Source organism: Buteo buteo, chromosome 5, assembly GCF_964188355.1.
Source record: "Buteo buteo chromosome 5, bButBut1.hap1.1, whole genome shotgun sequence".
NCBI lineage: Eukaryota > Metazoa > Chordata > Aves > Accipitriformes > Accipitridae > Buteo > Buteo buteo.
In genome coordinates, this window is record NC_134175.1 from 3,199,766 (window position 1) to 3,251,198 (window position 51,433).

General features: G+C 44.9%; 2 protein-coding genes across 3 annotated transcripts in view; one reads left to right on the forward strand and one right to left on the reverse strand.

Moving 5' to 3' along the window:
- The window catches only part of TMEM240 (transmembrane protein 240), a 16,673-nt gene extending 10,984 nt beyond the window's left edge, over nucleotides 1-5,689 (forward strand). For both annotated transcript variants that reach the window (XM_075027216.1, XM_075027215.1), the window contains 2 exons: nucleotides 1,615-1,823; nucleotides 5,080-5,689. In XM_075027216.1, coding sequence (XP_074883317.1) covers nucleotides 1,615-1,823; nucleotides 5,080-5,228 — 358 coding nt within the window. In that variant the 3' untranslated portion in view covers nucleotides 5,229-5,689. The remainder of the gene's footprint in view (nucleotides 1-1,614; nucleotides 1,824-5,079) is intronic.
- Nucleotides 5,690-19,466: 13,777 nt separating this feature from the next.
- Nucleotides 19,467-49,709, reverse strand: ATAD3A (ATPase family AAA domain containing 3A). The gene is made up of 16 exons (XM_075027214.1): nucleotides 49,436-49,709; nucleotides 48,819-48,895; nucleotides 48,092-48,193; nucleotides 46,516-46,575; nucleotides 46,078-46,147; nucleotides 44,376-44,541; nucleotides 43,581-43,650; nucleotides 39,469-39,624; nucleotides 39,183-39,239; nucleotides 38,148-38,273; nucleotides 35,630-35,754; nucleotides 33,218-33,269; nucleotides 32,229-32,299; nucleotides 27,968-28,135; nucleotides 27,265-27,373; nucleotides 19,467-19,880 (listed from the first exon to the last, which is right to left on the reverse strand). The coding sequence occupies exons 1-16, from the start codon at nucleotides 49,659-49,661 to the stop codon at nucleotides 19,701-19,703; spliced, it is 1,815 nt and encodes a 604-aa protein (XP_074883315.1). The 5' UTR covers nucleotides 49,662-49,709; the 3' UTR covers nucleotides 19,467-19,700.
- Nucleotides 49,710-51,433: the final 1,724 nt, after the last annotated feature.

Here is a 51,433-nt window from a genome sequence, read left to right on the forward strand (position 1 = left end):
TGCACCTCATGCATATTCAGAGGCCTCCAGCGATATTGCCTCCTCTCCGGCACGTGGCAGCAGGGCTGGGTCCGTGGATGCGGGAGGGATGCGAGGGTAGGTGATGCCGGTGGGCAATGCCGGGAAGACCCCGTGCCACCGTGCCCTGGCCTTGAGCTGGGAGCGCTGGTGACGCATCCGTGCTGCAGTACCAGGGCTGTTGCGGTGGTTTGACGCGTGCCACCCTAGCAGCGCTGGCTGGCAGGCACGTGGGGCTGCTGAACGCACCTCTCCGTGGCTGGCCGGCCATTCCTGGGCTCCCTGGCGGCAGTGACAGCACCTAAATCGGGCAGTGGGAGGTAGCAGGATGGCTAAGCACAGAGCCCGGGCAGCCTCGTGGCTCCTGGCTGCTCTCAGGGAAGGTTAAGGGCCATTTAAAGCAGATGCGGAGGCTCCAGAGCAGCTTGCTCCCAATTTTGCTTTGCATCCTGGATCCTGGATCACCTGGGATCCTCCTATCCCACACGCTCGGCTTACCTGTCACAGCTGGTCCCCTCCCATTCAGCCCCCACAGACCTGTTTTTTTCTACTCCACAACTCCCTCACTCCAGCCCTGCCATTCTTCCTGCTTTTCCCAAGTTAACCAGGGTCCTTCAAGCGGTTCAGCATCAGCCCAAGCTTGGTCTCCGTCGTCTCATTGCACAAATGAACGCAGTTGCCCTTCTGGCGTAAGGCGCGGGGCCAGCCTCTCCAGAACCCCCGAGAGAGACGTACGGCTCTGAAAGCTCCAGAGTCCACGCGTTCCCTCTGCCGCTACGGGCGGTTATCGCTGCCTCTTCCCTGAGGAGGATGAGGGAGACCCTGCATCCCAAACCAGCCCAGTCATGCAGTAAGAGAACCTGAGACGGTCTTAGAGCTCGCGTGACTTTTCCAGGAGCGATACGCTGCAGGGTCTCTGCCATCTGCTGTCTGAGGATGAATTCAAGGCACGCTTTCAAGTCCTTCCTCCATGGCTGTAAACATGCTCTGCTCCAATATGTGAAAGATATGATTCTCATTTTACTCCGAGAGACGGGACATTAAGCAAAGCAGCACACGTCTGGAGACGCGCCACGAGGCTGCTAGCACTGGCAGTCCTGCTTAGCAGAGGATTTTTCTAACAACTCCCGCGGAGCGGTATGTTACGATTGCGCTTGCAGGGCTACACAGCCGCGCTCTCAGCCTGCGTGTACTCACAGGAGCAAAGCGTTATTGACCTCTGCCTGTGAACACGAACGCAGTAATGCCCTTTACGTCTCGGGGGGGCCACCACTCCAACCTCCCGCTGCCCTTAATATTATCTTCCGTTTCACAGATGACGAACTTTTAGGCACAGAGAGCCTGTGTCAGGAATGCGACGTGAGTTCCAGGCGTGGGTTCAGGTTTCTGTACTTTTCTGCCTCGCGCTCTGCCAATTTCTATGCTGACATAAGCACAAAAAAGCCGAGACAGCACTTCTACTCCCGGGGACCTTGGTAGAAACTTGAAGGAATGGTGTTAAACCAGCCCCTGGCCGCAACAGCAGGCGCTGGACGGAAAAAATGTACTCTGCTCTTCTCCACTGATGCTTTTCCCTGTTTCTGTTCCCTGCAACAGGCATCATGTCCATTATGTTATTCCATATGATGGGGATCAGTCAGTGGTGGACTCCTCGGAGAATTACTTTGTGACTGACAATGTAACCAAGCAAGAGATTGATCTGATGCTGGGACTTTTGCTGGGCTTTTGTATAAGCTGGTTTCTGGTGTGGATGGATGGGGTTCTCCATTATGCAGTGCGAGCCTGGAGAACTAGCCGACGGTATGGTAAGTGCAGCCTCACGGGCTCCCTTCTCTTTCCTCAATCCCTTGCCCTGTCCTCTGAGGCTGGTGGAGAGGGACGAGGTCGACAGCCTCGCAGCGTTTATTCCATGCGGATTTGGCACAGGCCTGACCGGCCTCTTTATACAAGCAGGAATGTTTGCGTGGAAATAGCCAGCCGAGGATCCTAGCCTTGAGGGCTCTGCTTTGGAAAGCGTAAAGTCTGTGTTGGTGCAAAGGGGTGGTTGATGGAAAGCAACGTGTTTACCCGTAGGCAGGCTGGCAGATGGTGGTTGTATGGCTGCACATGTGGGCAGAACATTTTCAGGCCAGACAAAACTTCCCTGGAATCTGGATTTTTCTGCGCATATAATTTGCAGCCAGGCACATGCTTACGGAGTGCAGCCTCTTGTGGTTTGTATAAACGTGTGACGATGTGCTGACAATGGCAGACATTTCTGTGCTGTGTCACGGATGCAGCAGCTGAGGTTTCCCCATCCTCACTGCTGTTCCAGATGTGTTCATTTTTTTTTCTGTAGTGACATCAGCCCCACGGGGAAAAGCGTTAGCCATACTAGCTAGTCTTTGGACCACTTAGCTTAGCATCCTGAACTAACATCCTGAGAATGACCAACAGATGCTCCTTCAGAGGCCCTCTCTGCCCCTCTTTGCTCTCTCAGCATGGACATCCCGTGGACTTTAATTTTTGGAGGGGAAAAAAGACAGAAAAACTATTAAAAGAGTGAATGACTTGAAATTCCGTAACAGTATACCTACAGATCTCAGTCTAACTCTGACTGATGGTGCCTGTTAAATTACAACTCAGAGGAAAAGGAGAGTGAGCAAGAGAAAGATTCATCTGTAAACCTGTAAGAAATTTTAATTAGGGAAATGGACTGTCTCTTTCTAAAAACTCAGATCAAAATGATATTAATTTCTCATTAGTCTTCCCAAATCCCCAGCAGCCTGCTTGAGCAGTTTCTGAATCAGGACTCTCTTGAGGCTATGTTGCTGTCATTTCCCAAGCAGAAGGCTAATTGTCAGCGTTTCCAGCGAGATCTAAGGTACCGAGCCAATCTTGAGGCCGTGACACCTGTTTTTGATCAGACCACCTGTGGCTGTGATCTCATCAGTGCTCATAAAGTCAGCAGGGCTGGCAAGAGCTATCCTTGGGTGAGATGCTGTAGCGAGTACAGCAATATCCTTCTTCAGAGCTGTTGCCTTTCGTTTACAGAGCGGTGAGCTACAGGCATGGTATTGCCATCTAAACTACCTTCTTGTGAATTGATGCTGTGTAGATTTTTATTTTTAGTAATTCAGGGCAATGCTAGGAATTGATTTAGTAGTTAATTCGAACAATCTTTTTTCTTTCTTTTATTTTTTCTCTCTCTGTGTATGCATATTCTAAGTTTTTCAGAAGGGGCTGGCCAATGGCGCAATATACTGCGCAGATACATCTTTTCAGAAAATGAATGCAGTATTACTTCGCGCCCGGCTTTTTCTTCCCTTAGCAACCCCGCCGGCAGTGCTCCTTTCATGGTGCAGGAGGCTGACAGCCGCTCTGGCCTGAGACGTTGTCTCTTAGTGCCGTCTTTGTGGTGTCGCACCAGCCACACGGGACCAGTCTGCTCTTAAACCAGGTTGGTTGTTCCACAGCTGTGTGCCTGCGCTGTTCCCACCTCTGTTAACAACCAACCCTGTGTCCTTATAATCAGATGTGCGGTAGAAGAGACCCTGGAAACCCTCCTCATCTAATCTGTAGGTCAGGTTTCTAGCGTATACTGTGCAACGGGACGTGACGTCTCTTTCCAGTAAAGGTTTTTACATGCCTTGAGCTGTTCTGTCCAAAACAGTGCGCTTGTGTGCTATGCTGAGTGCATTTCGCTAAAGACAGGCTGGAAAATCACTGAGGAATTTGGAGCAAAATAATGAGTGTTGAGCTTTTAGGTATTTCCTATTCATTCAAATCAACTATGCAAATCTAGTCATTTTAAAAGCAATAAGCAGAAAGTATACCCATGTCTTCGTTGAATGAGAACCTAAGCTAAAACTTCCTTCTAAAGAAAGAAATGTTGCCTGTGACTATGAGAGATAGGGGTAATATAAAATACTGTACTGGTACAGAATGTAGAGCCTTCCCTGAAATACATGAGTACCACTTAGCAATGACTCAATGTCACACTGTGGCCTGATCAGCTTAAATTTTGGTCTATTAGAATAACCTATAGCTCCTTCCTGATGGAAGAGATTTCTTAAAATAGAAAACATTCTATAGAAATTCAGACATCCCATTGCGCTTCATAGTAGCTGCAGTGCTGGTCAGAGCAGTCACATACCACCTCATGGTAGTTGCAATAGTTCGACTTTATACAATCTATTGTTCTCTGGAACTTTCAAATTCTCCTTTGTGGGGTTGGGCTATGTGTATTTCTGGGTGGAATGACCCAAAGCTCTCATGAAACTGAATGGCAGCTGAAACACTGGTACGGGAAATGTTCGTGGGCTGAGAGCTGAAACACTGGATTAAAAAAAATGATGCTGTCCAGCCTGCACCGGCTGTGGGGCAGAAAGTGGCCTGTGCTGATGTTGCATGAAATCAGCCAATGCTTCAGAAGACAGAAGAAAAGAACAGGGATGATCCGTATGCGGCAGCAGCGTGCTGCTGTTTCCCTGGCAGCTTGGTCCCCGGAGCTGCTCCCTGCTAGCTACGGCGATTAGCAGAGATCAGTATGAGGTTACTACCTTTGTTGAATCTTGCCCCTACTGTTAGCCCGACACCAGAGTGTGAGTAAGGCACAAAGAGGGCTGGAGGATGGGGCTCATCACGAGGAGTTGGTTCCTACCAAGAGGAGAAAGCTGGAGTTTGCCTCTTCTCCCTAACTCCCACCCTCGCTGTCACGATAGGGCAGTGCAGCCCGTTTGTGCCGCTCTTGAAACGAGCCGTTCCTATAGCAGGCACGACCCAGGTGTGTTTTGCTCGGGGTCGTGTCTGAGGGGTGGGTATCTGTTGATTGCGTCCAGGGCGCAGGCTGTTGCAAGCCCGGGAGAGGAGCGGGCAGTGCTGTGGATACAGCCAAGGCACAAAGTCTGGCTGGGAATTAAGCGTGGTCTGAAGGGAAGCCTCGAGGGTGGCCTTGCCGAGGCCGTAACTAGTGCCCGATTTCTGTGGGGCACTCCAGGAACGGGGCTAGGCAAGGCAGGAGAACGTGGGTCTCACCAATTCCTGTAATATCTCACCTTCCTTCTCCTTTCTGCCTTCCAGACAATTCCTGGTCTTGGATTCCAAAATTTTGTAACTTAAAGGAGTTCAGAAAACGTCATCACAGGCAGTACGAGGAGGCGACTGGGAACATGGTGCACATCAAACAGAAGCTGTACCATAATGGGCACCCTAGCCCACGGCACCTCTGAGGAATGCCTTCCCCTCCAGAGACTGCAGTGAGGTTTTAAAAAGGACTTTGCTCTTCTTCCAGGGGAACAGCTACTAGTTTGCTCCTCTATGGAAGCCAACCGAGGACACAATTTTACTTATCCATCCTGTGTGTTCCTGTGGCACACCACGATGCACAACTAAGCCAGTCCTGGATGCTACGCAGCCAAGACATTGCACTGTGTTCCACATTTTATTGTCAGACTTGTGTATATATGTAAAAAGCAGACAAACAAAAACAAACAAAAAAGAGAAAAGAGATTTGCATTATACTTTCAACCCCCCTTTCCCTGGCATTCACGGCTGTCCTGCACATCCAGCTACCCTATGGGGAATGTTGGCCAAGGGTACAGAGGTGGGACAACATGAAGAAGATGCAGAGTTTCTCATCCAAGAGCTCAAGTCCCCCGTTTCTTTGGTCCTTTGGCTTGGTTTTGCTGTGCTCTGTTCCTTCCGTTGCTAGAATGGCTTGGCTGGTCACAGGTTTGGATGGGGACTGCTGCCAGCTGGTCGTGAAGGCACAGTGTCTCTTTTGCTTTGGTTCATGTTTTGGGGAGTTGCTGGGAGGGAAGGAAGGAAGGCCTGGGAATATATAACTGATTTGTCGTTTGCATTGCTATACCCTGAAACCTGCCTTAAGCCATCCAAGAAATCTTAGTACCAGGGGAGCAGTACTATAAGGTATTAGTCCATTTAACAGGGCTGGTGCCGGCTGGTTTACGCCACTTTTATAGTGGTGGTACCTTGCTGATGTCAGCGCTGTTATTCTTCACTAATGCTGGAGAGGAGTCCCTCCTGGTATGTGGGGAGAAGCGTATCGAGCTGAATGGTGTTAGATCTGACTTGCACCCTGATCATACCCCTCTGCTGCATAAGCACGAGCCCCCCCTTGCCTGGGAGGAAAGGAGCTACTCTCCCCCTCTTCTTAGAGGGCGAGAGCCTGGGAACCTGGTTAATACCACCCTAAGAAATACTGACAGTGCAGTGAGAGGGTCCTGTTAACAGTCCCACTCTTCCTGCATGTGAACAGCCACCTATCTCCTTCTGCTACTGCTCCAAGCTGAAATAGCACTTCAGCAGCAGGTTGGGCTTGGCTTGAGGAACACAGAGAGGCGTGGGCCTGAAGCCAAACTCATCTACAGCATCAAACGTCCTAATAATGGGTTGAATCAAAGTACAAGGAAGCTCTAACACGGTTTTGCCTTTGCTTCCCCTGGTCGCAGCTTAGGTGTGGGTTTCGAGGTAGCTAGCAAGTGTCTGAAACCAACCTCCACATCCGAAGACCTCCTTCGCTTCCAGAGTTGCCCGAAGGAGTTGATAAAGCCTGTGGGTACCTAGACGGCACAGTGGTATCTGATTCCTGTAGCAGTCATGTTCTGCTGGGGGAGAAAAGCAAATTCACCCAGACTGCATTGCTTTTGTGCATGCTGGGCAGCAGTCAGCAGTAGCCCTGCTGGCTGCAGTGGGAAGAGAGAGATTTTTATTGAGAGGAATAAGGGAGGGAGGCACTAGCCCCACGAATTTAAGGTGGTAGCCCTGAATCCCAATCATTTCTCCTTCATCCATCATTTTGTATTGAGAGGGCTTGTGCTTAAATGGGGAAAACATCCGGAACAAAAGGATGATGAATATTATCAGAAACTGCTGGTTTCTTCCATGGATTCCTTGACTCTGCCAGTGGCCTCCTGTTGTTTGATCGCAATGTCTGTGAAGAGAAAAGGACACCATGACTCCCAGCTCTTTTCCTCCCTGCTTCAGCTTCTGTGTCTTGGGTTTGGTTTGTTTTTTTTTTCATTGTTTCCTATGCCCAGGATCAGTTCAGTTATTTACACGCCCCAAAGCTGGCCAAGAGCCAAACTTACCTGTTTCTCTGCCATTCTTACCTTTGCTATTCCCTAGTGCCTCTTGTCTTGGAGCCCCAGTTTCTGTCTGGGCCTAATAATTGCCTGGTCTATACTTATGTCTGTCTGCTTGACTGTCTGTCATTCAGGACTTCCTATGGTTGTAATGTCTGCAGCCACCTGTTAGTATCTAAAGAATGACTTTTTCCTTAAGCAGCTCCTTTCCAAGATACATGGCTTTGCAACCTCCCTCACTGTAGGAGCTTTGCGCATTTGACCATATGGGCTCATCCTCAAGTGGCATAAGATGCTCACTTCAATGGAGTGTTTCTCATACAATGCCAGATGAGATCTGGCCAAACAGCTGTTCTGTTTGCCCTTGTGTGATGGCACACACTTAACTGACAGCAAAGAATAGGTACTGTATTACAAAACAGGTAGATGTCACGGACATGTCTTCAGATGGGACAACGTTTTGTGGGGGAGAAAATTCCATCGTGATAAGGACAAATACTGAGTCTCTGGAACTAGTCGTGGGGGAAAAAAGCACTTTAAATAGTCTTCCCGCTTGGAGCCTCTCACTAGAGAGACTTAAGGCAGTAACCTAAACTGAGACTGAACTGAAAGTCTGGTTCTGCCCTGCTCTAGCAACTGACCTTAGTTGAAATGTCATTAAATATTAAACTTACAACTGGAAAGAGTGAAGTGATGGCTCACACTGATTAAGTCTGATCCACACCAGAATTTCAGAAGGATATGAGGCTCTGGAAGAGGGGGAAAAAAAAATCCTACATGGTACATATACCCATTGTTTAAGAACAGATTTTTTTTAATCTGCTGTGTCTGCAGCTATTACCTTGTGAGCCTCTCTCTTGTTTACACTTAGTCGAAAAATAAAACAAAAAATACTCTCAGTGCAATTAAATTTACTGGGAGTAATTCACTGGTCTTAAATCCAAGGAAACCAGAAATACCCTCTTAGAGCAAGGTTTGTCCCAGCACACACTAAACCAATGGGATTAAGCCTGGGGAACTGACTAGGCCTTTGATTCTCATCCTTAATAAATAAGGGGCAAAGTTCCTTCCCATGCAGGAAGGCCAGGTCCTATTCCTGACCCATCTTCTGTGCAGGGGTGATTTCAAACAGCCAGCTTAATAGAGACACAAGGTCAGATTCCCGGTGCGAGGTGCCTTTTTCCTCTGAGTTTAGGAAGCTACTGTAGATTTGACCCTATGTAACGGAGATCAGAATATGCCTGTTGCTGGGACTGGATAACTCTACACACCAAGTAAGGCTGCAGCGGTGAGAACTCCCAGCACGGGAGCAGCCCAGGTCCCACATGCCATTTAACCCGTGGCGGTATGCAAAAGATGCCTGTTGTTCCCAACAGCCAAGTGTCTACCGTGTTGCCTCTTTGGGGAACGAGATGACAAGCCCGCCCGGAGAAGCAAAAGGTAGAAGAGGCAGCTGTGTTTTGAGTATTGCAGAACCCCAATACCAGTTGTATTGCCCCAAGCAGCACCTGCTCTCTCTCTGCTTGATATCAGCACTCTTGTCCCTATCTCATCCCCTCAGCTGATTCTGCTCGAGGTGTGAGCCTTACCAACAACGTCTGACTTTGTGGTCTCTTGTTCCTCTGTCCAAGTGAGGTTGCTACTGTCGCTCGCAGCTCAGTTGTCTGTAAAGTCTGCCGTCGCACTGTCTTCTTCTCCTGTGCATGTGTTCGTTTTGCTTTTGTCTGGTCCTGGGGGTGCTTTCTCCTTGTTTAATTGTCTGAGGTGTACTAGTGTTGACTTGTCTGTTGTTCTCTTGCCTCTGATCCAGTCTTCACGCACAAAACAAACAAACAAACAAAAAGAACACAGATTGAAACAACAACAACAAAACCCAAACCCAGCAGCAACCTCAAACAAAAAGGGTTCAGTTGGGAGAAAGCGACTTTGGCATCGGGGAGTTGACGCAACAAGGTCAGGGCTAGGCAAGATATCGGTCAGAACCTGTGGAAGAGAAAATACGGGGACACAAAGCCTACAGCTGGCAGCTGTGTCTGTAATGGCAGCTCTGTAGGGACAAAGGAGTGGGAAGTGCGCACCATGTCTTAGCACTCATCCGCCAGATGCTTTGAGGGAGGCTTCTGCAGAATTAGATAGTGGGGGGGAATTTTGTGCCGCCTCAGGATGGGCTATTTTTAGAGCAGAGACAGAGTTTAAAACTGTATGTGCCAATTCTCCAGAGCTGGGATCGGCACTGGAAACATTCTCCTGCATTTTTGGTGCGAGGAGCCCAGGTTCGGCTGCCTGCACGCCGAATGGGTGCGTGCTGGTGGTGGGGATCTGTTGCAAAGGAGAGGTGTGGGGACACAGGTGGAGAAGAGCAGAGGCTTGCGAAATCCATTATACCAGTGAGTAGCTCCTTTTTGAATTCAAGCAGCCACTTACCAGCACTGCTGAATAAACCCCTTGCCCCTCAGTGAGATCCCTGAAGGCAGCGTAAAGCTAAACCCATTCTATGGCAACCTTCTTTCCATTCTTACCACCTTCTTTCTTCTCGAGAGAGCCACACATTAAAGAGCAGGCCTGTCAAGCTGGTCGTCTCCTCCACTTTGCTTCCTATCTGGCGTCTGTCATTCCGCCACGTTCAGTGGCTCAAACGGACGTGGGGAAGGACGGGATGCCAAATTCACCGTAGGTGTAAGAAGTGCCGTGCCGGGGAGGGGCTAGCAAAGCTGCATATTGCTTCAGGAATGAGAGGAAAGGAAGGGCCAAAAGCCACCACACATGGGATTTCAAGCGTAGCCCAGAGTAGACCCAGGTACTACGCGTGCCTTCTTCAGCCTGCTGCTCTGACACAATGAGAAGGACCCTTCCCCTTTGAGGAACAGTTTGGGAAGGTGTCTCCTGTGATACCAGCCATCCATCCATCTACCATGCCCTGTTATTTCTCAGCTAGCCCTTGAGCCAGCCAGGGACACATCAGCCAGCCCATCCTGGCTGAAGTATCTGGCAGCACCTATCAATAAACAGTAAAAGACCAGAAGAGAGCCCAGAATGCAGGTCCCAGCCATTCACAGCACAGTGGAGTGGTTTTAGTTACTCCCACTGCTACTCTCTACCTCATTTTCCAGTTGCACTCAGCTGGGAAAAGAGAATCCCTGATAAAAAGGGGTACTAAAAAGAGCCACTAAGATGATTAAGGGACTGGAGCATCTCTCCTGTGAGGAAAGGCTGAGAGAGCTGGGACTATTCAGCCTAGAGAAGAGAAAGCTCAGGGGGGTCAATGTATATAAATACCTGAAGGAAGGGTGCAAAGAAGATGGAGCCAGGCTCTTTGCAGTGGTGGCCAGTGACGGGACCGGAGGCAATGGGCACAAACTGAAACACAGTACGTTCTGCTTGAACATCAGCGAACACTTTTTTACTGTGAGGGTGACCAAGCGCTGGGACAGGTTGCCAGAGAAGTTGTGGAGCCTCCATCCTTGGAGATAGTCAAAAGCCAGCTGGACGTGGTCTTGGGCAGCCTGCTCTAGGTAGCCACGCTTGAGCAAGGAGGTTGGACCAGAGGAACTCCAGAGGCCCCTTCCAACCTCAACCGTTCTGTGAAAAATAAAAAATGCCATGCAAATGGTGTCAGGTGAGCTGAAGCCCACTGGCTTTGCAAGAGACCAAGAGTTGGTACTTCAAGACCGCAGCAGGCAGTGCAAACACAAACATCAATAGCTTTTGCTTACCTTAGATAAGGTCTAGGCAAGCCGAGGCAGGAGGAAGCTCTGGGGAGCCAACGAGGGAAATCCTGATCCAAGGTTATTCCCCAGCTCGGGAGAAAGCACATAGTGAAGAAAACATTTCACGTGTACTGGCTCCCCTGGAAAAGGGAGGTCAGTGTTCACGCTTCACCTTCCTTTGTATGAAGGCTAGAGGCTTGCAGGTGATAAAGGACACAGGGACCCTCAGTCTCATTTCAAATTTCTCTTCGAGATAGCTTCACAGCAGCAGTTTAACATTCAGTATGGCATTGATGAAGAGCACGTGTGGGTGAACATGGAGGTGATGAAGGCCTCTTCTGCATTCAGGGGGCTTTGAAGTTAGAAATAGCCAACAGAAGCTCCCAGAGCACCTCTGGATGTCAAAGAATAAAAATACTTCTATTCCCAGAGCATACGGTACAAATAGAAAGACATTCAGATCAACTGCTTTGAACCTGGCTACGCTGGTGAAACAGATGTATGTTTCAGTGACAGGCAATGGGATGTAAAGTAGGGGACAGACAGGGCATTATCTGTTAGGGACACAGGACTGCTGGTTCTACCTTCAGGTGGAGTGAAGATGACATGGTCCTCACAGACCAGCCCGGCTCACTGTGGTGCCCAGGAGGGCATGAAGCAGCAAGTGAATTTACTGAAGGGAAAAAAAAAAAAAAAACAAACCCAAACCAAAACAAGGCAGGCCTACAACCTCCAAGCATGTGGGCTGTGGGGGTAAAAGAGAAGGAAGCAGAGGAATAGGAAAATGTGGGCAGGTATAAGGAGAAGCTCTACAGTGAGGCTGAGCTGCCAGTTTGCTGCATCCTGGCTAGGCTCTCAGGATACTGTTCCAGTTTTGTGTGTGTGTGTCGGTGTGCGTCTGTGTGTTTATATCTGTGTGTGTCATCATGTGTTCACTGCATGAAGTCTATTCCTCTTCTTTAGTACCTCCCATTCATTTGCACTCTTTCTTTTCCAACGGGGTTGCTAGTTTTAGTGCCCTCTTCAAGCTGAGCCCTGGGATTTCCACCAGAAGGGTGGCTCAATCCTGCAAGGCACTAAGCACCCTCAGCTCACAACGACTAAGGCAGTGGAAACCCTTGCAGGACAGAGCACACAGTTTAGGAAGATTTTTTTTCAACAGTACTCTGCAGTGAGAATACGAGAACAAAACTTGGAGTGCTCTTTTCCCTGATTGTTAATCCTTCTTTTCTTTTTTCTGCACTCAAACCAATTTTGCATGCATCAGACAGGAAGAGGTACAACACACGTTGATACTAACAGAGAGAGTGAGATTATACTCCGCTCTGAGTCTAATCATAGAATAATCTCTACTGTGGTTGAAAAGCAATAATGGCTAATTTTTTTATTAAATACACTTGCACAGGCAAATGTCACTTACAGTCTGTGTTCTCCAGCGGCCATGCTGGGAGTGGTGACGATGTTGTGCTGAAGCTAAGGGGAGCAGCTGAAGGCCGCAGAGAGCTTGAGGGTGGGGGAGGCAATAGAAAAAGCACACTGTGATTTTATTTGGGTCAATGAGTGAGTGTATTTCAGCCATTCCTTCCCTTTCAATAATATGTTTGTACAATAGATAACCAGTTCAGCTCCTGAAACTAAGCCCGTCCTTTGCTGTTTGTCAGTAAAATAGTTTTTTGCATGTTTTGCATCCGAGTGTTTTTTCCAACCCTTTGAACCGAATGATACTCCTGGCATCAGAGGCTGGAGGTCTGCTAGGGGCACCGCAGACTAGCGGGTCACCAGCTTAGGGTCAGGGGTTTAAGAGAGGAGGAGGTACAAACACGGCTTGAATGGTGGGGGAAAAAGCCGTGCCCAGCCTTGATCTATGAAGAAGGGTTGTGCAATTTCCCCCGGGTTATGTGACATCAGAGGACACTGTCCCAGATTTTAGCCTGCTTGTCTCCCACTCACTGAGAACACAGGGAAGCGCTAAGGTCCCAAACTGATTTTAAAAGAAGATAAATATTTTACTGTTAAAACCAAATCCAGAGAGGAGTGTGGGCCTCTTGCCTACTGCCTGCAAGGGCAAGCAAGAAAGGCAGGGTGCAGGCAACCGAGGGCTTTGGCGCAGGCAAGGAGAGGTGTGCTCATTTCCCATTCTAGCAGTACCAAAATCTGACACCGTGAACCAGTCCTTTAACATTCTTCATTCTGCTCTTTTCTCTCCTAGAACAGGACCACACATACACAAACAGAGCAAGTCTGACACTGAGTGGGACTTTCAGTCCTTATGTGCAAAGATGCTGATGCATGAGTTGTTCTACAAGTCAGGGCAAATCTGGGCACATCTTACTCAGGCTTGGTGGAGACACTACGTGAAAGCAGAGCAGCAATAAAAAAAAAAACCCAATAACCAAGCAAAGAAACCCCCACAACAAGAATAAAACCCACAGCCTATAGCAGCAGGAAAGAGAGGAAAAAAACACCGAGGCAGCAAGGCAGGGAGTTGTTGTCATGGAACTGACTGATAGTTGCAGCACTGGCATCTCAAATTGTGTCTGGGGGTAAAAAATGGCCAGCAACAGAGACAGGTGATCTGACTTCTCTTGAGGTGAGAACAGTTAGAGATAGGGCAAGAGCTGGAGGACTGCCTGAGGACTTCTCTGAGCTAGCCATGCGCTGCTCCCCTTTGCACATCTTATAAAAATAATAACGTCATGTAGCCTGGTAATGCTGCTAGAGCTTCATTCCAGGAGATGCTATGTATCAGAAGATATGACCAAGATCTGGTAAGGCTGTGCTACCCTCAAGGAATCAGGGGAAAGAGAAGGAAAACCAGCCAGCAAGGATACACTGTCCCAGGTCATTCAAAGCAGGATCTGACCCATACCTGTCCTTCACCAGGCACTCAATCTCTGCTGTTGGTGCTTGGTAGGAAAAGAAGATGAGTAAAGCAGCCTGGTGGCACTTACTGAATATCCAGTTGATCCAAGTTCTTTGGTTCCTCTTCTACCGCAGCTCAGGTGGGCAAACTTTGCCTTATCCCAATGCCTGAGTGGTTGATGTCTGTGGGAGAGATGCTGACTGAATCACAAGGTCCAGCAGAGCACCAGGAATCTGTGAAAGCATTGACTGAGGGATGCACATCATGAATGGCCTGGAGATTGCAAGAGAAGCATGGTGGAGAGGCAACCATTAGAGAAAGGTTTTTCTATTGTCATTTTTGGCTTGTGAAATTCTTGTAGGACAGCGGACTTACAATGAGCCCTCAAATTAGATCCTAGCTCCTTGCTCCCCAAGTGATGCAGTTACAGTTGTGCTGCCTCTCAAGATACCCCAGGACCATATCTGCATTATCTGCCAAAAGCTGACACAGCAGCTGGACCGCCCACGCATGCCCATTTGCTGCTACAACATCCCCCCTTGTGCAGGGGTGACTAGTCATCCCTACTCTTGTTGCAGCCACATTACCCTCCAGCTCTTCACTTGCAGATGGGTTTGCTACGTACAATCTCCTGTGTTTGTTTTAGTTTCTTTTGTGGTGCTTTTGTGTGTCTAGGCCTTTGAGCTGCACTGACACCAAAGGGCTGTGCACGACTATAAGCCAGGACTAAGAGAGGAGAACCCCCTCGCAGGGAAAACGCAGACCTGGCAGGTTGCACACCAGGTGAACGTAGGGACAAACCACCCCCAGGAAGCTGCGAACTCTGGCATGTTTTTGTCAGGATCCCTCCAACAGATCCCCATTACTTATATCCATGTGCCAACAGCACTCAGTCAGCGGCGGCAGACGATGGGCTGCCTTCCATAAGCAAAGAACCTCCTGGAGCAGCAAGGCTTCCCAGGGCAGGCCAGTGACTTGCATTACAGGCTGGGCAAATGAATCAGATTTTTTTTTTTTAAAAAAAAACATATAGGGAGAATAATAATGTTGCGATAAAACGGAGACAGCCACAGACAATGGATTATAAAAGAATCTGAGTGCTGCTTCTCCATTCAAAACACAAGTTGGCAGGGAAATACTTCCTGGGGAGACTCCTGTCTCCCATAAGTCCTACAGCGTGGGACATGCGCTGGTGAGAAAGTGCGCAGCACTCGTATCCTTGTACTTGCACAATGGAACTTTCCTCCCAGCGTATCACGTTCAAAAAGAAATACTTTTATGGATGGCAGCTGAGAATAGATAGATGACCACATTATAAATCTGTCTCCCAGCTGCAACGCTGAAGCACAGAGAAGGCGTTTCAGCTGGCAGTGGCAAAGCTGGGGAGTGATGGATTGCTTGCTAATCCATCTGCTCTTAGATTTGCTCTCCAATAAAAAAATACTATTTTAATAAAGTGCTATTAGCTCATAACTCACTCAGTGTCATAGAGGGGAGATAACCTCAGCCTGGGGTTGCCATCCTGTATCCCTGCATGGAGTGTTAACAAATAGCTAGCTGGGTGCCACCTCCACAGGGACATCATTCATCCTGTGAGCTGACAGCAAACTAAACTTACTGATGAGGCTGGCAGAGGTGACAGAGGCCCTGCATTTAAATCTTTGATGAGGCAGGAGTTGCACAATGACAGGTGGCCTTTTTTCTCCTCTCCTGTTGCATTCCACAGGAGCAGCAGCAGTGACAGCAACTGGCACAGCTATTCAGCGGGCGGTAGGGCATGAAATCACCTAGCTGGTGGCTAGGAGCGACGTGCATTGCAAGAGGGACAAGGAATCTCTTTTCAAAGGCAGGATTTAGAGAGCTGGTAGCAATAGTGCCTGGGATGCACTGAGAGAGCCGGCTTCATCAGTCCAACAGCCCACGGCACATGATGCGAAGGAAGGAAGAGTAGCCTGCAAGTGTGAGAGAATGGATGGAGAACTTTATTTCCTGTGGAAATAAAAAATGCAGTGTCAACACTGAAAAAAGCAGCACTTTCAAGCCTGACGGCTACAGTTGTTCCAGGCTGCGCTAAGGCTGACCAGGTGCAGAACTGCAGAGTGCATCAGCTACCCGTGTTCCCAGCATTCCCCGTGCCAGTAACCAGAACACAAGGATGTTGAGCTCAAACCATGGGATCATCTGCCTGGAACCTACCCCACCAGCTCCCAAAACACTCTCAGGGAAGAACAAATAGCATCAGCTTGTACAAGTGGAAACCCATGCCATTCTTTCAATGCAGTGGGAAGAGATGAAAGCAACTGGGTTGGAAGATTGGACCCAAGCAAAACAAGTTGTCCTCACCACTGCTGCCACTCCTTACCCACCTTACCTGACAGAGGTAGCACTCCAAGTCTTCTCAACCCTCTTCAATCAGGCTCATCTCTGGCTTTTCTGTTCCACTTCCTCAGTTTTTCCCAGCCTAGGTGCCGCCTCCTTCTCTTCTTCACAGGTGGGAAGTAAAACATCCATCATTCAGCAAGAGTTTGATAAATGATGTATCCAAACTACCGGACTGAGTGTAAACAGTCTTTCTGCTGCCAAGGGTAGAAGTGATTGTGGACTTTCTGACATTGTATTAATAGGGATCTCTCAGAAGGGGACTGGGGGACATGCCTGCTCTGCCCAGAGCCACAAGCTTCTCTGGAAAGGAAGAGGAGAACTCACTGTGAATTTCAGACACACAGATGCTGTCACAATCTACCAGGCAGGGGCTGTGGAGGGAGATTGTGAACAGAGAGAAGAAAACAAGTGAGTCCTGAAGTGCTCTGCTCCTGGGTTTTCAACTAGCACCAGGGTTGCACAAGAGCCTGCAACACGTTGCTCACAAAGCATGAAGAGCGCAGATGTGCAAAGCTCTGACCAGCTGATTGTGGATTTTTGAGGGTGAAGCGAGGTTGAGACACACAGGAAAAGTTCTGTATATTGAAGAGCCCTGTTCCTAGGACTAAGTTCCCAGTATAAAGTATAGAAATGGCTCTACTTACCCCTCTTCCACCTCTTAAAGGAAAATAAACTAAAGAAAACAGACTTTGTTTAGTAGAGAGCGCATCATCTTCCAGGCTGCCCAAGAAGGGGAAGGAACTTTGCCCCTTGGGATACAAGCAGCACCAGCTAGCGAGTCACACCAGAGCGATGTCTCAATACACACCAGAAACGCTAAGGCACCTGCGTGTTGTCAAAAGCACCCATGTGTCCGTCTTCAAGACGGACAGTCCTCTCCATCCATGTGAAGCCCAGGCAAAAAAAGCTCAGGTGAGGACCAGTGGTATCTATTGTTAAGAGTGGTCATTAAAAGCCCTTAAAAACTCACTGGAAAGTACTTCTATACTCAGGCAAACCTGAGAACCCTTAGGTCAGCCTATGCCTCCTGCTGTCTTCCCTGCCACAGCAAGAGGCTACTTCTAGCTAATTGATCTCCCGAACCTGCAATTAATCACTGTTGCACAGCGCAGAAGCATGGATCATAGCTGCATTACAAGGACTGTGCTCCCTCTGCTTCCCTGTAGGGACCTGATGCAATCCGAAGGAGGAATCGCATGAAACAGCTGAGACAGCAACTGCTGTGCCTTTCACAGAGCTTTACAGCAGGATTCTCTTCCCAGCTATCGGCATCAGCAAAAGCGCAGTCAGACAGCATAAGGACAAGACAGAGTACCTTTCCCCCCCAACCAACTCCTTTTGTGCTTTACGGAGATCATTATGGAAGAGAGGGGAAAAGTACTGAAGGTGTCTCGCAATGAAAGATTTTAATCACACAATTTCAGACTGCTCCCTCATGTAATTCATTAGCAAGTTTCTTTTAGCAGAGTGGCTCTGCTTAGGTACCTTCCAACTCTTGGGGCTTAACAGAAATAAAACTCTAGTAAAATCTAAATAGGAAGGGGAAAGCCTAGAATAGCTAATCCTCTAGTAAATCAGTGGACTAAAGGACAACTCCACCTAGGCTGAAGGGGAGGGGGGAAAAAAAATGGCATTCAAGTTTATTTCAGTCCTTCAGAACATAAAGTATGCAGTTTCAGTTTATACAGCGATTCCTCCCTTTCCTCTGCAGCGTGCTTCCCACAGCAACGTGCCTTGCAACAAGTTAAGTGTTAGTGGGGCATGCAAGCCTGGGCACACACTACTGCTATGGGACACCTGTCCTTAACAAAGGAGCAGCTTCTAAAACGCATCTTCAAATTCTCCCTTAGCATCCAGGGGAAAATATCAAGAGAACTACTTTGAGAGAAGATGGCAGCCCAAGACAGTGAAAGTTTGCAGCCTCAAGAACTATTTCTTTCCTGATGTGCCACAAGGCTGCCTGTTCCAAGGACCCTGGTGACCAGCCCTGTTCTGCTCCCATGCTCACAAGCTCTTGTCAGGGTGCATCTCTCAAAACTCTGTAACAACCACCAGTGAAATGGACAAAGCAGAGATTGCTGTCAGTTCCTGTCAGAGAAGAACATCTCAGCAAGGTACTCAAGGGCACAGATTTAGGTCAGGCAAATATGCTTGCATAGTGTAGTTCCAGAAGGGGACTCAGAGCAGAGCACAGAGTTCAAATCCAGTTCAAACTCAGAAAAAAAAAAAAATCAAGAGATTTTTCTGACCTGTCTCTTGTATGCACACAGATAGAACAAATGTCATCTGATAGAGACAGGCTTGTGTTCACGACTTGACAATGGCACATTTCTCAGTTGTTCCAGAAATGCAGCAGAAGACCCATGTAGCAAGAGCAGCTTGAAGGCAGGCAGCCAGTAGCAAAAAAGCCCCACTCCTCTCTCTCTTCAGACCATGCTGGACACCTGTATGCCAGACAGACTTACTGAGCCTTGCTACTCACCTCCTTAAAGAGAGAGATGATTTACTTAGGGGGAGGGGAAAAAAAAAAAAAAAATCTAGGGCTGCTCTCAGACTAGCTGTAGCAGCAAGTATCTGGCTGGAGAAAGCCAACAAAACATTGTGGGCTGTACAGTCAGAATAGACACATCAGAACCTGGGAAGCAGCAGTTCCTGCTGCAGCTCAGCAGTGTCTGAAGGGCTACCTTGCATCATGAGCAGTGCTTTCAAGACTGTGCTGTAGGAAGTGCCAGTTGCTCCACTGCAGTTCAGATAACCTTTTGTGATCCAGGGAGTGTGTGCGGTTATTCTACAATGCTACACTGGAGGGGCATAAAAGCTCTCAGGCTTGGAAGGAACACTTAGCACTTCAGCACTGAGGAGTCATGCTCCAGAGCTTTTAGTCCCTTGCAGTGCACTGCTGCAGGTCGGCTCTACAGCCATTCTCCAGGAGACCCAAGCACAAAGACAACAAAAGGCAGGAGCCAGGCACGAGCAGGTGTAGCTACATCACAAGGAGAGCCCCAGTGCTTATAAGCCAACCCACTGCACAGTTGTAGTTTGTTCTAAGTGTTGACTACAAGTTAACCAGGTACAGCTGTGAACCACACCAAATACACCTCTGTAACACGAAGTCTATGCTGAGTCTGTGCAGGGGTGACAAGAAGAGAGCAAGGAGTGATGCCATACAGAGACACGAGGAAGGAGATATGTCGTGGGCAGGATCTGTGGGAAAACGATGAGAAATACCTCTGCTGGAGCATAAACCCGACAAAGTTAGATATATGGGAGCAGCAGGCTTGGACGGGCCCTGGGTTCCCACAGGCCCATGTCACTGGGACACTCCGGAGCAGTGTCAAATGGCTGAAAAGAATTTGGAGTTTGGGCCCCTCTAGCAGGCCAGGCCATACAGACTAACACAGTCAATGGTATTTCAGCAAGGGGGTCCTTTAATACAGTTGCTTCTGCCTCATTTAAACCATTTTGTTCTCTGGTGTGCTTTAAAAACATAAAATCAAAAGGCAGACTGAGGCAGTACCCCCTTCCATTGGACAAATGGACACATTTCTCACAACACGATTCCACCAAACATTGGCCCAGAAGACCCTCCCGGATTTCTCCCATGCCCACTTTCCCACACATGCTGATCTGAAGCCTGCAGGCTTCTCACACTGGTGTTCCTTTGGTGAAAGGCAGGAGTGGGTTTCTGCCAGTCCCTTTGCTTGCTTCAGCACCCTCTGTTTTCAGCCACTCCATCTTCTGTTTGTGTTGCTGCACAGCATCAGCTACCCGGGCATCAATCATGGCCTCTGTAAGAACACCATCCTCTGATGCATAAGCTGCAGCCTGGAGGGGCAAAGGCAGAAGAGACAAGTTAGTGACGGCAATTCCTAGGATCAGTGAAGATCTGAGACTGGTCCCTCTCTCCCATTTTCTCCTCCATCTGTGTTTGCCCCCCACACTACCTAGCACAACATCCAGTCTTGTTCTAAGTCAGTGGTGGTACCCAGAACAACCTGGCATATCACCATCAGAAAGGGTTTTCTTGATGCAGCTGTACCAGGGACTGAAATACATCAACTGCCCAAGCACACAGAAACATTCACAGCTACACTAAAGTCTTTGTCTCTGAGCTACTAACAAGCACCTTCGCCTACCTGCCTCTGGATTTCCTGGGAGGCAAGATCTTTGCATTCAGAAGAGACAAGGCCACAGGTTCATAATGCTGAACATAGCCAGTATGGTTAGGCTGCAGTCACACTTGGCTTGTTTAAATTTCCTCTCCTGCTTTAAAAGCGCTGCACATATGAAGCCAATAAGGTAAAGAGTAATAGGTGCATATGGTGATTGAATGACTCCATCCCAGACAACAGAAAACGTTTTAAACACAAAGAGAACTAACATCAGTGCTAGGGTGAATATGGGCAATGTGGCACCTCTAAAATGATGTCTAATGTGCACTAATCTTGCTTTCCTCATAGGTTCTGCTAGGAACCTCCCCTGCACCACCTTTGCACTGTGTCAGCTCCCACCCCATACTCATCTGCCCATGGGACCTCCCCTTTTCTCCCCCCTCAATTCGTATCCCAACTCCTGTCTCTCCAATTCTGCTTGGTAAATTCACACTTCGTCCTGTTGCTACTTCAACAGGCAGTGTAGATTTGATCATAGTTCCTTGCAGAAAAGGCTGAAAACTCCTGACATACTTGCCAAACAGCCCATAATACTTCCAGTGGCAGCTTAGGGGAAACAGGACTGCGTGCCATTTCTCTTCAGCTGCAGCAAAATATTGTCACTTTTGTCCAAACATGCAGGACAGCTAGGACTCCAGTGATGGATATTTTGCAGATGACAACACAAGCAGCTGTACCCTCCAAGGAAGGGAAGGATGCTTATGCTGTTAGCTGTACCCATCTCCAAGGTAACAAAGCAACTCCAAGCTACAGATTTCTAAATCTGGTTACTCCCTGTGCAAGTGCTCCTGCAAGCGACTCAGTACTGTGGTTCCTTGTACAGCTATGCTAGCAAGGGAGCTTGACACCAGTCATGGTGGAAGCCCCCTCCAGCTTCTCACATCCATGCTGCCTGCCCCAAATAGCCCCAAATTTCTGTCCACATCTCTTTCCTTCCACAGAGCTATCACATCATGGATTGTCATATACCAACCCTTCTGTCTGCAGGGTGTTCCCCAAGATCCCAGACAGGCTGAAGGTATTACAGTCTAAGGTATTACATACAGGCTCCATAAATCATTAATGGTGCAAAACATCAATTACACCAAGCAACGAAGTTTACTGCAAAAGCACCACAGAAAGAAATTACAGTTGACCATTTTATACACCCACTGTCCAATGATGTAGATGGGAGAGAAGACAAACCCTAAAGTAAGTTGTTGCACTGGTCATTATCATCACAGTACTGACAGTAAATACAGTAGACTATACCTGCTTATTAGATTATTCCTTCTGCAGTGAGGTAGCAGTAATGATTTCAAGAAATGAGCAAAAGGTTACCCAAGCTGGTTTTCAGCCTCCCCTAGCCTACTTGCCAGCCCTTACTTGGTAGCCCTCTTTGGGGAACTGGTTAGATCACAAGAGGTCTCACTGCACAAGCCACATGTAACTATAGAGCTGGCAGGCACCGGTTTTTACTGCAAGAAGCATCAAAACAGATCTTTCCCTGTGCAAAACCTTTGTAATCCTTCCTTAAGGCAGAAGTGACAAGTTAGGCTAATGCTCGTACTTCAAGTTAGGAGTAAACACTGGCCGCAGGCAAGGAGTGCGGAGAAATAGAAGGTCTGCAAATAGAAAATTCACTTTGCATAAAGGCACTTGTCCTCTGTATTCAACAACAGGACAGGAGGAATCCTGAACACGAGGCAGTTACTTCCCACAAACACCAGAAGAGCACTGTTTCCAAAACCTGCCTGCTGCCACAAATATTTATACAACACATATCACAACATGACCTGTCTTCTGTCACCACTGTAAAAGGGGCATGGTGGAGAGGTTCTGTTCAGTTGAAGTATCCTCTCTGACTCACCTCCATAACATGACCTCCTCCCTCTTTTTTTTTTTTTTGCAGGACATGACTGGGGACTTAAAGCTAAAAGAAGCCAGCACCCTTTTGTCAATGCAGCCCTCCAGCCAGGATTTAGTGTTTTAAAATGGAGTAAGTGTTTTCCTGGGATGTGTGTTATGTGCCTCCACAGAATAGAGAGGATGTCTTCCCTTCCTCCCTGCCACTGCATAGACCATAAATTCAACTGTGGAAACTCCTGCAAAGCTGTGCAGTTCACGCTCTGTTGATTTTCTCAATGACTTTCTATTTATAGAAAGCCTCAGGCCCTAGCTGTCAAGAAAGCAAATGGGAGAAGCAGCTGTCCCTTCTGGGAGTAGCTTGCACACACACAAAAATGGTACTGAGCTTCATTTATATTCATACCTCTACCTTCTGCATGGACGAATTTTAACCCATTTTCCCCAGCGCAACTATTCATGTTTTATAACTCAAATCCAATTATGAAATGATCTGAAAGCAAAGTATGTGGGGAGGAAGTGGAGGGATGAAGCACAGATGACAAGTCCAGCCTAGATGACCTAATGGTTCATTTCAGCCAAGAACCATGGTTTATTTTAACTTGGCCAAACTAATCCATATCCTTTGAATCACATTTATAGTGCAAACAGTCTGCTCAAAAAAGACCCCCAAAACACAAGCACCCCTTCTGCTCCCCCACACTTACTTATAATGTTCCTTCAGCTCAGACCACTATAGAAACATTAAATTCTTCCCATAAGTTGGTCAGGTTTTTATTTTTTAAATATAAACAAGGTTCAGGAAACAAAAAGGCATTTATGTCAGTGGCACACAAGGCAAGGAAATGACAGGAAGCTCACCTCTATCGTTAACACTGGGACATAAAACTCCTGGGAATTCTCTTGATGTGTTGCCAGAACAATTTTCCAGAGATTACAGCTTGGAATAGTGAAAGGTTGCTTTTCTGACATTTTATCTAAAGCACATCAATGGGTTTAAGTACAGGGTGCAGAATTAGAAAGTCTGCACATTACTATAAACAGATCTGAAGGGAATTTTTAAGTGTGTAAATGCATCTAATCCATACTATACTCACAAAGGATTAGATACGGGGAATGGAAAAGCACAAGGACAAAAGGCAATGCTCAGTCTTCTGCAGAAGAGATTAAAATGGATTTCTAGCATGCAGACTATTAGCTGTGCCAGACAGCAATATATTTCCCAGCACTAGAGGTTACACCCTCTGCTTTTCTGCATCTTATTTTTTCTGTTTGGTAAATTCAGGACAAACTGAGCCAGACTGAAACAACAGTGAATTAGAACTTCATGTAAATGACAGTCAATCAATTTCAAGCCCAGCTTATAGTGGAATTAAGCCTATGAAAGCTGCAGCTATTGCTCAGGCTTCTAGTTTAAACAGAGATGTTTTTGTTGAAAGCAATTTTGGCAGAGCACACCAAAAACATCTTCATGGGAAATGACTGTGAGGCCACAGGACAGCAGAGTGGCCATATGCTGTTGTTCTAGGTTACTCTCAGCAAAAGCCGATAGCTATGATAGTTTCTCCTCCTACTGCTTCAGAACTTCACTTTTCCGCAAACCATCTCTGAGGTTCAGTTCTGGCCATAAGAGATGACCCCAGACAAGCTAAGTAGACCTGATGAGCATCCTAGCATCTCGAAACTCCATCAAGTCCATGATAAATACCTTCCTGTGCTCCCTGTTCATTTCCTCCAGCACTTCTGCAGATTCAGGAATGGAAACAGGAATAACAATGCAGATTCCTCACTGCCTTTCCTAGTACTACCTGTGCTACATGGGTGATTTGATTAGGTTTCATCACAGAGGTTAGGACCAGAATTGCAAGCAACAAGGCTTCAGTCAGCCTGAAGTAGTAACATAGACCCTGTGGAACAGGGCAACACTTCATCACAGATTAAGACTGCCATTCTGCTCCCTCTGCATTTGTCTCTGTTGTCCAGACACTGGCTGAAGTTTTGTTCCAAGACATGTCTACGGAGGTATAATGCATACAGACAGCAATACTGCAAATGACTGTTGGGGGAATAAACTAATTAAGAGAATATATATAAAAAGCTGAGGTGAAATAAATGACGGGTATGTTGCAATTAAGACTACACTTTGAGGATTAGCTCCAAGTCACATCAGGGTACTATGCAAAAAAGCTGAAAGCAAAAGGCAAACAAAATGCTCCCACCCAGCTCTGTGCTCCAGCATTCACAACGAGCAGTTTTCACTGGGGCTTTCTGCTGTAATCTTCCCCAGAATGGGTCAACTGAATTTATTTGTTAAACAGAGACCTTAGGCATAGTGCATTTCAGCAGCTGTTGTGATGAGCCTATCTAGAAAAGTGTTGGAAGCTTAAACGTCTTGAGACATAGTTGTCTCAAGTCTGCTTTGAGGACTTCTAAAGAGCACTAGGCTCACAACATCTGCTGTTCACCAGCTCTGTAAGGTGTTAATAACATCAGAAACAGAACTGTTAAGAAAGATACCTTGTTATTCCCTTTTCTTGGCTCTTCCTGCCCTTCATCTTCTCAACCTGTACATCATCTCACACTCTTCCTGCCTGTGTTGTTAACTTGAAATAATGCTTTGGATGAAGAGGGATTGGGGGGGGGGGGAAGTAACTGCAAGTAGGGAACTGAGTAGGAAGTCCAGATGTTCACCTTAACTACAGTCACACAAGAGGCTCCCTAAATCCTCAGGTTAAGCCCTTTTGTAGATTCCTTATAGCTCCGTACAACAACGCAGACAAAAGTATAGCTTGCAAACTGGTTAAAATTCAAGTGTGTGTTCATAAAGGTGCTGCTCGCATCAGGTTATTTCCCTCATCAGCCATCTTTGGCATGCAGCATCTTGAATCAAAAGTTCAATCATACAGGAGTTTAAAAGACCAACAGTTCAAGAGTTAACAGTCCTATCTGTAGTATATAACCACCGTACAGCTGTTGCATCCAACTGAGGGAAGTCTGATAAGCATTTTCTTGAGCCAGTTATGCTGGTTCATATAGCCCCTACCTACCCTGATCCACCCGCTCAGATGTGCCAGGACAACAGTGTAGCTATGCAGTTAACTTGTCTTGCCAAGCTATTTTTAATTCTGATCAGCTCCCTGACCCAGTTCATAGTACAGCCATACAAAGAGATGTACCAGTGCAATGGGATGGATAGCAGAAAGGCAGGAATATGAAGCAGGACTAATGCTGCCAGAAATGCTTGTAAAACCGCAGCTTTAATCCTTCCCTGATAGAAGACAGCATTGTATCAGCTACAAAGCTACCTGTAACGAGCTATCTGTTAGCACTGACCCAGGCCCCAAAATACAGATACCATTCAAGAGATCAACTTGCATCAAGAGTACGTAAAACATCTGCTTACAAGCAAGGCTTTTAACCACAGCTACCAAAGCGCCATACCCTTGATACTTTACATAGCAAAAACAAAGGCAGGTGTTAACAAGCCTTGCCACAGTCAAAAGTCAGTGGGCCAAACCTGGCATAAGTGCAGCCTTCTGTAAAGCTCTAGTCAAGCTCCAGTCAGTTACAGCTCTAAATTCCTTGACCCAATGACTGAAAAAGAACCCTACTGTAGCACTAGGATCAACAACTCTGGCAGCAGCTCCCAGGGCAGTGTTTAATACAGAAATCTTACCCCTTTTAGGATGCCCTCACAAACCTGCTACTGGACTGTTTTCTGACAGCAGAGACAACCTCCTGCTGCAATTTTACATAGAACCTTGTTTATGGTTCTGGCTCTATGAGGTACATTTTAAAAAGTGATCAGAGCAACAACACTAAGGAATTGGTCACCTCCCTCCCCTTTCCCTTCCTTCAAGATTACTTAAAAGATAAGTGATAAAAGCTGAGGTCATTCCCAGGGAGTAATGGCAAGCTAGGAGATAAGGGGTGATAAAAAGCAAAGGATCATTTATCACAACTTTTTATTATAGGAAATGCCTGGCAGCAAAGCCTTTCACATACATGGGTAAGTAGGTCTCTTCTAAATGAAGAGAAATAAAGAAATTCTACAACAATTAGTGGTCTGCTTTCTCTCCCACATCACCGTCACTCAGTTTAAGACAAACACCCTAGGTCTTTATCCTGAGTTTCAAAATCAGAAGCCCACAAAAAGCATAGCTGTACTTGGAAAAAGCGCAGCCATGATCTACTGGCTCTGTGAAAGGCAGAATGGCCCAAGATTCTGGTCTTTCTTGCCACTTGTCAGCTCTCCAGAATGGTGTCTGAACACATGCTAATTGGACACCATGGCAGTCCACCTAACACCCATCAATATGCACTACCTTGCTCTGAATCTCAATTACTTGTCAAGCATCTTGCTAAGCTTCTTGACTGAACTGGTAACAACACTAATCTGGTATGTTTTCAGGCAGTTACAGAAGAGAAACAAATTAAAAGTAAATAAAGCTTTATATACATTTTCAGATGACAGCACACATTTTTACAATATCTGAAAGGAAGCGGACATTATTAAGTTACATGACTTAAAATTTGGAGCATATTCCTTAAATTTATATTACTAGCTTATAGAGATACGCGATCCAGTAAGAAACTGGCAGCTGTGACAAAACAAGGTGAAAGCCTGATTAAAAAAAAAGTGCTTAAGGTTGTCAAGCATGTGAACAAGTGCACTCAAAGTGATGGCATTTCTTATTTCTTCAAAGGTACCATGCATGTAGAAGTACCTAGTCTTTTCAGCTTCATTTTCCAGTTAGTTTTGTTCCTTCAATTACTCAAGTTGCACTAAAAATGTGTTAAGAACAAAGTAGGGCAGTAAGATGTTATAGTGTGCTAATGCTATCATACCTAATGTTTTTGCCCATAGGTATCTCTTTTACTGAGTTTCTTGAGCTGGAACATGAGTAATGACCAGCATGATTTGCCAAAACCCATTCCTAACTCACTCGCTTTACTTAAATTCAGTAAGGGATTTCCTGTTAATGATTATAAAAACTGTTCCTATTTATGAGATGAGGAATTATGCTGATATTCTCACACCCACCCCAGAGCTAGCAGCGTTCCAGCACTGCTGTATGGACATAAGGAAACTTCCAAAGCGAGACAAGATCTGAGACCCCAACATCAAAAACTCAAACCTTCCAGAAAGGGAAAACAAAACAAAGAAGCCCAGTGATAAAAGCCCTATTTACCTGCCATGCCACAGCAAGCTGAGAGATCTCTCGGCCAGACATGCCTTCTGTCAACCTGGCAATCTCTGAGCATTTCTTCCCATAGTCAAACTGGGCCAGCTTCAAACGTCTAAAAAGTCAAAGAACAAGGATTATTTTACATGCAGCCACATGACAGAACAGGAGGGTGAAGGAGTCAGAGGTAGGCTTTGTAAGGAGCAACACTTCCAATGAAATTAAAGATCAGATCGGATCAATCTCTGTAGAAAGATCCAGCCTGAGTACAGAAGTTGTTCTCCTGGGCCTAGAAAGCCCAATTTTGTGGCACAAAGAAATGTGCGTACCTGGATTAAGGCCAAAAAAGTACAAGACTGCTCAGCACACAAGGAAACGAGTCACTTGGTCTGATTTGCCTCTTAAGCCAAGCAAAGACAAGTGCTTGGATATGAGGAATTCCAACAGCGTTCCTACTTGCATTATTGCCTCCAGTGCAGTAACTGGTCTCCTAAATTTTAAGGGCACAACAAACCATGGCATGAAATTCTAGGATGGCATCTCATCCTGTAACAAGATAGCAAGAGGCATCTCTCCAACTCTTATCTGTACTACTTGTTTGAAGTGGGTTTATAGATAGTGTGACAGAATACACAGAAAAGGAGATGAAGAAAAACAATTTAAAAAAAGAGAATCTTACAGGGTGGAAGAGTTCTGCAGGGATACTCACTGTTTACCCTCTGTGGCTGGCTTCAAGACATGCCTATCAAAATACATTCTCACAAGCCGTTCCCGTTCTTCTAGCTGAGGCAGATCAAAGTTCACCATTTCATCTATTCGGTCATTGATAGCCCAATCAAACTGCTCAGGCTGGTTGCTTGCTAAAACAAGCATAAACCTGGAAGTATGAAAAGAGAGGAAAGACTGAAAAACCCATAAAAATAAAAATCAATGAAACAGTCTGAACATTGGGAACTGCCATGGCCAGTATCAAAGACATTTCATCACCTGACACGTCTGAAGATTTCCTTAGAAACAGCTTTGTAACAGCATCCGAAGCAACATACTAAAATGCAGCGCAGTTTAAACTCTTTAGAATTGAAATGCGTTTAACTCAGTACTTAGCCTTCCAATACCAGCCGTTCCCCAGTCTGTCCCTGCCATAGAAGCCTAATTTACCACTTTACCCACAAGCTCCCTCAAGTTAGGAATATCACAAACATTTAGCAAGAGTACAACCTCCCAGAGACCTCTAAGTCCGAAACCTTGGAATAAGGCTGGACAACACTGAGAGATACCCATAACAAATATCTCCAGTTTAAATCCCAGTTTGGGGAGCTGGCTTCAAGCTGCTAACTGCATAGCACCCTAGAATCACGAGGCGCTGTCTTAGTCCTGCTTTGAAGGTATGAATGGCTGCCAAACTGAAAGCCAACAGCATTACTGAAACCTCAGCCAGCTCAACGAGCTGCAGAGTGTTCAATGGACTCAATCCTGCCTAAGAATAAGAGGAGCGTACCACTGCTGGGTCTGTGTATGGGAAGGTCATTCTTCAGCAGCTGGTAAAAGTCGTTTCCTTCAAGCAAGCCTGATAACACACTCCTGCTACCAAGTCTAATGCGTGCAGAAAGAGAGGCATTCACAATGGGTACCATAAAACAAAGGTGGTTTGTTTTACCAAGCTTTGCTTCATGGTACAGATGTGCCAGCTTCCAGGTCCTGCTCTCTCCTGCTGCATTTTGAAGCCAGAAGCTCGCTCTTTTGCTATGTAATAATGGTTCTTCCCCCTGCCAATTCTACTGTAATGCTTTAACTGATGTTACCACCTTAACGGTGCATTACAATTTGAAATGGGTTTTTAACCACGGCTATTGGAATACTGATACTCTTGCAGTCTATTTAAATCCTAGTCTACAGGTGGCTGTGTTCTTTGCCATCATTTCTGACAATAACCTCGCCAACCCAAGAGCCACACAGGCATAAAACTGTTCTTTTTCTACCAACAAGGACTTCCACCAAACCCACGCAGAAACACAGCTTGGATAAAGGATTGACGTACAACCTGATATTCAGGCCTTGCTCATTTCTATTGTGAAAAATGATACAAATGAGCAAGAGATGCAGGCACAGTCAGCTACACAGCAAGAAGATGCAGAAAGTTCTTTGGGAAGTTTAAGCCAGCAGTTCACAATACTTAGTACTTAAGTTACGTTGGTGACAATTCACTGGTAAAGTAATGGTACTCTTCAGGGTCTCACCAAAACAGCTAGATTTACATGCACTATTAGACTTATTCAAGTGAACTCTCATTCATGGATACAGGACTCCTTATTGCCCAAAGCAGCAATAAGGCTGTTCAGAAGTAAAAACCAGTGCATGAATCACAAGGACATGTTCAGTCTCCTAGAATGGCTCACAGTTTAAATTAGGGTTGAATTCAACATCTGACAGAATGACGGCCCAGCTGTTTTGAGTGGAAGCATAGCACCCACCAGCACCAAACAAGCGTACCCAGAGCTCTGCTAAGGTAGTCTAACATCACAGGAAAGAACCGTCCCCTTAACACCCCCTGCCAGTCATTTGCTTGCAGTGCCATTATAAATCTGGTCAAAAACATAACTTTGCTAGATCCACAGCAATGAGACATCACAAGTCTGAAAAGGACTATTTCCTAGAAAAAGGGGGAACTATCTAAAGCTAAAACATACATGTTATTGTTCTTAAGTTCTGCAGTTCCATCTAAACATCTTTATCAGTTTTGCAGGTACAGGGCAAAAAAACATTTCTAGCGATCACCTAGGAGCTCAGGATATCTAGTTTTCATCTTGGAAAACAGTATTTCTATCTCAAGCAACATTTGCTCTGGGTCCTGCAGAACATATGTATTTTGCCAATACATATTTATTACATTTATTCTTGCAAACAGGAAGTACAACATAATGTAAATAATAATTATACTCAACTCAGCATTTATAGTGCATTTCTATATATCATTTCAGAAGAGACTCCCTATCCTGTCGTGGTTTAACCCCAGCCAGCAACTAAGCACCACACAGCCGCTCACTCACTCCCCCCCACCCAGTGGGATGGGGGAGAAAATCAGGAAAAGTAGTAAAACTCCTGGGTTGAGATAAGAACAGTTTAATAGAACAGAAAAGAAGAAACTAATAATGATAATGATAACACTAATAAAATGACAGCAGTAGTAATAGAAGGATTGAAATGTACAAATGATGCGCAGGGCAATTGCTCAACCACCCGCCGACACCCAGCCAGTCCCCGAGCAGCGAATCCCTGCCCCCCCTTCCCAGTTCCTAAACTAGATGGGACGTCACATCGTATGGAATACACTGTTGGCCAGCTTGGGTCTGGTGCCCTGGCTGGGTATGAGAAGCTGAAAAATCCTTGACTATAGTCTAAACACTACTGAGCAACAACTGAGAACATCAGTGTGTTATCAAAATTCTTCACATACTGAACACAAAACATAGCACTGCACCAGCTACTAGGAAGACAGTTAACTCTATCCCAGCTGAAACCAGGACACCTCCCAAAGAGAAAACCAAGGATCTTGCAAGGTTCTTGCAGGCTCAACACCTTGCTTTCTAGCAATCTACTCATTTTGGAAAGTCACACCTTCCAAGGCACCTCACTGTGACAGAGAAGGGTACAGAGAAGCTACATACAAGCAACTATCAGTTAGAGCTGCATTGGTTTTAACAAGTTCAAGAGAGACCCCTTGGGCAGAAAATGCCCTGCTGTTGTCCTGAAACAATGACCTTCTAGAATAATTATTTCAATGTCATGAGGTTACTATAATAGGTGTTTTACTACAAACTTACTAAGGGAGCCATTCATCACTGCGAAACTCGCCTTCCCTCATACAGAGACAACTTTTCTTTTACAAAGAAATTGAGCAAACAAGCAGTTTAACAACTAAGTAAAGTTCACGCACACACACAAAAATCAAATCAAAGGTTATTTAAAAAAGGTCGAGGAAAGGTCACCTCTTTATTATGATAGCCAAGAAATGGCTCTTATTAAACTAAGCAGTGCTCTGCAAGAAGTTAACGTTAATGTGACAATGTGAGCATGGATGGATTGGCAGTGAAATTCACACACATGCCTCTGTCAAGTCAGCCCTGCAATCATATGTGTTTAGCAAATCTATTAGCAGCCATGAAGGAAACAGCTCTGGGATTCCTACGTTTACGCGCAACATTACACACCGACATACCGAGCAGACAGCTCATGCAAAAGAAATGGGGTCAGATTTAAAATCATTTGCCTCAGTTTCAAACCCACCCCCACTGCACACACATGCACAGCATAGAAAGAGGCCACTAAAGCACTGGAGAGGAACAGCAGCTGAAACAAGCACCTGCTGATGCATTTTTTTAAGAGACTGTGAAACATTCAGACAGTATCAACCCTGCATTCTTTTTTGTGATACTGATTTTCATGGGCCCCATACTGTCCTTGCATAAACAACAGTAACTTATCAAGAAAGAGAATGTACTCATTAAGACAATTGATATGTTGAAATACCATCCCTGTTTCAGCAAACGATTCCCCTACAGTGCTGGAAGGGAGCCACACACAGTATGGATGATACATGAAAGGGAACTGCTCACCACCACATACCACATGCAGAGGAAGCATTGTCCTGAAGGGCAGTTCAAGATCCCTTTTGCGCATCTGCTAACATGGGCCAAATGAGCACCCTTTTTACAAGCACTGATCTCTACCCTGTGTACAGCCCTTCTGAGTTCTAATTTCCAGGTCCCAGGAAGAAATAAAGGAGGAGCAAGGGAAAGTCAAAAATTCAGTATATAAACTGAACTAGGGATATTCTGTGCAGGTTTTTTTCAAGTCCTTAGTAGCACAGATCATATATTTCCAACTTTCATTTGCACACCACAGACCCCTTACAGACTTTCCTCAATTCAGGGAAATATCGACGGCTGTAAGGGCTGAAACTGGATACTTACTTGTTGCTGTGCTGCCCTGTTCTGTGCAGGAATGCATTTAAAGTTGCTCTGAGATCTTCACTGATTTTCTCCTGCAAAGATGAAATCCAGAGGAAGATCAACTGCTTGGGGACCTAAGACAGGTCACAGCTTTAAGCAGCATTATTGACAAAGTGAGTTCTGTTATTGTCAACTATTTGCATTACAGTAGAATCCAAAAGCACTATAATACCTTGGAAAAAAAAAGGATCAATTTATATATCCAGGAAAAAGGTTAGGAATTAAAGCTCCCAGCAGAGAGATTAAATATTTACCCACAGTCATTCAGTGATTCTCTTGATTTCAAACCCAAGGCTCTAACCATTGGCCCAGGTGGCCTTCCCTGCTGAACACTATTTTAGCTGGGAAGTCCATTAAGGTACTTACAGGAAAATAATCCACAGCAAAGAATTCACTTACACATTCAAAGTAATTTTCTAGGGATAGCTCTTTAAATAGACTGTTGGGGTTCAAGTAGCAGGTCCAGATTCAATGTACAATATGGTGACTTACTTTGAAAATATAAATTATTTGTATGGGGGAAGATGCTAGCATAGCTTTGTTAATGTAGTGAAAAGCAGTTGTTACGAAAACCTCCCAAGATAAGTATCTGTTGGGACAAAAAACCAAACCCTGCAGGGTATCAGCTCTGCAGTGTGAACAACCTTCTCTTGTTTTCAAGATAAGGCTCTTTCTTTCCTACTGCCCAGTCACTTGCAAAACCTCCAAAAAGACTGTGTCACCCATCTCTTGTAGGGAGGAATTCTCAAGTCAGTCTTGAGATGCTCATTCTATTCAGTTGCAAGATGCTAATTTCTTGTCTCTCCATCACTGAATTAGGCGAGTAGTAAGGCACTTGCCAGTTTTACTCTTTTGCCTGTTGAAAGCTAGTTAATCAAGTTAAACAAGGCGGCTGTCGGTTGACTAACTCTGCAGCATGCACAGGCAATGGACATAGAGAAATTACTTACTGTTGCCCTCTTCCGTAGAAATGCATCCGCTTCATCCACAAATAGCAAGAGGCTGTAAAAGGAAAGCACTACACAGTAATAGGAGACAGGTAAGTGAGGCTCAAATGGCTCAAGGATTCTCCTGTCCCACTATCAGGCACCCATAACTGTGACTAGCTGTAAACCCCAAGGATTACACAAGCAGATTCATTTCTTAAGGCAACATTTCTCAGCTGAGCTACAGCAACTTTTCCATTGCAAGCACTTGGCCCATCCCAACAGTTAAGTAAGAGGTATTAGCTTAAAACACCTTAGGCCATAAATCTGTCTCCAGGCCTCTGGAGTTTTGTTTCCTGCTGTGCAGAAACAGACTGAACAGAAGCAATTCTAGGGCACAGGACCTTAACTTCCTCCAGATTTTTAAATATAGATGGGAGTTTTCATAGGCATGGTTTGGCAACGGGCTCGTATCTAGCATTACTGGTATGTTACTGCCAAGTTGGAGTAGATCTTTGAAATTTAGACTGGCTCCCCAAGTGTTTGTGAGAGTGCTTATTTTACCATTCCCTCCTATTTAGAGAAATGTGCGCACGGGTACAAGACAGGTACACAAGCATACAAGAAATCTTGGTGACAACGGCATTTCCTGCCATTTTTCTTCCTTGCATCATTCTGAAAACCTCAAACCAGAGTCCTCCCCTGCAATTTGCTTTGTTATTTTGGGGGGTTTCTCCTTTCCAAACTGCACTAGCAATAACACAATGGTTTTACTACTTGTGGAGAAGTGAATTAATAAAGTCAATGAATAATTCACAAAAATAAATTCATTTATAACCCAAGGGTAGTGCTCTTCCCAAGAGACAAAGCGTATAAAGATGTTTATCAATAACAGAACCAAGTTGCTCATAAAGCTGTCACAGCTTGTATTACCTTCTCGCCTAGCTTCAAAACCAGCTTTCTTTCAAGGGATTTCAAGGCCTATTAACATCTTTTACTCAGCTCCAGCTTTTCTGAAAATATTCTCAGCTACAGTCTCTGCAGAGAAGTGTCTTCTATCACAACGGCTTTCAGCTAATAAAGGCAACACAGAACTAACAGCTAACATTGTTGGATACCCAGAATAAAATCTGCTTAAATACTTCAATGTTACTAGAGGTTAGAATATTGATGTATATGGATACGTGTAATCTTTGATCACGACATTCATAAGATGGCTATCTGAAGCTTATGAAGTTCAAATGCACAGAAGTTTTTATCAGGACAGAGAATAAATTCAGACCCAGGCAGTGTTGTGAAAGAGAACTCTAGTGAAAGCATCCAGCAGTCTTCATCCAGTTGAGTATCTTCATATCTCTTCCAACTTCTTTTTTCTAAGCTCACTTTAATTATTGCACCTTTCCTTCTCTAACTCCTCAGGGTAGGAGAAGCTTAAAGAGTTTAAATCCTTAGGACATCTACTCTGCATATTTTGGGGTTTTTTTAAAGGGGAAATAGAAACATTTAGATGATGAATGCAGCAAGGATTAAAACAGACACTGGAAAATAATGCCCATCTAAAGCAATCAGAGAACACATAAATCACCAGTTAGCCACATTTACAGAAGACCTGCGATCAAAACAGCACAAAAACCCAAACTGACACCCACTGCAAGTAGTCTATTGAATTTTAATATCCTGGCTGGACAAGCAAATTCTTAGCTACCTCTGGACTGCAAAAATCCATTTACACTAGTATGAACAAATTAACTACTCTTACAAAATCAGCGAGCCAAGATTTAGCCTCAACATGAATGCTTTTCTGCAGATAAAAGTTTGCTTTTAAAGGTGACTGAAAAAGCACAGCAGCTTGTGACTTTTACACCTATCTAATGTCAATGCCTTTAGCATCCGTCTCCCCCTTATCCTCTTTTATTTCTTGTAATTTGCTACTTCTGCTTGAGACTCAAAAGTAAACAAGAAGCTGGATCCAATATCAGAGCCTAAAATCTGAGCAGTCGCAACAGGGAACATAATATCCAGAGACTGTAAACACCTGGTTGCACCTCCATTTGTGCTATGTCCCCTAACTACCGTCAGAAAGCTAATCACTCTGGAAGAAAGGTGTCCCAGCCTTCAAGCAGGCAATATCTCTCCACCTGCCTGGTGAGATCAGCAGAGAGTCAAGCAATGACTGATCTGGAAAATCTGAAGTAAACAAGAAGGGTTTGAGGGAGCAGAAGAGCAAAAACTTTCAGCCTTTTAAATATTACTAAGCAGCAAGAATTCATCCATTCTAGGAAAACTTTAGGAGATGTTATGCCTGGTCAGTATTACCTCATCTGTGCAAGAGTATCATTCAATAACAAACAGAGATCAGGGGTCTGAACTACATCGTTGCAGTGAGTTTCTCTGAGCAAGAAACCGAATTCAGTATTCAGAGGAACCTCTACTTACCCTCTCCTACTGGTGTTTGCCCAGTCAAAGAGCTTATGCATGGCAGTAACTCCTTCCCGCCCCATGGGGGCAACATCGCCACCTGTCATGATGGCATAATCCATGCCCGAGTGCACAGCTAATTTCTGGAAGGAAACAAAAACAGTAAGTTAAGCACTCTCTTTCACTGCAAGACCACGGAAGAGGAGGAGGGAAATAAAAGTAGTTTAGTCCTATCAGCACGCTTATTTGCAGAGGGAAAGTATGCTCTTAGAGAAGAGAATACTTCTTTAGTCACTTAGGGGCAGCTTTCACCATTGCTCTGAATGGGAATGAAAGATGGAAGTTTAGTCTTGTGGCAGTGCACAAAATTTTAATGCTCAGACTGCTTAGACCTTCATCTTTAACTTCTATATTGTTTATTTCTTCCACTGCTTTCTTCATGGTCTAGTTTATAACAGGATTCTACTCTCTCTTAGATGCTTAACTAATACAACTCTCTGAAAATTTTATTCCTTTAAAAAAAAAAAAAAAAAAAGAGTTAAAAGCCTGGAATTAAATGGTCAGTGAACCTGATGAGTATTTGGACAAAATAACAGAATTTTCCCTTTGTGTTTTAAAAGCCTGCTTGTCTTTTAAAGCCAGACTCATTGGTATGGTGACTACGAAGTGAAAGGTTTTGATGAAGCTCCTGAGGCATGCTGGAAATACCTTCCTTAAGCCTGCAGGTAAAAAAAAAAAAAAAAAAAAAATCCTCTTTGATTTTTTGCTAGGACAGAAAATGCAAGTCTATCCATAAAGCAAGTTTGACAGGATGTAGCCAACATTAGCCAAGTGCATCAGAAGAGCCTATGGCTTGCGCTGACCAAAGTTTGCTTAGGCTGTCATGTCACTGCAGGGCAGAACTATAGCCTTGGCAATGCCTCCCTCTACTTCAGCCCAAACAGGTCTACTAAGAGCCAGGTAACATTGTAATTAAGGTCCCAGCTTAAACCTGCACTCCATCTCACTGCAACATCTCAGTGGCAAATTAGCCCACAAATGCCTGTATCTGTAAGAACAGACTTCGCTAGGATTTGAAGCCAATAAATAGGAAGATCTCTCTCTCTCTCCTCCATTTCAGAAAGCAGTTCACAAAGCAGCTACCAATTGAGCTCTGCCATGGTAACAGACAGCAGGCTGAGTTAACATACTATTAGCTGACCCAGACCTGGCTATCCAGCTCTGCCGAGTGAAGAAAAGTCATCTGAAGGTTAAATTGAACAAGTCAGCCCAAGCAGATCAGCAACGGCCCCACAAAACATGCTTAGCTGAATCCAACCAGTTACCTGCTATGCAGCAGGAGGCTGAAAAAAAGCTTTGCTCTGCCCATTAAAACCACCCAGTTCCTGCTACTAATGTTTAGTGTTTTTTATCAGCCCAAAGCTGGAAGCTTTAACAGTTGCATCCAAGTGTGTTTACATCTGTCTCAAGAATCCTGTCATACAGCATTACTACTTACCACCACAGACACATATATGTCTTTGACCTCCAGGAGTCAGAGAAGACCACCACACTATGACATGTTACCTTTTTGGAACAGCAATAATAGCAATCTGTATCATCACTGCCGTTAAACCAAGTACAAAAGTCACAGCTCAGAAAACAGTCAGCTTCCCAGCTCAGTATTCTCTCCTCTCTAGAGCATACAGTTCTCACCCTTACATCCATCTTCCTCCTGACCTGCTCCAATCTTTTACAGCTACCACGACCATCCCCTTGGGAGTTTCTATGCTATTGGGTTAAAGTGTTAAGAGAACTTCTGGACTGTTTAATAAACTTCTTTGTCCACTGCCAATCACTTCTCTCAGGTCTTACACTTCTCCCTTCTCCTTATGCTGCTGTTGCCATTTCCTAGATCCATCCCTCTCTACTGGCTTTAGAAATCCGAACTAGGTGGCATACTGTCAGAGCAGGCAGCAAAACACTATTGGGATATGGGTTTAATGTACTGATAGAAGAAAAAAAAATTCAACTCGCATCAGCACGTCAAATCTGCCACTGTTAAACAAGTATATGAAACCTCAGATCTAGCCGACAAGCACTGAAGAGCAACTAAAAAATCAATTCCTTACTCAAATCCATGCAAAAAACCATCCTGGTAGTGCACATGCTCAGTGAAGCCATACCCATCTCTTCTCTGCTCTGGGATTAGTAAGTGACAGCAGGAAAGACCCTATTTAGACAAGTGCATAAAATTAACAGAGGTGGAAATGGGACAACAGGCTGGTGTTGCGATTTCACAAGTCACAGTTGCCAAGTGCCTTTTCCAGATGGAAGGGCTCTTCTGCCTACACTTAGCAGTAGAACTCAAGTGATTGTACTAATTTAAAGCTGAAGCAGGCTGGATGCCCTTTCCTCCCTTCCCAACAGAGACACAAGAACACAATGTTTATGCAATACTACAGCAACAGATTTCAGACTAGGGAGGGTGCTTGGACCTGAAGTTTTCAGAGCACCCCGCAACATGCAGGTTGTCAGAATCTTGGCAGGGTCTTACCTTGGCAAAGAGCGTCTTTCCAGTGCCAGGAGGACCATACATAAGAATATTCCTGTATAGGCTTTTGTTCTTTTTCGTATTTCTTGTTGCTATGGCAATGTCTCTCACACGTGCTTCTAACTGTGGCTGCAAAAAAAGGGTTAAACTTAAGGAACAGAAAGTACCAACAGACCTGCATCTATCAGCTTCACAGATCAGTACCAGCAAGAAGTAGGCAGCACTCCTACAGTCTCAAGCTTTTAAGCCTTAACTTCAGCTGCTTCTTACTTCAGACCAGGGTCATTTCTCCCTCTATGTCAGGATTTACTCAATTTAAAGTTCTGTCCGCTTGGCTACAATTCTTTTATAAGAAAAAGCAGCAGTGCAGTAACTACTGTAAGAATTGATAACACCTAAGTATTCACTTCCTACTGGATGCCATGGGAGGGATATGTCAAAACATAAGCAACTCTTTGCAGTACTAATTCTTTCATGTAAGTCATAAACATTCATGTTCATACTTATTACTGCATTTGTAGAGATACTGGGAGAAAGCTGTTTCCTGCAGGAGCATTTTCTCTCAGCAGCTTCAAGAAGCACTTAAATTTGCCTCATATCCAGGAATCAAATTCAGAAGCAAATATACAGAAGCAGCCCTAATTAGCAAGTTAAGAACCATTCACAAGTTGGGCAAATACTTATGCTTCTTTGGCTTTTTGGCTTACAAGCAGATCTAGGTTCAGTAATCCTTAACAGATTAGATGAGACAAGTGGAAGTCTGTATATTAACAAGCTGACTACAGAGAAAAACTGTAGCAGGGCAAGAACTGAACTAAGACTTCCAGCTGCTTTGCACAGAGAAAAAAAGGTTAACAGAGTGCTTAACACGTGTCACACTGAACACAGGAGCTTATTTACAGTCTCAGTGCCCTGAGGGTGCTATGTCTCCAGAATTACTGGAATTACAGCTTTTGAAGTGAGCTAAGGAAACAGCCGTTCTCATTTAGATTCCAAAGTCATCCTTCACAGACCAAGACAGCAAAATAGAGTACTCACACTGAGAACAACTCCTTCAAGGGCATCCTGAGCCTTGCTGGTAAGACGCTTACCAACCTGGAGAGGACAAATTCAATTACTGACATGTAGATACCAACCACAGTTTTGACAACTCACCTAGACAAAAAGGTCATATGAAATGACAATGATCTCAGCCCACCTATGCTGTCTCCAATAGTACTTTTATTCACAGAGCCATTGACAGCTCCCTGCCTGACAAAGAGCTGCAAAAGGAGTTTTGCATCCCCATGGCTGAGTGCAACACAAAACCAAAGCTAAACTTTACCTTGATAGGATGCTTCAGTGCCTCCAGCACAGTAATGCGCGAGGTTTCTCTCACCAGGGAAGGTTTGCCCAAACGTGCTTCTATGTATCGCCCTGCTACTGCAGTGGCATTCTTGGCAGAGTAAACACCCACTGCCAGCAGCGTTAGGCCTGCCACCTGCAAAGAAAAGGCAGAAGGATTAGGAAAAACACTTGGCAAGGCAACGCTATTGTGTGTAGCATGCCCTGTGGTGGGGAATTAAGATTCAGGACAAATGCTGACCAATAGGGGTTTACTTTTGGTAAGATGTTTTATCACTGTTCAGTCAAGGTCTTACATTCCCTATTCATAGGGCATTTAGTGCTCTTGCATCTCACAGTGTGAAAGGCAGTGGAAGCACAAGTAATGCATATAGTCATATATCCAGAAGTACATACTCCCTGCTCAAAATGTGTGTGGCTTTTCAAACTTTTAACTGAGTATGCATTAAGACAAATAGCCATCAGGCGTTGCTACAAACCGGAGTTATAAGCCTCCTATGAGAAAACAGCATCTCCCATAATGCTGAAGCTTTAGCTTCCAGTGTTTTGAACAAAAGCACATTGGGAAAGTGGCATGGTTTGGGGTTTTTTTCAGGTATTCTGTGCAAGCAGTTAAGAATAAGCCTGCATCAACCAGGTGCTGTCTGACATGCTAACCCTCACCATAGAAGAAAATGTATGCCAAATTAAAGATGCTAAGACAAACATCTGAACTGTGGCTGCCACCAAGGCAGTACAGAGTAGGGAGCAAAAAGGACTAGCCAGAGTACACCTGCTAAAGGTGAACAGTCATGCCAGACCCAACACAACAGGAAAATAGGTACTCAAGAGGAGCTTCAAAGCCAAAACCACCACGGGAATTACCATCACTGCATCAGAGACTGTTATTTCACAAACCCCAGAACATGAGACATTCCTATCAATTTGCCGGTGAAGCAGAATCCAGGCTTCTCTGCGGTTTATGGTTGTGGCTTGGTTCAGCACTACGTTGGCTCATATTAAACCAAGAGCCCCACAGGCAGCTTCTTCCACCATAGCTAGCTGTCAGAATAGACAAGGAGCTGTGCTGACAATATTAAAGACACTCCAGGAGGTTGCTAAGAATAAAATTTCAGGACAGGATTTGAAAGCAAGACTTTACAGAAATCTTTAGCATGTATAGGATTGTTTCCTTAATACTCAGAGACTGATAGCACTGATAAATTTTTTAAAACTTCACTTAATGTGCACAAACATAAGCCTCCAGTTCCTTCTGTCTGTACATATGCAAGCGAGTCAGTTGATTTACCAAAAGTCCTATTCACCTGAAAATGCAAGGGAACAAGGGGCATTACTTTTAAACTGAGAGGTGTTTGGGAAGAGGCCAACTGTTCCACACAGTTCAGAGTGCAAGTAATCAGTCGTGGTCAGCTTACAGCTAGATGCCAACAATTCCTACCAGAGCAAGCCCAGATAGACAAAAGAGCAAGCTGCAGCATTGCTTTTAAAGTAAGCAGACTTTTACTACAAGTACAGACCAAGGTCAAAAGCCTCAAGGACAACAAGGATGGCATTGTTAAATAAACCATGAGACACCATATGTTCAGTTTCACTCTGCTTGAACATGTGACATCACCTTTGCTTTGGATGGAAACATGAACAGTTCAGAATTGTGAGTTCCAAGATGAAAAGAGTAAGATTACTTCCACACCTGATTTATCTCAGTTTACAGGGACTTTAGAACACAAAAGAGACTCCTCCTTTTTAGCAGCCTCCCTCTAAAAACAAGGTACCATGACAAATGATCTCAAGCACTCTTATACCATCTGCTTTAGCAATATCCAGTACTGAGCAAAGTTACAGGTTGATACATCAGATCCATCCAGGCAGAGAGAAGTATTTCAGACTTTTGGACTTCACTGAGTTCATGATACAAGATACAGAGAAATACAGCTTTAAGACTGACAGCTATGTATCCAAACAGGAAAATTACTCGACTCTCACATTCACAGAAGAACCCAACTACTATGCCAACTCCACAAATCGGTCTGATTACAGTGCCTATCTGTTTATCATGAAGTATCTAGTAAAGAAATGAATCTCTGACTGATAAGCAAAGTGAATTCCACTAAAAAAACCAACAAACTCAAAAATCTTTGAGCAGAACCTTTGAGGCTTCTGCTTGGATGGGTAGAGGCAGAAAAAAGGCAGCCCTTACAGTAGGCAGGAAGAGCTGAAAATCCATCCAGGGCTAATTTAGAGGAACCCTAAAATAACTGGCTAATTCTTACCTTATAGTCACTTTTCAAAGCAACAGAAAATATGCGTTCCAGCTGTGTTACCTCCTTTCCAAAAATATACTTACTTTTTTTTTTTAAGCCAGATGTCCCAAATTCACAAGACAAGAGCTTGTCAGAGGCAAAAATGACCATAATGCAGGAAACCAGTATCTGGGTCAAGAGAATATGCAGCTAAAAGCACCAAGCACTAATCTGCAAAAGGCTCTGAATAGTGCAGGCATTCCAGGTACAGCCTACAGATTACAAAAGGATCCACTAAACGCATGTCTTGTTCTCCCCAGCGCACTCAGGCAAAGTGTCTTTTATATCAGCCTGTGTGTATAAAACTGGAGGGTGGAGCAGATGGTGGTGACTGACTTAAAGCAAAATGTCCATTTTAACAAGCCATACTACTAAAAATATATTTTCACTGTAAAGTTTTAAGTAGTACACTGAGAAACAACTTTATGTCCATAAGAAGCCACTACCATGCTCTTTTGTCCTGTGAAAAGATCTTAGTTCAGCTTTTAATCAACTTATTTTGCACACCTAACAGTTCTCCAAGTGCTCTCTAGGCTACATCAAAATTAGATATAAAGTTGTGAGATAAGCAGCAAAGTGAGTTTTAGATCATGTCCTGCAAGGTCTTGAAGTTCCAGAGACTAGCAGTGCTCTTTATAGATGAAAATGGTACCCTCAAGCGTCCTGATCACAAAGAGCTGACAGTCTGCTATCCACCTGGGATGAGAGTAGCAGGCAAGTTCTTGGCAGCTAATTTGGTGGGAAGAAATTGCACTCAGAGACAGAATGCACGCAAAAGGGGAATGCTGAAGAATTTCTTTCTGTGGCCTTAAAATCATATTATAATTTATATAATAATTTAAAAACAAAACAAACTTTCATGATGCATCTCTTACTGTTTTCTGGGGGAGTATTCTCAGAAGTTTTTTACTGTAAGGGGTACGTAATAAAAAAATTTGAGACCACTGGTTTAGAGGGAACAAACCCTTTTTGTGCCCACCAGATCGACTATTACACATCTCCAATACAGCTTCCCTAATATTCCTAAAAAAAAACCAAAAAACATTTTCAGTTTGTAGTTTAACTGCAAACATACAAAAGACATCGGGGTGGGAGGAAATGGGGATTAGATCCCTGTTCCCCAAAACCACCGCTGGCAAAGTCGTCTTGTAACAGCAGCATTAAACATTTCATAATGCTCTGTTCCCCTATGAACATTTATAGATGTTAGTGCATCATGAAAGTACAATGAACATCAATCATTAAAAACCTGAATGAAAACTTGTCAGCTCAGAGCCCAGTCAAACACAAAATTTGCTTTCAAGATCTCGAAGAAAAAAAATCTGTGATTATCTCTAATTGGCTGTTAGGTAAACCCCTTACTCCCCTACATACATAGAGACAGCAAATTCTAGAACAATCTGTGGAAAAAAAATCCCAACCAACCTGTGAAAAAGACTTATCTACTTTTTTCACAGATTCTGCATCTATTACTTGTAATAGCTGGCAAACTTTCAGGAAATGTGTTTGTAAAGGTGATGGTGCCTCCAAAGACAAGACAATCATATGCTGTTCATCAATCAAAGCCAGAACTTTTGTGACCAATGAGAAACAAATTATCTATACAGAGAAGACAAGAATTAATCTGAATAAAAATCTGAAGCACAGCATCTCCTTAAATGAGGACTGCAGATAGCACTAAGTGATCAGCAAACTCCTGCAGTGGTTTACAGTTTATAAACATATCAAAGAGTTTAACACATATTTACAGACAGACTTTTCTGGAAGTTATCAATACATGTTACAATCTTACCGTGGCCGTAACTTTATCCCAGTCTGTTACAAAAGCACGGAATCCTTCCCCAAAGAGCATCCCAGCTGTCCTATGGTAAGCAAGCAGCAAGGCAAGCAGAAGAGAAAGGGATTTCAAAGACTGAATCGAAGCAATTTACAAGACAACTTTATAACGATCTTCTTCAGAACCAGTCAAAGCTAACTGAGGGCTCCCCTGAGAACTGAAACATGAACAAGCATGGCAAATATATTTATAATCATCTGATGTCTATACCTGATCTGGAATTAAATCCAGAAGAGCATTTGGCATTAAGATGATATCAATGTCTGTCTTTAATACGTTATTGGTGCTGAACTGTAACAAAAGGTATTTAATTCTAAAGCTTTTTTTATTCAAAATCTCAAAGGACCTAAAACTAAAAAATCACAAACCTAAACGCCCACCCCTTTGGAGATAGACCACTTTATACCTTTATGGCATTTATTCAGAAACAGAAGGGACTCTCAGAGTTCTCAGAGTAATTGAGTCTCAATCTTAGCAAATAAGGCTTGAAGTAATTTGTTAGAAAAACTGTATAAAATTCACAACTCTATAAATAGTCTCTTTGGTTCACGTTCAGATGACAATGTAGCAAGACAAGTGAAAGACAGGGTTCTCTAATATAATTCCTATTGTTCAGAGTACAAGAGTATACAAACTAACTTTTGATATTCCTCCGAGCTTAGAGGAATAAACAGCAAGGTTTCCTACATGATGGGAGAAATATGCAAAAGCAGTGAGGAAACCTATGCCCTTCTCCTGGCTCGCACGTACTTCAGGGACTCCAACACTGTTTGGCGATGTTCAGCAGCTTTTAAACGGATCTGCTCCCGAATGATGTCTGCGTTCTCCCGCTCAGCCTTGGCACGGGCTCTTGCCTCTGCCTCAACACGCAACATTTCATTCTTATGCCGCAGCTCCATCTCTCGCTCTACAGTAGCTTAAAAAATAAAAAGGAAAAAAGAGGACAATCTTTTGGGCTGTCTTAATCCTAGGTATCAGGCAGGTGAAAGAGATGCATTGCTTCATCCTGGCTTCGCAACAGCTGTGTGTAGTCCCATAGCAGCAGACTTCAAGATCTTAATTCCCTCCCACCCTCCCCCAAAAGGCAGCCAACCAGTACAATATCACAGAAGACAAGACAAGGAATTTTCCCTCTGTGCTCAGAGGGATCACACACCAAATAGGTGGCCTTCTCCAGATGGCACACTGCAAGACAATAATCACGCTTCATTTCTGGAAGTTCATTACCAGAAAAATTGCTCAGGGCAAACTTTAGTCAGAGGTGAACTAGACAAAGGATAAAGCAACAGAGAGTGAAAAACCACACTGGTAGGCCCTGCTGCTGCTCATTAACATAATTTCAGAGAGAAAGGGTAACCTGCTACAGGACAACAAAGGACAACCCTGGGCAAGTAACTACACAGTGTAACATACACTGCTTGTAAGGAAGAGAAGGAAAACAGAGTTGCCTGTACAGTGCTGTCCCAAAGGGGATTTTTGAAGCTCTGTTGCTTCAGACACACAGAATTGCAGAAGACACATTAAGATTGATGTGAATGGAGAACGAATGAGAAACCTAAGAACAACCCAGGAGATGAGGACTTCACAGACAGCACCCTCTATCTTCAGCATCACTGCAAGAAGTCCTGACTGGACCACCTAGCTACTCAATACCTGGTACACATCTCAATACCTGAATGCTCGACAGGTTACCTCGACATTCCTATCTTGGTGCCTCTGAGTAGGTGGATACAAGAATCCCCCTCTCCTACAAGGTTTCACCACTGAGCGTTGTTACATGGTTGCTACAATACTTCCCTCAAAGATACGGACAAACACTGAGAGTACACCAGATGGCAGCAAGGAGCGGACAACACAGCAGTCCACCACTGTGTACAGAGCAAATCTGCCTTCCAGCCCCGTTTGGTCATACACAAATTGCCTTACATTTCTAAGACCTGTGCCCTAGTGGAGTCCCACTGGAGTTCTGCAAACCCAGTGATTCTGGCAATTCCACAACAATGAAAAGAAACAACGCAAGTTTCAGACTAAAACTTCATTACTCAGCGTTTATTTTCTACAGGAAACAGTGGAGACTAGGTGACACGGATTAGGCCGTTCCTCCCAAGAGCTATTTTGTTTCTCTTCCCTCCTCAAAACTGGTTCTATTTTAGATTGTCCCAGTACAAAATCAGAATTTCACTTGCTATATCAGGAGATGCTGACAGTTCATTGGGAAATCCAAGTACCACAGGGCAGACGTTTAGGAGTACAGTCACTTCTAAAACTAATCTTGGAAGCAATGGGTAGTTCTAGTACTACTGGGATTTACCCATTACTTGCCAACACGACATTAACACATGACCCTAATGGAGCATCAACCAATACGGACAAGGAGTGAAAGATCAGTACAGAGAACTCACACGCCCGCCAACCCACTCTGTCACTAGCAAAAGAAAAGTTACCAGCTTACCACGCCTCATGGCTTCCTGCTTCTGCACAGATTCCTCCTGCTTCCTCAGATTCTCTTCATTAGCCAGTTGCTACAGGCAGAGATGACAGCAGAAGATGTGTTCAAGTTGTAAGAACTCGGACAAGTAGGTATTTGTGTAAACTTAAGTACTACAAATGTTTTCAAGAAGCTAGTGCTCAAGTTGAAGTGCATTCTCCCTCTCCGCATCTCCCAGATTCATACTCTTAAGCCCATGCTCCTAGCCACTTTGTCCTAATTCCTGACCTTTGATTTGCCTGGCCAGCGCTGCTGATGCCAAGGAAATAGTACAGATGAAAGCAACTGTGCCTAGCATCAGCCATCTGGCCAGCACAATAGGGCACAGTTCCAGATCACCACTTTGACTTAAGCAAGCTACTATACAGTTCCCAGCTGGGTTAGAGAAGGAAGCCATCATACCTGCTGTCGCATCTGTTCATCATAGCGCTGCCTTGCCAATTTGTCCTGGTATTGGGCTCGCTTCAAGATTAAAAAAAAAAAAAAAGAGTATTCAGAATATAAATATTAGGCATTTAAGAGGGAACCTAGTTCTGAGGGCAATTAGGTTTGGAACATGCCGGAGGGAACCCCCCCGCCCCCCTCCAAAAACCCCAAAACATAAACCCGGGTTTGAATATGAACAGGGCAAAGTTTGGTGCAAAACATCCTCAGCCAGCACCAAAACTCCTCTATGCTGAGAAATCTATATAGTCTGACTTCATTTTAAGGTATCACAGGTACAAAAACAAACAAAAAATGTGCCTTGGCCAGAAAAGGAGACTTCGTCTACTGGGAAAAACATGTTTTTCATGTTCTAAAACACATTACCTAGACTGGTGATTGAAAGCAATAGAACTGTCAAGATATGCTGCCTGTCAGATGAGCTCTGTTTCTGATTGATTTTCTTGTTCCTCATTAATTTCTCTCATTGATTTTCGACTGCAACTGGCAAATAAACCCACGTCACCTACACTCAACTGAAAGTGGTCTGAGGGCCCATGTCCATCAGCAAGGAGGACTCTGTACAAGGGATGATATTATTCTCTATTCCAAACACACAGACAGCAGAACAGCTTGCAAGTTGACTCCTCAACAACTGCAAAGCATGGCACTTCAGAAGTAAATCATGATCAAGTTTGCTCTGACTTCAAATGATGCCCTGTGAACTGCAAGAGTTCAAGAGCTAACTCATGAACAGAACAAACGACTGTGAAGCCTGCTTCCTGAGCCAGCCCCGTTCAAAGTCCAAACTCTGATGGGATAAAAAGCAACATGTGCCAAATAGGCAGGTTTAGCTATCTTCCCAAGCTAGATAATCAATTAATCAATCACCTAATTTCCTGTGCTCTCAAAGTAAAAAGTCACCATATGTGAGCTATTAGCTTAAAATCTAGCTTACACTTCCCTGATTTCAGTATTATTGTCACTTCAGTAACTCACACTAAAACACACCAGAAAGCACCAACATTGCTTACAACACAGCCTCTGGTAACTCTCAGATTTGCATCACTTCTCCTCTTGAGGTATTTTTTCCTGTCTAAAAGATCAAACTTGGAAGAAATAGGATTGTAGGCTACTTAAGACTGAAATCCAAATAACTTCAGAGACACTTCATTATCCAGGCTAACAAATATACTTGATAAGCCAGTAGTCTTCAACCTTTTAACACCATCAGCTGCTAGACACAAGCAGGTGTATCTCAGCATGTTCAAATGTACTTCCCTGAAAGTTTCTTTAGGAAAATTTCAAAGAGCACACAATAAGGGTAACTGCTACTACCAGTTCCTTCAGACATTCAAGAATTTGGTAACAAAAGTTCAAGATGACGAAACTGCATATAACTACAAATCAAGTTCACAATTACAAAGCCAGGGTAGAAAACGGGCTCCCCTTTCCCCCGTCCCCCAAAGGGGGCAATTAATGCATTGTTGCCTTTTCCATAAAGGCGGACAAAAAAAAGACCTCCCATCACTTGGCTTCCCCCTCATTCCCTTACTGCTTGATGCTGTTTCGTTTCTTCACTGAGTGTTTTTCGTCTCTCTTCTGCTTGTACCCGTATCTGCTCATTCTTCAGTTGTTCTATGGCAGCCTCATACTCCTATTAAGAAAAAGAGATAATCATCACAAATAAGCTCAATACATCATCCTATAGAAAAACACTAGTGACAATTATATGCCAAGAAATCCATCTGTAATCAGAGTGGTGCCCTGCAAAGCTGACCAATGACACAAGAAAGCTAAAATATGATCATAAAATATGATTGTAAGAAATCTCATAATCAGCCATTTCAGGATCGTATAGAATTTATTTATAAAAAAAACCAAAGCAACCAACACAAACAATCCCCAAATTCCTTTATAAAAGAAACAGAAGCCTGTCCTCCATCCAACTACTTTACAGTTCCCTGCAGAAAACCCTTGTCATTCCCTAAAAATGGTGGTGATATTCTAGGAGTTACAAAACCACTCAGGACATGCAATTTGTAAACAAAGCCATAAAATATGTCTGAGAATAAGCCAAATCAGCTTTCACTTCACCTTCCAGACTTTTTTTTAAAAAAAAGGCAAATAACTATTTATGCCAAAGCTGAACAGCAACAAGAAAAATTTAGCACTCTCTGCAGATTGCTAGAAAATGAGACTTCAACTCATACCCCCCCCCAGAAACCTGGCAGTTGCCTGAGGCGGGCTATCTGTACAACAGGTGATGAGATCCAACATACCTTAAGCTTTGTTTGCTGTTCCAGCTGCAAGGTCTGCTCCTGCATCTGGGCAAGACTAAGAGCATCTTTTGCATGGCCTGAAATTGACAGTGGGAACAGGTTATCAACAGTACAAAGGTCTTTTCTCCAGTAAGAAAACACTCGGTCTATTCAATCCAAGCTGGCGCTAGCCGAGACGGTCTAGCGCACTGCTCTGAAGCTGTACATTCAAGCCTCCCTGCCGACAGACGGTCGGAAACCTTCTCAGCCCACCCGTGATCTGAAGGCAACGGGTTTACCCTGCTGAGAAGGTGCTTTCCTTCACCTCCTGAAGGTGGAACCTGAAGAAAGTTCCTTCCTCCCCCTTCAGAAGCCCCGCAGGCGATGCTCAGAGAAAGCCAGCGACCCGGAGGGCCGACTTCGGGGCCCTACAGGCCGCCGGGCCCCCCCCAAGAAGCAGCAGCGGCCCCGGGCGAGCACTACAAGAGCCCGAGGTTGCCCGCGCCGGCGGGCAAACACGCTCCGAAAAGGCGCCCCCCCCCAGAACGGCAGATACCGACTAACTGTGGCCAGCGGGAGCTGTGGGGCGACCCCAACCCAACCCCAGGCCCAGACCCCGACCCCGGCCCCTCACGCACGGGACGCGTCCAGCTCCCTCGCCGCCTTGGCCGCCCGCTCCAGGCCCGTGGGGTCGAAGTTGCTCCATTTGTCCTTGGGCGGTTGACGGTCTCCGGTTCCACCTCCCGTCACCGTACCGGTACCTCCTCCCGGGGCCGGTGGAAGGGAGAGACCGGCCGTACCCGGTGCCGCATCCCCTCCGCCCGCCGGGGCCGGGCCGCGGTTCAGCCCGAAGAGCCAAGACATGACGGCGGCGGCGGCGGCGGCAGCACGCGCGCGGGCGGAGGACGCGCCGCTCCCCCTGCGCCTGCGCGGCGGCGGCGGCGGCGTTTTCTCATTGGGCCGGGGCGCCGTCGCTCGTAGCGCGTCACCGCCTCCGGGAAGCGGGCGCGGGGTGAGTGTTTTTTTGATGGACGGAATGACGCGGCGGGCTGGGGAAGGGGAGTGGAGTCGGATTGGCTGTGGAGTAGGGGGAGTGGGCGGGGAGAGCTGGGGACGGAGCGCGGAGAGGGTCAAAGTAGGGCGGGCGGCGTTCTTCCTTAGCAACGGGAGTGTGGTGGCGTTGCTAAGGGGAGGGGGGGGGGGGGATAAACCCTCATGCTTGATGCAGAGGGGTATTTCACTGCAAATCTGCTCCTAATCACATTTTGGTAATGCAGAAGACGGCGTGAAAAAAAGGGAGTGGAGCAAAAAGGAAGGAAAGTAGCTGTGAAAGTCAGAAAAAACACCGCTAAAGCTTACAGGTAAAATCCTGCAGCCTGACATGGTGTAAAGCGTAGAATACAGCCTAGGCCATCTTCAGCACTCAGAAGCAGTCATTCAGGTGTCCTTTTTTTTTTCTTCAAATGTTCACGTTTCTTCCCAAATGCACACTTGAGTAAGTCTCTCACAGAGTTCCTGCAGAACGCTTGATTTTTCTATCAGACATCTCTTTTATTATTATTATTATTAATCTATTGTTGACCTAGCAGATTCACTGCTTGTTCTAAAAATCAGCGTTGGCTCTGCTGTGTGATTCCATGGTGCCATGCATACATTTTGGAAAACCAATGCAGGGGCAAAGTAGTTAATGTCAGTTACAGGGTAATATATCCCAAGCAGTCCAGCCTTATTCTTCAAAGTAATTAATCGTATTTTATCTGCTGTTTTCTAATTTACATTTTTAATTTTTCATCTCGGGGCAAAGAATCTATATTGAATGTTTAATAAAGATTTGATTGCAGTACTACTTAGTACAAAAGGAAAAAGACGAGCACTAAACAAACACCTATAATTGCACTTCTGAGCACATTTCACTTCTAGAACAGAGACTCCCCACTCAGCTTGTACAATCAGCACCAGTTTTATACTGGGTGGAATCTTTTCCTTAATCTTGGCAGTGGTAAAAACACTCCCTGAACCTTCATACCTTTCAGGTGTATGCTGGCCTGTATTTCTTAGCAAAGCTGTCGAAGTTAAGCCTATTTGTACCAGGCAGTCATCGACTACAGTAAATTAAACACCCTCTGGCTGACAGTAGCCAAGTGCAGATATAACCTCCATATTGCTTTGAGAAATTAGCTAGTGAATCCTAATTATAGTTGTACTTTGGCTTCTCGGTAAGCCTGGGATTATATAGGGGAAGGCTGCGAGTAGCACACACTTAAGAGCAAATTTCTTCCAAGTCAACACAAACTCTCTAGCAAAATTCTGAAACTGGAGAAGTATGCTCTCTTCCTTCAGAAAACCATTAGGTATCTATCTAGATAACAGATCAGCTGAGCATGATAACCACTCCCAGTTCCTGACAGGTCAGTGCCTTCCTGCAAGGTTGTGTTCAGAAAATCCATGGCGTCTTGATACAGGATAGTAGGCGTCTTTATATTACTGAAGAACATGAGAACCCTCTCAGCAGATCACACCAGCAACTCCAAGTTAAATCTTTAACAATAGCCAACACCATGTGCATCAGAAGGTGCAAGGACCCTAAAGAAAACCTGGTGACAGCTCATCTACAAATGAAGCTCTTTATAGCCCCC

Bases quoted from the DNA above. Each gene is read 5' to 3' on its own strand.
- ATAD3A (XM_075027214.1), bottom strand. From the start codon at position 49,661: ATGTCTTGGCTCTTCGGGCTGAACCGCGGCCCGGCCCCGGCGGGCGGA. The intron at 39,240-39,468 runs GTAAAGTTTAGC...TGTCCTCTCCAG, and splicing joins CACTGAAGCATCCTATCAAG to GTTGGTAAGCGTCTTACCAG. The intron at 32,300-33,217 runs GTAAGTAATTTC...TCATCTTTGCAG, and splicing joins TTCTACGGAAGAGGGCAACA to GAGAAAATCAGTGAAGATCT.